The sequence below is a fragment of the Dipodomys spectabilis genome, unplaced genomic scaffold (genome assembly GCF_019054845.1).
Source record: "Dipodomys spectabilis isolate Male_0828 unplaced genomic scaffold, ASM1905484v1 ptg000034l, whole genome shotgun sequence".
Lineage (NCBI taxonomy): Eukaryota > Metazoa > Chordata > Mammalia > Rodentia > Heteromyidae > Dipodomys > Dipodomys spectabilis.
In genome coordinates this window covers 11,718,235-11,787,403 of record NW_024870711.1, presented here as the reverse complement: position 1 = coordinate 11,787,403, position 69,169 = coordinate 11,718,235, and the positions used below count along the sequence as shown (strand labels likewise).

Here is a 69,169-nt window from a genome sequence, read left to right as displayed (position 1 = left end):
GTGCCTGTGTGTGCCTGTGTGTGCCCTGTGTGCCCTGTGTGCCCTGTGTGCCCTGTGTGTGCCTGTGTGTGCCTGTGTGCCCTGTGTGCCCGTGTGTGCCCTGTGTGCCTGTGTGCCCTGTGTGCCTGTGTGTGCCTGTGTGTGCCTGTGTGCCCTGTGTGCCCTGTGTGCCCTGTGTGCCCTGTGTGTGCCTGTGTGCCTGTGTGCCTGTGTGTGCCCTGTGTGCCCTGTGTGCCCTGTGTGCCTGTGTGCCCTGTGTGTGCCTGTGTGTGCCTGTGTGCCCTGTGTGCCCTGTGTGCCCTGTGTGCCCTGTGTGCCTGTGTGTGCCCTGTGTGCCCTGTGTGCCTGTGTGTGCCCTGTGTGCCCTGTGTGCCTGTGTGTGCCTGTGTGCCCTGTGTGTGCCCTGTGTGCCTGTGTGCCTGAGTGCCCTGTGTGCCCTGTGTGCCTGTGTGTGCCCTGTGTGCCTGTGTGCCTGTGTGCCCTGTGTACCCGTGTGTTCCTGTGTGTGCCTGTGTGCCCTATGTGCCTGAGTGCCTGTGTGCCTGTGTGCCCTGTGTGCCCTGTGTGCCCGTATTTGCCCGTGTGTGCCCTGTGTGCCTGTGTGCCCTGTGTGCCCTGTGTGCCCTGTGTGCCTGTGTGCCCTGTGTGCCTGTGTGCCTGTGTGCCTGTGTGCCCTGTGTGCCTGTGTGCCCTGTGTGCCTGAGTGCCCTGTGTGCCCGTGTGTGCCCTGTGTGCCTGTGTGTTCCCGTGTGTGCCTGTGTTTGCCCTGTGTGCCCATGTTAGCCCTGTGTGCCTGTGTGCCCTGTGTGCCTGTGTGTGCCTGTGTGTGCCTGTGTGCCCTGTGTGCCCTGTGTGCCCTGCGTGCCCTGTGTGTGCCTGTGTTTGCCCTGTGTGCCCATGTGAGCCCTGTGTGGCTGTGTGCCCTGTGTGCCTGTGTGCCCTGTGTGCCCGTGTGTGCCCTGTGTGCCCTGTGTGCCCGTGTGTGCCCTGTGTGCCTGTGTGTGCCTGTGTGCCTGTGTGTGCCTGTGTGCCCGTGTGCCCTGTGTGCCCTGTGTGCCCTGTGTGTGCCTGTGTGTGCCCTGTGTGCCCTGTGTGCCCTGTGTGTGCCTGTGTGTGCCCTGTGTGCCCTGTGTGTGCCTGTGTGTGCCCTGTGTGCCCATGTGTGCCCTGTGTGCCCGTGTGTGCCCTGTGTGCCTGTGTGCCCTGTGTGCCCGTGTGTGCCCTGTGTGCCCATATGTGCCCATGTGTGCCCTGTGTGCCTGTGTGCCTGTGTGTGCCTGTGTGCCCGTGTGTGCCCTGTGTGCCCGTGTGTGCCCTGTGATCCCGTGTGCCCGTGTGTGCCCTGTGTGTGTGTGCCTGTGTGCCTGTGTGTGCCTGTGTGCCCGTGTGTGCCCGTGTGTGCCCTGTGTGCCCGTGTGTGCCCTGTGTTCCCGTGTGCCCGTGTGTGCCCTGTGTGTGTGTGCCTGTGTGCCTGTGTGTGCCTGTGTGCCCGTGTGTGCCCGTGTGTGCCCTGTGTGCCCTGTGTGCCCATGTGTGCCTGTGTGCCCTGTGTGCCCGTGTGTGCCCTGTGTGCCTGTGTGCCTGTGTGCCTGTGTGTGCCTGTGTGCCCATGTGTGCCCTGTGTGCCCGTGTGTGCCCTGTGTTCCCGTGTGCCCTGTGTGCCCTGTGTGTGCCCTGTGTGCCCGTGTGTGCCCTGTGTGCCTGTGTGTGCCCTGTGTGCCTGTGTGCCTGTGTGTGCCCTGTGTGCCCGTGTGTGCCCTGTGTGCCTGTGTGTGCCTGTGTGCCTGTGTGTGCCCTGTGTGCCCTGTGTGCCCTGTGTGTGCCTGTGTGTGCCCTGTGTGCCCGTGTGTGCCCTGTGTTCTCGTGTGCCCGTGTGTGCCCTGTGTGCCTGTGTGTGCCTGTGTGCCCTGTGTGCCCTGTGTGCCCGTGTGTGCCTGTGTGCCCGTGTGTGCCGTGTTCCCATGTGCCTGTGTGTGCCCTGTGTGCCTGTTTGCCTGTGTGTGCCCTTTGTGCCCGTGTGTGCCCTGTGTGCCTGTGTGTGCCTGTGTGCCTGTGTGTGCCCTGTGTGCCCTGTGTGCCCTGTGTGTGCCTGTGTGTGCCCTGTGTGCCCATGTGTGCCCTGTGTTCTCGTGTGCCCGTGTGTGCCCTGTGTGCCTGTGTGTGCCTGTGTGCCCTGTGTGCCCATGTGTGCCCTGTGTGCCTGTGTGCCCTGTGTGCCCTGTGTGCCTGTGTGTACCTGTGTGCCTGTGTGTGCCCTGTGTGCCTGTGTGCCCTGTGTGCCCGTGTGTGCCTGTGTGCCTGTGTGCCCTGTGTGCCCTGTGTGCCCGTGTGTGCCTGTGTGCCTGTGTGCCCTGTGTGCCTGTGTGCCCTGTGTGCCCGTGTGTGCCTGTGTGCCTGTGTGCCCTGTGTGCCCGTGTGTGCCCTGTGTGCCTGTGTGTGCCTGTGTGCCCTGTGTGCCTGTGTGCCCTGTGTGCCCGTGTGTGCCTGTGTGCCTGTGTGTACCTGTGTGCCTGTGTGTGCCCTGTGTGCCTGTGTGCCCTGTGTGCCCGTGTGTGCCTGTGTGCCTGTGTGCCTGTGTGCCCTGTGTGCCCTGTGTGCCCGTGTGTGCCTGTGTGCCTGTGTGCCCTGTGTGCCTGTGTGCCTGTGTGCCCGTGTGTGCCTGTGTGTGCCCTGTGTGCCCTGTGTGCCTGTGTGCCTGTGTGCCCGTGTGTGCCTGTGTGCCTGTGTGCCCTGTGTGCCTGTGTGCCTGTGTGCCCGTGTGTGCCTGTGTGCCTGTGTGCCCTGTGTGCCCTATGTGCCTGTGTGCCCTGTGTGCCTGTGTGCCCTGTGTGCCTGTGTGCCTGTGTGCCCGTGTGTGCTTGTGTGCCTGTGTGCCCGTGTGTGCCCTGTGTCCCCGTGTCTGCCCTGTGTGTCAGTGTGCCCGTGTGTGCCTGTGTGCCCATATGTGCCTGTGTGCCCGTGTGTGCCCTGTGTGCCCGTGTGTACCTGTGTGCCCGTGTGTGCCTGTGTGCACCTGTGTGCCTGTGTGCCTATATGTGCCCATGTGTGCCCTGTGTGCCCGTGTGTGCCCTGTGTGCCTGTGTGCCCTGTGTGCCTGTGTGTGCCTGTGTGCCCGTGTGTACCTGTGTGCCCGTGTGTGCCTGTGTGCACCTGTGTGCCTGTGTGCCTATATGTGCCCATGTGTGCCCGTGTGTGCCCGTGTGTGCCCTGTGTGCCTGTGTGCCCTGTGTGCCTGTGTGCCCGTGTGTGCCCTGTGTGCCTGTGTGCCCTGTGTGCCTGTGTGTGCCTGTGTGCCCGTGTGTGCCCTGTGTGTCCGTGTGTACCTGTGTGCCCGTGGGTGCCCGTGGGTGCCCATGTGCCATGCGTGAAGAAGCCTGTAGGTCCATCTTCCAGGAGAATAGAGAAGCTGATGTGCAGAGAAGGGACAGGAATGGCTCAGGGTGCAAGGGCTGCAGGGCAAGCGCTTTGGTGACGTCACATGGGGCAGGCGCTCTGAAGCCCAGGGTGTGGCTATAGGCAGATCACCAAGACCAGGTGGTGAGTGTCTCTGTGAAGACCATGAGTAGGACTAAGTGGCACAGCCTGTAATCCCAGTTACTTGGGAGTCAGAAGTGGAAGGACTGAGATCTGAGGCTGGCAAAAAGCAAAAGAACTGAAGTGGAAAAGCACTTTGCTCTGCAAGTATGAGGCCCTGAGTTCAACCCCCAGTCCAGCCAAGATTCAATAACCAATGAGTGAATGTCTGCGAACATGGAGAGCTCTGTGGCCTGCAGCAATCCATCTCTGCATCAGCACTGCATGAAGAAATACAGCTTTGTGTATGGACCCTGAAATCTGGGTCTTTCTGAGTGCAACACCAGTCTTAGACAGCCAGACCCTAAAACAGAAGGAGGCTGCTGCTGGGACCACATGCTCTGTGTGTGGTTTCTGGTGTTCAGGGACCACACGCTCTGTGTGTGGTTTCTGGTGTTCACCCAGCTCGGAGGGGCCCCTTCATTCCATGCGCTGCTGGGTCCTTGTGTCTGGCAAGAACTAGCATGCAGCATGTGCTCAAGAGATAGAGATCAGCCGGGCGTGGGGGGGGGGGGGGCTCACGCCTGTCATCCTAGCTACTCAGGAGGCTGAGATCTGAGGATTAGGGTTCAAAGCCAGCCAGGCAGAAAAGGTCCTGAGGCTCTGATCTCCAGAAAACTGGAAGTAGAGCTGTGGCTCAAATGGCAGAGCGCTTTCCTTGAGCTGAAGAGCTGAGGGACAGCGCCCAGGCCCAGAGTTCAGGCCCCATGACCGACAAAGGGGGGAGGATGGAGATCAAGTGGCTAGGTCTCTTGTTTGGGTCCCTGTCTCACACCAACTCTGCTCCAGACACGATGTCCCCTCAGTCTTCACCCCTCGCACAGGAAGGAGCTGGTCCTGTCCCCTGGGACATGCCACCAGTCCTTAGCAAGACCTTTCAATGCAGCTGGCTTCCTTGGCCACCATGCCCCACTGGCAACTTCCCGGGGAGGCTCATTCCAGCCGCACCAGGGTCTCACACCTGGAAGACCGTTGGCGAAGAGATCTTGTCTACCGGAACTTTCAGGGAGTGATCCCCTTCTAAGGTCTGGAAACCAACTTGACAGAAAGACCATGGGATACAGGGTCAGGGTCAGGAAACAGGAAGCAGGAGACAGTGCTATCTCTAGTGGTCCAGGGTTTTCTTGGGGGGAGGGGGTTGTTGTGCCGGTGCTGAGGCTGGAATTTGGGGCCTGTGCACTATCGCTTAGCTCTCTCACTCAAAGCTGGCACTTTGCCACTTGAGCCACATCTCCACTTTTGACTTTTGGGTGGCTATTTGGACATAAGAATCGCAAGGACTTTCTTACCCTGGCTGGCTAGATACTGCTGTCCTCAGATCTCAGCCTCTTAAGTAGCCCGAATTAAAGGTGTGAGCCACTGGAACCCAACTGATTTTTTTTTTAATGTTGCCATTATCCTAAATATTCCAATACTGACAAAACTATGACAGGAGCTGTGGCTCCCTGCAGACCATTCATTCTGAGAGTATCACAGAGGCAGAGGTGGGCTGTAGGACGCAGGGAACTGCGCGTGGTTCACAGATTGTAGGACAGAAGATGCACAGGGGACATTACAGATGCCGACACAGTTTGCTTTCTCTGACGGCTGAGTTGTCAGGTAGACCTCACCCCTTCCCATGGTTGCCTTCCATTGCTGGAATCAAGCTGGTATCTTATTGAGCGCTGAGCTTGTGAATGTATTGACTTCTGGTCACTAAAGGTCCTAAAGGAGAAACAAAACAAACAGGACAAAGGGATTCCATGGGGCGAGAGCAGAGCTGAGCGTTTGTACAGCGGCGTCTTTCTTGGCCACAGAACACACAGGTCTGCGCGGGCCTCAACCAGATCTTCACCTTTCACACTCATTCCTTTCTGGCTTCAGATCATCATCCTGGGGCCTGGAGTCCTTGGGAAAGCAAAGCCAACCCGTGACCTTTATGCCAACTCCAGGGGCTAGAGGTTACCAGCACTCACCCCTTTGTGCCTGAAGCGGAAGATGTCTGGTCATAACTTACTTAAAAACAGGTGCCTCTGAGACCCAGAAACTTGTGCGCCAAGGAGACGCTGCACGTGTTAAGTTTTAAAACCAGATCCGAACTCAGGGTTTCCTGCCAGAGCTGGCTTTGAACCATGATCCTCAGAGTAGGACTACAGGTGTGAGCCACCAGCACCCAGCTTGTCTTGCAGGTCGAGATCTTGGGAAGCCCAGCTTGGTTGTTGCCAGGCCCTGCCCTCAGGTGTGGGGAGCAAGGCAAAGCAGTGCTGCAGCTCTCCGCTCTCCGGCAGCACCAGCACTAGCAGCAGGGTGACCGCCAGGCCGCCCCTCCCCCCAGCAGTCACTGCTGCCCTCCCAGATGCAAGGCCCACTGCAGCTCCACCCAGGCTGCCGGATGAGGCGCTTCTTGAAGGTGGACACCAGGATGCGGGCACTGTGGTGACAGCAGCCTATGCACATCTGCACACACAAGCTGGGCCCTGACCTGCGTGACCTCTGATCAGTGTGACAGAGGGTATGAACACACGGGCACACATGCCTGTGCACAAATACATCACAACACACATGCAAGTTGATCTACACGCGTGTAGAGCGCACACTGGTATAGCATCACATTTGTTCACATGTAGGCATAGGTGCACATGTGTGGGCATTTGCACACATCTATACATGCATCTGGTGTAGTTCTGAAAGGGAGTTCTGGGTCTTAGAGGTCTCGGGTAGATACAAGCTCTAGATATGTATATACATACATATTTTTTTTCAAAAAAGCCAAAAGTGGCGCTGTGGCTCAAGTGGTAGAGCGCCAGCCTTCAGCACAGAGTATCAGGGACAGTGCCCAGGCCTTGAGTTCCAGCTCCAAGACAAATAAGTAAATAAATAACTAAATTTACACATGAACATATATAAATTTATATATAATGATGTATAAATATATAATGTGTGTGTGTTTGAACTCAGGGCCTGCCGTTGGCCCTGAGCCTCTGTGCTCAAGGCTAACACTCTCTCTCAAGCCACAGCACCACTTTTGGCTTTTTTTTTTTTTTTGGGTCCAGTCGTGGGGCTGGGCGCTGTCCCTCAGCTCTTCAGCTCAAGGCTAGCGCTCTACCACTTGAGCCACAGCACCACTTTCGGCTTTTTTCTTTTTGCTTATATGGTGCTGAGGAATTGAACCCAGGGCCTCAGGCATGCAAGGCAAACGCTCTACCACTGAGCCACCTTCCCAGCCCCACTTTTGGCTTTTTTGAGTACTTTATTAGAGGTAAGAGTCTCATGGGAACTTTGCTGCCCAGGCTGGCTTCGAACAGCAACCCTCAGATCTCAGCCTCCTAAACAGCTAAGATTACAGGCATGAGGCATGGGTGCCTGGCTACAAGCTGTATTTTTCACCCTTTTGGTCCTTTGGGATAAGGAAGGAAGGAGGGAAGGAAGGAAGAAAGGAAGGAAGGAAGGAAGGAAGGAAGGAAGGAAGGAAGGAAGGAAGGAAGGAAGGAAGAATCCAAAGTAGATTTTTCCAAGATCAAAGTTTAAAGCCAGCATGAGTAGGAAAGTTCTCAAGATTCATCTCCAATTACACACACCACACACACACACACACACACACACACACACACACACACACACACACACACACCACACACACACACAGAGCCAGAAGCAGAGTTATGACCCAAGTGATAGAATACCAGCACATAGGCTCTGAGTCAGGAGCCAATACTGGCTGCTCAGATAGACAGACCTGGGGTGTCAGGTGGAGGGCGGGTGAGAGGAGGCGTGGTCCCTCTGTCTGCAGCTGGCTCTGCCCTATTCCAGAAACATACAAGGTTGTCAGCTCCGGGGCCAGCTCGAGCCTTCTCATGCTCCATGTGTTTGTGCCTCTGCGTATGCACACATGTGCGTATGTCTGCATTTGTGTACAGATGTGTATAGGGATATGTGTACATGGGTGTGCATGGGTGAGGAGTGCATTATGTGTGTGTTCTCACCTTTGTGGAGGGACAACACCAGAGCTTCCCTTTTCCTCTTCAAGTCCTGGAGCTTTCCAAGAGAGTCCTGCCCCCACTCCCCCCCTTCCCCCGACCCCGCCCCATGTCCACAGCACATTGAAGGTAAAGCCGGCTTGGGGGGGGGGGGGGGCTCAACGGACAACACATATCTCTGTGGATAAGGAAACAGAGGCAAGCATTCCAGAAGTCTTGGCCTGGGCAGGAAGGGCCTATTGCTCTTCATTCATCTAGTTCATCTGTGCATCTATCTATTTCAGTAATTTTATGTTCATTTTTGTTCAGAATCATAGAAACCTTCTTTACAAAAGTTCAGGTTTGTGACGCTTTTGTGTGACATGCAGATGATAATTATTCGCTGAAAGAATTTGACAAGTTCATGGCATCCTGGGCCGTGGTTACCGGGCCCGAGGCCTGCTTAGAGAATATCCACAGCCTTTCCACGCCCAGAGTTGTATTGTTTCTCATTTACCTAACATTTCTGAAAGTTAATAGACTTTTTAAAAGTTTTTTTTGTGTGTGTTTTGTGTCAGTCTTGGGGCTTGAACTCTAGGCCTGAGCGTTGTCCCTCAGCTCTTCAGCTCAAGGTGAGTGCTCTACCACTTGAGCCACAGTGCTACTTCCAGTTTTCTGGTGGTTTATTAGAGATAAGAGTCTCACGGGCTTTCCTGCTCAAGCTGGCTTTGAACTGAGATCCTCAGTTCTCAGCCTCCTGAGTAGCTAGGAATAGATGTGAGCCACCAGCGCCCGACTTGCCAAATTTGTATTTATAATGAAAGGAAGTGGGTTTTTTAAATTTTGGAACAAAATGACACAGAGTGGGTGGCTCCCATTTGGACAGCTTCAAGCTGGTCTACCACACTTTCCCCTGCTTCATCATTGTTACATTGAAAAGAGTCTTCAGATTTAAAAAAAAAAAAAAAAAAAAGAAGAAGAAGAAGGAAAAAAAGATGGAATTCTGGGAAATTTTTCTCCAAAATTACATTATTTTCATTTTATCACGTTAATTTTTTTAACAACCTGGGCATTTCTGTTATTGATATGTGTTCTTAAATAAGCTCAGGTAGAATGTTCAATTTTAAATAAGATCAACTTATTTCTGCTATTCAGGTTACAGGAGGAAAAATTCAATGTTATTTTCCTAATGTCTGTTACCTGTGGTGAGTGGCCTTGGTCTCCTTCAAGACCTGTGGGTGGCAGGAAGTCACCCTCCTAAGCAGGCTTCTACCACCTGAAGCATGCATGCCACGCAGTGCCCCAGCCGCTGGCTTTGCTCTCCAAATAAAGGCTACCTAAAATCTCTCATCCCGATTATGTCCAGATGCGGTTCATTTTTTCCAATATACAGAACACTGGAAATTCATCAACCTTTATTATTCCTCCTTTAGCTTTGTAATTATATTGTCTAATAAAACTAAACAGTCAGTGTTATTTGCATATTATATGAAGAAGTGTCACACAACAAACTCATAGCAGTCAATTAACATAAAAGCTAATTATATATCTCATCAGCTTACAAGAGTTCCTGGATCCACACTTCTGTTGTGGCCCCCAGCAAGGAGCTTTGACTTTGCACTTCTAAATATTGACTTTTAGCTAATATCAGCAGCGGTTCCATTTTTATGGATGAAAAGTTAGTGATTAAACTAGATGCAATATTTGCTGTCATGCAATTAAAATTTCCACATTAGCTAACCCTCTAGAAAGAAAAATCTTTGCAACAATGTGAAATTAATTATCAGCCACTCCGCAGGTTAAGTTCTGGTTTCATATCTGAAGGAAACTTCAAAATAATGATAAAGATGAATGAAATGCACCGGCGGTCGTGAGCCTAAAATGACAGACAGACACAGGACCACGACAGTTCCACATCAAATTGTGCACTGTAACATAATTGTATTCCGAACGGTGACAGCTATCAAGCAAGAAATTTACTACAAGATTAACAGAGACACAGTAATGAAAACACATGGCAAGCATCCTGTAATTGACTGTTAGTAAAGTGTCCTGGTGATCTGTAATAAACTCCACAGCTGCCATACTCGGGAGAAACGAAAGCCAGAACTTTCCTCTACTTTTTTTTCCTGCCATTTTGAAGTTGAGATATGGGATCCTCCACCTCACCCCGCACCACTCACCCCTCACCCCTCACCCCTCACCTCTCTTCTGTTGCTAACTGAACCAGTGCATGGCCAAAAGCAGTGCAGACACTTCTGCATGCACCGCGTTGCTTACGATTTAAAGCTGCAGATGGTGTTCAAAATTGGGAGAAGCTGGGATTTGCTTTGATCCAGATACGGCAAGATAGCAGTGGGATGGCCAGGGTTGTTTCTCCAGTTCTAACTGGTAAGAGATGAGTCTGGGTGTAGCAGCCACGGTAGATAAGGACTTGGGCCTGTGAATCCCCGCACCCCTCCTCACCGGGCTGGCGGGCTCTGGCGGCCCTTTCCATTCGTATTGTAATGAGGTTGCTGACCGCGGCCTCAGAGGCCGGGGGAACAGGCTCCTGGAAGATTACAATGGGACGGGTTTTATGGACGAGCCCCATTCAAAACTGTCCTAGTATAGAAAGAAAGACTCGGTTTTATCCCACTTGTCCACATACTTCCCGCACGCTCAGAAGGAGGCCCTCTAATGTGGGCAGGGAGAGATTCTTCTCCCAACAGTCTTTAAATTCACGGAAGGCAGTTCTGCTCAGGGGAATTATCTTTAAACTCGGATCATGTGCATGTCCAATGTACTCCAGGGTGGTGATCAACATTTTAAAACCTAGTTTCGGGTGCGTTCGTGCGTGCATGTGTGTGTGTGTGTATGTGTGTGTAGAATCTGCTGTTTTAGGATTTTAAGATGGAAGTGTGTGTGAGTGATGAGAGGCTGTGTGCTGCTTGGGTAGGCTCCCCTCCATCTCCGCAGACACGGTGCGGCTGGTCTCCTCCAGCATCTGCCAGCATCTACTTCCTGTCTTAAAAAAAACCCAAAGGGCAATTGTAACTCCTTTGTATAACTATTTAATATTTTTAATTCAAAGCTAGCTAGCTACATGTTGTTAAAAAATAACCCAGGCCACCTTTACAAACTTAGAAAATTGTAGAAATTCGCCTGTTGTTCCCTTTCTAGAATGTATTTTTGATCAAATGAGACATTATACCCCATATTCAAACCCACAGTTACGCAGCGGGCAGTTTTCACACAGTGCTACCCAGGAAGTAAACAAATAGCTCTCACAGCAGGCCGTGAGGCCTTTCACACACGCCACGACTTTGTTCAGAACTGATTCACAGGCTCAGTACAATACTTCACCAAACGCTGGGTGTAAGCAGACAGGTCAGTGATCCTACCAGGAGGGCCCTCCCCACAGTCCTCCAAACATGGTGCAGGTTTACTTTTCCAGTGGAGGAAAGAGAGGAGAAGGGGAAGGAGAGAGTTAATTTCTTGATTTATGTCAAGTAATCAAGATTATTATTTTGTTAAATGAAAGAGTCCCCCTTTTTATGTCAAGGGGATGCACAGAGGGGAACGGGTCCCCTTTCTAGTATAACCCTGCTCTGTCTACGTCTAGAAACTACTATGGATATACCTTATGTGCATTAGATAAGAGAATACCTTAAAACCCAAGCGTGACAGGAAAGGGATGCTCGCTCTGCGTCACCGTAACTTCGGGTTTACCTCTGCAGTCTACGCCTTTTCCCGGGACTAGCTCCTGCGGATCCTCTCCTTCTAACAGCCGGTGCGGTTTCTTCCCGCAGAGGCCTGAGCGGAGGCGGGGCCTTGGGTTAGCGCCCGGGCATTTCCGGGCATTTCTGACCGCCCGCGGAGGGGAGCGGGTGGGCGCGACCGCCAACCTGAGGGCGGGCTCGTGGGCAGGGAGGGTGCGTGGGGAGGGAGGGAGGGCGGGCTCGTGGGCAGGGAGGGCGCATGGAGAGCGCGCGCTAGGGAGGGTGAGTGGAGAGTGCGCGCGCGTGGAGAGGGCAGGCGCGTGGAGGGAGGGTTCGTGGACAGGGAGGGCGCGTGGGGAGGGATGACGGGCTCGTGAATAGGGCGGGCACGTGGAGGGAGGGTGCGTGGGGAGGGAGAGCGGGCGCGTGGAGAACGGGCACGTGGGGAGGGCAGGTGGGGAGGGAGGGTGCGTGGAGGGCGGGCGCGTCGAGTGAGGGAGGAAGGGAGGGAGGGTAGACGTGTGGAGGGTGGGCGAGTGGGGAGGGCGGGGCGCGTCGAGGGAGGGAGGGAGGGCGGGCGCGTGGGGAGGGCGGGCGCGTGGGGAGGGAGGGCGGGCGGGCGCGTGGAGAGCCCTGCCCGCGCCGCGCCGCGCCGGCGGGTCCGGGTGCGCCCGGGGACGGCACCGGAAGGGTCCGCACCGCGAGTGAAAGGGACAAAGAGGCGGGGTCAGCACGCGGAGCCCGGCCCTCGCCGCGGCCGTCACGCCACCTTCCCGCTTTGATCGGCGGACGGTGGAGGGGCCGCGCCCCCGGCCGCTCCGTGCCCCTTCCCTTCCGGAAGAGCCGCGGGACGGCGCGGGCACCGTGAGCGTCTAGACGGCGTGGGGGGGGGGTCGGTTTCCAAGGCTGGGCGCCCCCGGGCGGGGAGGTGGCGGGGTCCCCGAGGAGAAGGCCCACGCGCGCCTCGCCTCCCGGGCGGCCCGGCGACCAGCTCGGCCCGCGCCCTCCCGGCCCCCGACGCCCCAGAGCGGAGCCGAGCGGGGCGCGGGGAGGGCGGCCTGTGGGTCCAGCCCGCACTCGGCCGGCTCTGCCGCCCTCTCCCCCCTCCACTCTCCCTCCCTCCTCCTCGGCTTCGGAGCTTTATTCTGCAGCAGGCCATGACTTTGGAAAGCGGCCGTGCCCGTGGGCCTGGGCTCTGGTGTGTTGCGCGTGTTCGTCCGTCCACTCTTGGCCAGGAGCCGGGGCGGGGGCCCCGGGCCGCGCTGCCCAGGCCGGACGGGGCGCGCAGGCGGCCGGCCCCTCGGGTCCTCCCCGCCCGCCCTCCCCTCCGGCCCAGCCGTTGGAGCCCTCCCCTCGGGTCCTCCCAGCCGGCCCGGCCCCTCGGGCCCTCCCCGCCCGCCCTCCCCGCCGGCCCAGCCCTTGGAGCCCTCCCCTCCCGCCCGGCCCCTCCAGCCCTCCCCGCCTGCCCTCCCCTCCGGCCCAGCCCTCCCGCCCTCCCCGCAGGTCCCCCTGGCGCAGTCCGAGGCCTTCCTCACCGACCTCCTGGACAAGGTGTGCGAGCGTATGAACGACTACCAGCTGGACGAGGACCCGGAGACCCAGCGGAAGAGGTTCAAGCGCTACGCGCCGCGGAGGGGCGACAAGATCTACCCCGAGTACAAGAAGTTCTTCTTCTACTCCGACGCCTACTGGCCTTTGAAGTTCGCGGTAAGCCGGCTCCTCGGGACCCCGGCCCCCCGCCCCGCTCCCCGGGGTCCCCGGCCCCCCGCCCCGCTCCCCGGGGTTCCCGGCCCCCCGCCCCGCTCCCCGGGGTCCCCGGACCCCCGCCCCGCTCCCCGGGGTCCCCGGCCCCCCGCCCCGCTCCCCGGGGTCCCCGGCCCCCCGCCCCGCTCCCCGGGTCCCCGGCCCCGCTCCCCGGGGTCCTCGGCCCCCCGCCCCGCTCCCCGGGGTCCTCGGCCCCCCGCCCCGCTCCCCGGGTCCCCGGCCCCCCGCCCCGCTCCCCGGGGTCCCCGGCCCCCCCGCCCCGCTCCCTGGGGTTCCCGGCCCCCCGCCCCGCTCCCCGGGTCCCCGGCCCCGCTCCCCGGGGTCCCCGGCCCCCCGCCCCGCTCCCCGGGTCCCCGGCCCCGTTCCCCGGGGTCCCCGGCCCCCCGCCCCGCTCCCCGGGTCCCCGGCCCCCCGCCCCGCTCCCCGGGGTCCCCGGCCCCCCGCCCCGCTCCCCGGGGTCCCCGGCCCCTCGCGGTTCCCCGGGCCCCTGCTCCCCGCGGCTCCCTGGCGTCCTAGCCCCCCACCCCACCCCGCTCCCCGGGGCCCGGCTCCCCGCGCTGCGCCCGGTGCCGCGCTCTGCGCGCCGGGGCCCGCGCGCTCCACGTCCCGACGGCGACCGGCAGCGAGCTCGGCATGGGGGCTGTGGGGAGACCCCGACCCCACCCGAGGGGCGCGACCCGGAAGAGGCCGGGCCCCACGGAACCGCGCCCGCCGCCGGCAGAGCCCGGCGCGCGGCCAGGCGCGGAGCTCGGCGCCCCAGGCTCCCGTCCGGGACCGGGCCGTGGCTCCCAGCTCAGAATCGAGAGAGAGCGCCGGCTGCTTGGGAAGGTCGCGGCCCCAGGGTGGGGATGGAGGCCCGGTCACCCCCCAGACCCCACCGGAGGAAGACCCCACCGCCCGGTTAACTCAAGTCAAGGCCTGGGTGTTCGCTGGCGTCGAGCCAGACGTCCTTCCAGAACCATGTTTATTTTACACACATGCTGGCCTGTGCAGGCAAAAGTACACTGCAATATAGTTCACTTTGCTTAGGGCTGCGAATCACGCGGGTGACGGGCAGGCCTGTTTAAAAAATGTATTAAGGGCTCGAATTAGCCCAAATGTCAGCCGTGGAGGCCCCGGAACAAGGCCGGGGCTGACATTTGGAGAGTTCATTTTAATTAAAAAGCGAGGGCAGCGATTCGGGTTAAAAGTCCCTTGAAATAGGAATGTCAGTGTTAGTGTTTGTAGTTCACGGGTTTTAAATAAACACACCGTGGTGGAATTAAAATAGTTTTAAATGGCATTTAAAAAAATTAGAGTCTTTCTTAATGAACTCAGAAAATGAGTTCCAAGTCGCTAAGCCAGGGCCTGCCGCGTCCTCACGGTTCCAAAAGTGTCACCTGCTCTCGCTTTTTCAAGGAAGAAACTTAGTCCAGCAGTAATTTAGGATCTTCAGATTCAGGGGCAAGTCAGAGCTCTGCTGGCAGCTGTCAGGGTGTTATTCTTTCTTATTTTTGCAGCTAAATGAAATTTTGGCTAGCTCTCTAAATTGTGGCAAAGAAATTTTCCTGTCACTGCAGGGTACTTTCTCCTCCCTGAAACCTGCGACCCCTTTGTTTTGATCGCCTTCACGGAAGCTTAATTGTTTTTCTTCTTTAAAACCACAAAATGGATTGTTATGCTAAGTGGGAAGGAAACTGGTTTAACCATTTCTGGGAGCTTTGTTCTTTAAGATGTCTAGGAAGATGGAAAAAGTTGAGACTTTTCAGCTCCCTAAATAGAGAATCCATTTTTTCCTATGGCGTGCATTCCAATTTTAGGAAAAGAAAATACAAAGAGCCATTTTCCTTCTTTCTTATTCTCCTCCTCCTCCTCCTCCTCTTCCTCTACCTCCTCCACAAACTACTCCCATAGTTAAGTCCCAGGAAATGATGTAATTAGCATTCTGGGGAGAAAGTTGATCTAATGCAGTGATGTAGTAAACCAAACTGCTAAGAAAAATGAGCTACCTGCCTCACAGGGTTTCATATGTTTTGCTAAGAAAATGGTGCTAAGAGCTTCCTCGGAAGGCGCCCTGCCACTGCGCGCCTCTCTATACACACATGTTGTTACTGTGTCTCTGCAGTGTGAAACGATAATAGAAGAGTATGAAGATGAGATATTCTCACTGATCGCCCAGGAGGCACACTATCTAGCTGACAAGCTGTGCAGTGAGAAATCAGGTACTGTGTCTGATGTAACATGCGCTCAGCCCCCTCTCTCACTCCCTCCCTCCCTCTCTCCCTCCCTCCCCCCCCCCCCCCCTCTCTCTCTCTCTCTCTCTCTCTCTCTCTCTCTCTCTCTCTCTCTCTCACACACACACACACACACATCTTGTTTTGCAGAACAAGTCTGGCTGCCTGGCAGTGAGCCGTGGCTCACACAGGGTTCTGGGAACCGGGCTGAGTCTTCTGTCAGCAATAGGGCTGACCTGTGCTCCCCCCTCTCCTCTTCCTTCCCGTGAGTTCCTCTTCCTTTGCCGCGAGTTCAGTGGACGGAGAACCAGCCGATTTAAATGTGCAGACTTTGGATTTTCCATCCTGTCCGAGCAAGGAGTCTTTCTTTATGACTTGAATATTGACTCTACCTGTGGAAGACAGGATTTTTATTTTAGTAAGAAAACTTGTAACGTTTTTGTTTGAGGGATATTGTGCTATATTTTTTTTCAGGGTTCTTTCCCAGAGCAGCTACATTCAAAAGAATATTTTTTCTGGATTAGAGGGTAGACTGTAATCGTACCTACTATTCTCATACACACACACACACACACACACACACACACACACACACACACACACACACGCTTAGAAGCTAGGGAAAATAAATAGATAATCATTATTGTATACCAAGGTCTAGTCATTATCCCTGGCCCAGCTTCAGATGGATGAATGTAAAGTTAGGGCTAATACTTGACACATGTATAAGTTGTACATTCCTCTCAGATACCTTTGGGAAGGAAATGATTGTATATACACGAAAAGGGATGTAGTAGTATACTGGCTTTACATCAGTATGAATCGGTCAATATACTGAAACATTTGTATAGATTAATATATTGATTAAAGCCAATGTAAATTTTTAGCCACGTAGAAGTTTGAGATAATTAGCGTTTAGCAGATATATTCACCAAAATCCACTTTATCAAATTTAGCTCCTAAGTCCTTAAAAATAAGTTACTGTGGGATTGTAGGTAAATTCTCAGACCAGACCGTCACATTCACACTAACAACAACTGAGGTTTTTTTACTGTCTGTGGATACTGGATTCTTTTCTATTTAAATCCACTTTCAATGGAGGAAAAATGCAATGAAATAACTTGAAGAGTGTTTGTTATGAGGAGTTCTTTAGGTAGACACCTGAAAGTCAAATACATTCATGAACACTTGTGAAACGTGACCGAAAGATGGGAGAATTCCGCCCACTGCTTCTGGTCACTATCACCCCTGAAGGAAGGTTCTGGAGAAGTACAGCAAGTATCGTGACTTGGCCTCTATCATTCCTTCAGCATACTTCCAATAGTAATGAAAATTGATATTAGCCACAGAAAATACAAGCTTAGAGAATAAGCCTGAGATGGGTGGTGTTGGTAGTATGGACTGGAGACTGCTGGATGGTTAGGGTTTTGTGTTGTTTTTTTAACTGGGAGCTGGAGTCAGAAGCCGCCACACAGCAGGAAGGGCTCTGGGGCGGTAGCACAGGGCTGAGTTCTTCCAAGTTATTTCTTCACAAAACAACTATGGGTGCTGCACACCGTTCAAAAGTGAAAAACTGGGAATAAATTAATTTTAGAGACTAAACTCCCCCTCAGTCCTACTATTGAAGTAACAAAGTAAACAAGGCTTGGGTTGTTTTTAGATTTAAAAATTATTGCTAGGAAAAAAAACTGAAGCAACAGCCAATGATAAAAAAAAAATCTTCTATGAGAATGACATCACAGAGCATTTCAACCTTGGTATAAAAAGTAAGATTTTAATGTCAAAGAAAACTCCAGCTGCCTTGAAACATGATCTAAAACACAGCTCAGTAAGCTTCTCACCAGAGCAGAACAGTTGTGTTCTGTTTGGAAATACAGTCCTCTGTGTACTACACACACAGCTCTGCTGTGATCTGATCTCTGCAGTTGAAATAATGTTTAGAGATGTGACTGTGTGTGTGTGTGTGTGTGTGTGTATGTGTGTGTTCTCCTGTGCCTATGTGTGTGCATGTGTGTGCTAGAGGTCATGAAACTTTACATTCGCCACCAACTATTCCTAGTGTATAATACGTGCAAGGTGCCATACTGAGTTAGTGGGTGCTAGGAAAATGTTCCCTTTCCAAGAAAGACATATTTAGAAGATGTCATTAGAAATTTACTTTCTATATTTAACATACAAATTGTATGTGCATAGATTTTGCTTTTTTCTATGGTTTATAGATGCATTCGCTGCATCTGTAATAAGGCAGATGAGAACACATCCAAAGCCCCAAAATTTAGTAGCCTCGCACCTCCACCCACCTACACAAAAATTAGAGGGTAGGCCGGAGACATCTACCTTATGGCAAAGTTAGGAGGATGGTGTTTGAGTCCAGAAGTGCCAGTTTGGTGAGGTTTTCATGAAGACTGTTCTCCCATCATGGATGGGCAGAAGAGACCTCGGTGAAGGCTACTGAGTTATCTGGGTGTGGAGAGGCCGCGCAGGGCTGTGTGCCGGCTGGGTGAGCTCCCCAGTGCTCTGCTCAGGGACGGGGGAGGGGAGGGCCCTCCATGCATCTTTTTTCCCTAGGCAAAAGAAAGGGTGAATTCATGAGATTGTCCTGGTGGAATGGCCTGGGCATAGGACCCAGGCTTCTCACACTCTGTCAGTGTCTTGAAATTACAGTGCTTAAAATCTTGATGTGATCTAGGATGTGGTTCAGAGAACAACTACGCTTACTCTGTGTGGAACATAAATGGGAGAATATTCTTTTGTTTAGAAGACTGTGTGACAGTTATAAGTAGGAATATCTAAGTATATTCTGTATTTAACTGTCACTTTTCTAATATCAGATCTTGACATTTTAGAAACACCACAACTGCAGTATTGGCCACATACATACCCATTTTAATACAATAGCATACATTGTAAAGTATCAAGAAACATGTCTTCTACATTTAATATACAAACATTTTTTTACCTTTCTGTGTAGACTTTTTAACCCAAAGGGTGATATAAATGCTACCAAAAAGGTAGATATAAATTCTGCTCTATAAAACAATTACTTCCAAAGGCTAGAATATTTTAAATAAATTATGTGGCTAAAATAACCCCTAGCTTTTCTACATAGAATTTGCATTCATTGCCTTCAATTGGAAAAATAGTAAGAATCAAAATATTTCCTTGTCTCTTGGGCTCGATGCCCTTCCTCGCTTCTTCCTCTCGGAGGTGGGTGGGGGAGGGGGCTCACTGTGGGTGAGACACACACTTGGCCTTGCTCTGAAGCGCTCTGAGGCAGCACAGATCATCATGGAAGCCTGGGCAGGGTCCAGGGGATAGAAGATGCTTTCTGCTTTTGCATGGATTTGGAATATTCTGTCATCAAAGCTTTAAAATACTCCCCTCCAGTACGTTCTTCTTGTGGGAGACAAATGAATGAATGGTCTGGTATTGAGCACAATAGTGATGCTACTTATTTTTTCCCCCCAGATCTGTGTGGAACTTCTGCGAATCATACAGAGCTCTAGGAGAGAGGTGACACTGTTGTGGAAGGAGCTCACATCCTGCATTATGTCCACAGGTCTAGTCTCTGTACTTTGTCCCCTGCATGATATTGTTTTGAAAATTTGTTGTTTGACATCATGATAAATCCCATGATAAACTTCCCATAGGTGAAGCATAAAACTTAAATTTCCTGTGCAGATTTGGATACAAACAGCCTTGCAAACACAGCATTCAATTTGGTTGTGAGAAAAAGTGAAGACATTTCAAAAGCTAAACAGAGATTTACTCTATATTTCATAGAGTACTCTATATTTCATACATCCCAAATGTAATATGCTATTTGGTAAGAACTTGATTGTATTTTCAAATATTTGATTGGGCACAAACTTAAGGAATGCTGTTACAACTAATTCCAAATCTGGAAGAATGTAATTTGTTATTGGTAATAAAGTAAAAAAGAACCATCCCACTTATCAGGAATGAAATTTAGATTTCTAGAAAGTCTAAGTTTTAAAACTTATCTCCAAATTTTAGTGGAATGGATATAGATGCCAGCTACTTCTTGCTGTAAGCACTAGTTACATTGGTCTTCCTTGAAGTTGCATTCTGGGTGTGGATGTTTTGGAAGTTGACTGAAGACCACCAGATTGTACATTAAATTTAACAGAAGTGAACATGGCTATGTTGCAAAGTCTCCTAGGTGACTTTTCCCCAAGATTTTATTTAGTGTGTAGATTTCACCGCTAGAAGAGGGTATAAGGGGAGCTGGGATTGGTTGCCAATGTCTTTTTGTCCACATTCAATATTGTAGGAAGTGTAAAGGCAGTTACCCCTGGCTATTAATTTTGCATTTGGTAGATTCTGATTTTAATTATTGCACATGTTAGGGCACAGTCTACATTTATTTTAATAAAGAAATTATCACTCTTGCCAGAAAGAAGAATTGAGTGGATAGCATGATATAATTTCTATATTTAAAAAAAGCTAAAAACAGTTGGCTAGTGTGTCACATAATTACCTAAAAATTGCACAATTAACAATTCAATTGGGTCTTTAGCAGAAAATAATTCTTAAATTTAGAAAAATTTCCAAAACTAACAAGAAGAAATTTTTATTTTCTCCCATCTATAATCATATTAAGTAATAGTCTTAAGTTAGTGTCACTTATTTATTTGGGATTTGAGAAAGAGTGTGTATTGATTTATCTAGCTGATTATTTACCTTTTGGTATCTGGGTTAGTGTTTCATGATCTTGCCTTGTGGCCAATAGAAGAGGGAAATAAGATTTAGTATAGTTCGTATTATTTTCTAGTAGCATAGTAAAAACAGGGTAGTGCTACTTAAAACACAATTCCTATGTCTTAAACTCTCTTTAAGATTAGTTTGGATCTCACGAACAGTTTCCTAACTTGACCGCTCCTGGAAAAGGTACAAGGACTTCTCAGAGCACCAGGGACCAGGGTGGGGAAGGGCGGGAGGGAGGGGCCTGGCACTGGCCTGAAACACCGGTGAAGCTTGTCCGGCCACCCCCGTACAAGTGTTTCTGCCTTTGTCTGCACATCCTTGTCAGTAGTTGGTAAAAATTCTTCAGTACAGATAGGTCTGTGGGAAGGAAGAGGATGATGGTCCAGTTCCCCCCCTGAGCAGACGTGGAGAGAGGCCCTCTCCTGCTGGCTGGTCACACGCCGTGGTCATGCGCTGTGGCTTCTGCTTTTGTTGGACAGAACCAGGCACCTTGGCGTTTACCATGAGCACCCAGGTTTTCGCCAAATATGGCGTTCCCTATGGTTGTTGTTGTTTTTTTTTTTCCTGGATTTTCCCAGTAAAAAGTCTTACCCTGTTTTTGAAATCTCATGATTTGTATACATTTTTCTTTTTCTAGTTCAGACTTTTTGAGCTTGTGTGAGTATGGCTTGCTGGGTGACAGATAACAACTAGGTTTGAATGCGAAAACGGAACTCTGAGCCTGCATTTCTGTGTGTGTGTGTGTGTGTGTGTGTGTGTGTGTGTGTGTGTGTGTGTGTGTGCGCGCGCGCGCGCGCGCGCGTGCATGTGTGTGCAGCCCCCCGCTGCTCCCCTCTGGGTGCCAGGGATGTTCCCCACTCTGCTCATGAACAGCAGGGAGACAATGGCTGCCTCTGGCCTTCCTCCCTGCCTTTAAAATGACACTTACCGACCCAAAACAAAGACAAACAAGCTGAGGGGGAGGGGACGAAAACCTAAACAAGCCAAAAAAGAAAAAGAAAAGAGAACAAAAGCAACATCTAGGATGTGGAAGCAAAGTTATTCAAAGTTGATGAAGACCAACCTGATTCTAGTCGGTAGGTAATAAATGTATGTATGAATGTATGTTTCTGGGAAGACCAGGGCGATGGCTTGTTAAAATAATGAGGAGAACTGGCTGTGGCAAGGCATTTTGGGTTGGATTTATGTTTGTTTGGGTCTCCATGGAAGACTGGCACTAACCTGTCTCCATAACCGACAGACCAAAGCCGCTGAGACAAACAGCATCTTTGTTATGTGAACAAACCAAGATGGGTGACTCCACTCCACTGAGTGCAGGGCAGAATTGAGTCCAAGTCCTAAATGGGGAAGATCAATACTTCATTTACCAAGACAAGCCCCAGAAAAGTAGAGTCTAGGCAAGATTTTGTACACTGATTTCTCCGTGTATATTGATGTTTATTGATGCAATAGCTTTATCAAGTAAAAAAGTCTAAACTCTGTATCAAGCTCAAAATTCAGCTACTAGTGGGATATGAGTAGAAGCTTTTCTTCCCCATGTACGATTTGTAGTTTTTGTTTAAACGAAGTAGATATTTGTGAGCTAATCTATAGGTCGAAGCCCATGCAGTAGCATACACCACAGCTTGGTACCAAGATAATACTGTTGTTCGATCATCACAATAAAAATACATGTTAGATGCCAGTGAAGTTGTGTTCATGGTTCTCTACCTATAATTTAATTCTTCTCCACAAACTTATCAAGTTCTACAGGGTGTTTGCTTTTAGAGCAGTGAAACTAAATGGATAAAATGGTCAAATGCAATGGATGAAGCTGGAATATGGAGATAATAGAGATTATTTGCCTAGAAATTAAATCACCTAGGAAAAGAAGCAGGCAATTGTGTGTTCCTTCTGGAGTCTGCTCGCTGCCTGATTTCCTGCCTGGCCCCCGGCCTGGTCCCCTGCTTCCGAAGAAGGAAGGATGCCCACGAGCTGCCTGGACCAAGGCAGGTGTCGATGGCTCATTGTCACCAGGAGACCAGAGTTTGCTTCTGCAGGGTTGGTATGAGTCTGAAGCACCAGAGGAAGTTTTCTGTCCTCTGGGTTCTCCGAGGAAGTATGAAATGGATGCACACATAGGTGGAAAGAAACCTAAACACATAAGTAAGTGCATACAGACGTAAGTAAATGAACATATGACATAAGTAAATAAAATTGGGACATGGAGGATTCAGCCAGCGCTTTTGTTGCTCTGAAGTGTAGATCTGGAAATTCTTCGTTTCAGAGCAACATCTAGAAATTTCCTACATGGTGTCTATACTCCTTATCTTGAGAATTATTTCATCTCAAGATTTTCATGAAAGTAACAAAAATACTTGAAGTGACGACCCACAGAAAATACTCGATTCCACAACAGCAAGAATTATTAAACATATTTAATGTATCAAGAAGTTATTGGAAGGCAAATAAGCTATGAGACTACAGTGGAAATACATTAGATCTTATAATAGGTGTCATTATTCCAGAACCCAGATTTTAACAGCCCTGTGTGCTCAGTTTTATCCCCTGCAAACAGTAAGACAAAGGAAAAGCCTGAACAATAAAGCTTCCGATTAATTAAATAGATGGCCCTGCTCCCTGGAACCCAAAGGCTAGAGAAAACGAGTCTGAACCCATCATCAGGTCATCCACCTATCAGCAATGTGTGAGTGGGCTTTGCAACAAGCTCCTGAGGATTCTGGAACTTTCTCTCAGGCATGTTGATATGTGGTTGTCTGAGGCTCCAGACCAGAGCACTGAATTCCCAGAGCCAGCTAATTAAGCATGGCTGAGACTCAGAAAGATCCTTCCAGTGCTAAGTTGAAATATTCATACATCCTCAAGGTTGAGACATAGAGCCTGAACGTGCCTCTGGCGTTGTGCTAAGGTTGGGCTCATGGCAGCTTTCTGGACAGGGGGGATTTGCTCTATGGCAGATTGTCTGAACTTAGCTGGCAAAAGGTGACTGGCATCCTGAGGTGGCGCCCCTCTGAGGGAGAGAGATTTCAGTCCAGTGATTTCCGTTGTCTGATGGAAATCTCCTCTTTTCCCTGTTGTTCTTCATCGAGGGCCCTGAGGAGCCACCGCCATGCCCTCTGGTTTACAGAAGAAAGCGGAACTGTGAAAAATAGACTATTCGGTGTCTATTAAAAATGAGTCTGTTAAATAGCAAGCAGTATTAAAACAGGAGGAATTGGGCTGGGAAGGTGGTAGAGCGCTTGCCTTGCATGCATGAGGCCCTGGGATCGATTCCTCAGCACCTCATAAGCAGAAGAAAAAAAAAGCCTGAACTGGTGCTGTGGCTCAAGTGGTAGAGCGCTAGCCTGGAGCTGAAGAGCTGAGGGACAGCGCCCAGGCCCGGAGTTCAGGCCCCACAACCAACAACAACAAAATAACACAGAAGGAATCTGATACAAAGGCAGGCTTCATAGGTTAGCAAATAGTTTGACCTTTAGGATGAAACATACCCTTGGACAGCCTTTATACGTAAGCCCCGCCCAGATTAAATATTAATGCGCCAAGATTAAAGGGGACCACAGTCACTTTTTTGGCTTCTTTAAAGAAAAACAATACCCCGAAATGGTGGGCAAGAGATGCTGATGTCATGTCCGCCAAGTAACCGTGGGTGTGCTCCCTGGATCAGCCCAGTGGCCAGGGCGGAGCATGCAGTATGGGGCTCCTCTCTTCCTGAACCCCAAGGGCCGAGGCCTGCCGGGGGCACCCACCATGGCCATGGGGAGACCTTCCTGCAGAGGAGCGGCACCCAGCCGGCGGCCTTCGCTGGAAGCATGCCCTGCGCCCCGCACCCGCTTTCCATGCGGGGAGCCAAAGAGCTGGATTTTGTGTCTAAGAAATGCATCCTATTTTCCTCCCTGATGAGTGGGTCTCACACCCAGGCCCACCGCGGGTCCTCATCCGGGCTCTCTTCTATGTACTGGTGAGCTGCCCGGATGAGGGGCGTGGCATCCAGCTGACACCACGGCATGTGGCCGGGCAGGGAGGAGGGGTGCCCCTCCGCCGGGCCAGCTGGCCGGCCAGCCAAGCTCTCTGGCTGCCCTGTCCTCAGCGGGCAGCCCGGGCCCTCAAGCAGGGCTATCCTTGCCGGTCAGTCCACATCCCAAAAGGACAAACGCCACGACCGGCCCGACAAAGCCTTGTCGGAGAGAAGAGCAATGAGCCGACGAGAGCCCTTCCCGTGACTCAGTGGCTTCGATCCGCTGCTCCAAAAGCCCAAGCACAGTGCTGGGGCTGCTAGGCTGGGTGCTGATCTGGGCTAGCTGAGTGGTCACTACTCCCCAACTGGAGACAGAGGTCCCCAAAGTCACACAGTACACCGGTCAGGCCTGAGAGAAAAGGCCAGGAGTAGCCCACTGACCCGTGCCCAGGCACGGAGGGCGGTGGGCACCGGCCTGCAAGACCCCGCGCCTGGACGCCATGGGCAGTGGTGGGCGGCTGCTGCCTGTCCCTCCCCACACAGAGCGGAAGTGCCACCGCCCTCACAGTGCACCTGCTCCACGGCACATGGCCGCCTTTGTCCCCTCAGCCCACGCGCGTGTCCCCTCCCGAGCCTGTGCTCATGACCACTAGGAACTGAGGCCGTGGACAGCAACAGAAGACACGAGGGGCGGTCGTGTGGCGGCCGGGTGCCCCTGGCCAGCACAGGCGTGGGGAGGGGGCCCAGCCTGGGCTCTGTCTCCATCAGCAAGCCGCCTCTGGGCAGAGCCGGGCTCCGCGGAGGGAGCAGCGGGCCTAGAAAAGGGGCTGCGGCCACTGTGGGCACACTCTGCCCGTGGGAGAGTCAGGGAGGAAGCCGTGCTCTGTGGTCAGGGGCCAGGGGTAGGAAAGAGCAGTAGGGAGGCCAGGAGGAGAGGATGGAGGCCTGGCAGCCGGGCTCTGAAGGAAGAGGCGTCAGGCCCAGAAGAGGCGTCAGGTGTGTGGCGGAATAGAGGGAGGTCCTCTCCAACCAGGCTTCTTCCCGGCCCTGCTTTATGTTGGGTGGGAAACAGGTGCGTGGCGCCGGGCTCCTGTGGCAGGTTACTTTGCAGGAAGACGAAGTGCGTCCGGTCCTCCGTTCCCTCCAGGAAGCCACAGGCCAGCGTGGAGCCAGCTGCCACCTGGCACGGCCGCTGACCGTCGGGGGCACAGAGCGGGTACAGTCTACACCACAGGCTCAGCACACATCCTGCCGGGGAGGATTCTCCCTTTCTCTTTCATCATCGGTAGAGTAGAACCCGTTCACCCGGCTCTGACTGAGACCCTGGCAGCGCGGGGTGCTGAGGGCACGAAAGGGCCGGAGCCCCTCCACGAGTCTGCCGTGGGGCCGGCGCTGTCGGCCTGGGGCTGTGGCCAGTTGGTCGCTGGCTGCTTTCTCCCTCGAAGGCCTTGTGGGGGAGCGTCCACCACGCCAGCGGCCATCGCCGACGGGCCCTCCTCGCTGGGGACACTCGGCACGGACGCCCCCATGGACCTTCCCCAGCAGGGGCCTGTGTGGACGTGGCTGTGGGACCTCCGCCATCGAGGTCAGAGGTCAGAGCCCCGCAGGCAAGCTGAGCCCTGCGGGCCCTGGGGCTGTGGCGTCCTTGTTGTCACCAGGGTGACAAACATTGGCACACCTCGCGAAGCCCCTCCCAGGGGAGCATGCAAAACCCACCCTCATCCCCACCCCGTCGCCCAGGAAGGCAGAGTCAGGGTCTGCAGCCACGCAAGTGACCAAGGTCCAAGGCCAGGTCTCTAGACTGCAGCACCCGCTGGCTGCCTCCCTGAGAGTCCCAGCAATCCCACCTTCCCCCCCCCCCCCCCCCAGCCGCCCAGCCCAGCCCTGGGAGGCCTCAGCTGACGGGAATCCGGGCTTTGGCCTGGGGACCAGGACTTCCAGGCTGACACTCGTTAAGATGGGTCAGAGGGCTTCCACCCTGACATCTCAGAGTTAGTGAACCGAGGTAGGGTGCGGGGGCCCGGCACGGTGCTGGGCTGCACACAGACCTCAGGGACCGTGCCGCCAGCGACCCTTGGTGCTGGTGGCGTGGAGCAGCCACTGTGGCTGAGCCGGTGAGCTGGGGAAAGGCTGGGCGTCGGCAATCTGAGGTCATCTTCACAGAAACAGACTGCTCCAGAGAATTCTAGGGTGTTGCCACAGATCAGTCTTTTAGCCCTCACCGCGATGCTAGTATTTGTACATTCAGATAACAACACTGTTCTCCGGCCTAGAGAACCCATAGTCCTTTTCGCAAACATCCTTTGCCATTCGACATTCCCCAGTGCCTGTGCTTCTGGTTTTTAATGCTCAGAGTCCTCTCCACGCACCGGAAAGCCGCGCACAGGCCCTTCTTGGATGGATACATTTTAATGCACAAAATAAAATAAGCAGGATGACAAGGAAACCAGTCAGGTACAAATGGCTACAAAATACCTTCTCCTTGTGATGTCTTTCTTCACTCCTGCCTTTCAGAACAAGATCTAGCGGGCAGTCTGTTGGCACATTTTTGGGTAGCGAAGAATAAAAGTAGTATTCTGTGATCGCAGCCATGGACCCTGTGGTCGGACTGACCTGGTGGCAGGCACTACCCGGTGTGGCAGGCACTGCCCTGTAGCCCAATGTCCGTTCACACTGAAAAGAGCCGGTTGATTTTCAGGAGTGACAAACTGGCAAAGACAAAGATGAATTTTTTTCCCCACACAAGTTCTTGGAACTGAGATAAAGAATCTAAAGTCTCAGAAACTAGTCGTGCTAGGTTGCTGACCAAAGCACAGAGAGGCCAACTGTGTGGCCCAAGGCAACACAGCTGATCAGAGCCTCGGTTATATAAGCCCAGTGGGCCACTCCAACTCCCTCCCCACGGCTCTGTGCCTTAAAGTGTGTCGTGGTCCAGACACACCATCCCCAAAGGCATCCAAACAGATTGACTGTCTCCGCTTTCTACCCTGAGAGAGACAGCGTGTAAAACGCCAAGTTCTAAAAAGCTTTTAGGAAGCAGGAAGGGAGCCACGGAGGATCACCTGAAACCAAAACCACAGAACAGAATTGTCCAATTAGGGGGACTAGAAGATTCATCTCCTCACCCTCCATCACCCATTCCCCAGGCTCTACAAAACAGGTGACAAGACCGCTCTCAGACCCCGCCGGCTCGCAGGCCAGAGCGGAGCTGTTCATGAGGAGGGCCCCTTCACCTCACGAAGGCAAAACACAGCTGGGTCCCGTGCTGCCACAGTTCCGGAGCAAGCCTGGCGAGCAGCAGGCCCTGGAGATGCAGACTGAGTCCATAGCGTCCTGAAAACGTCTGCCGACACTGGGCCTGGCTAGTTCTTCACCTAACTGAATAACCTAGGTGGGAAGGTAGGCAGAGCTTTGCCCTCTTCACCAACAGAAGTGTGTTTTCCCTTCACGTTTCCTTTCAGGAGCTTTGTCCTGGAGATCCTGCATCCTGGCTGAGCCTGGAGTCCTCTTTCCCAGCCCAGATGCCCATCCCCTGGGCTTGGCCATTTCTGGGCAGTAGCCCAGGACTTCCCCCCGGTCCTCCAGCTTAGCCGTGGACGCTTCTACCATCACCCCACCAGACACGGTGGCTGACACCGAGTACGGAGGGGACGTGTGAGCTCAGACGGGGACGTGGGCCACGGCAAAGGTGGACTAGGCCTCCAACCTGCACCTTCAGGCAGGCACGCCCCGCTGCCTCGCGTCCTCACACTCTCCCGTGGGGGGGCGCTGGGGAGGGCTAGCAGCCCAGGCCTGGCGTCAGGCAGGGCGGCGGCTCCTTTCTCTGACATTCCACTCTCAAGTGTGGGCTTGGTGGTCCCCTCCATCCTCATCCAGGCTCAACCTCTCGCTGTTCCCTGGCGCCCCCCAGCTCTGCACCCCGTCACTTCCCTCTTCCAGCTGCGCACACCATGCGTGCTATTTCCATCTCCCCGTGAGATACATGGAGAAGCCCACGGCCGGCCTCCGCCCGCCTCCCGCCCCTCCTGACCTGTGGCTGCATCTTGTCTCCAACCCCTGGCTCCGACAGCCTTTGAAGGAGCGTCTCCACTTTCCCCTTTGTGTCTATGGGGTTCTCTCAACTGTTTGCTCATTTAAAAAAAAAAACTCTGTCTTCCACCTCATCCCCCCCGCATTCTCCCCTGCACACAGAGCCCCACAGCCGTGTTTCCTGCCAGCAGATGCCTGAAGCCAGCCATGGCAACGCAGGCCTGGGCAGGGGGGCTCCACGTCTCCAGCTAAGCCCCTGCCTCAGCTTCCCCTCTGCACAGAGAAAGACAAAGGAAGAACATTCCAGACACTAAGCCTGGCCTCAGGCCCCAAGGCCGCCCTGGCTGGACAGTGCCTATAGGCCGCACAGAGAGCACAGGAAGCCTCTGGTGCATGCAGACACCAATTCCTTGCTTGTGGGAGCTAAAGCCCAGCAGGGGACAGTGAGTATTTGCTCATCAAATGCCCATGCCTAAACACCATCCAGAGGAAGACTTTTGGCCTCACCCGATGGGCATGCAGTGGCCCAGCCTTTCTCTCGGCCAGGCCCAGCCCCGCCATCCCGGCTTTCCTGGCTGGAATGGCTGACCCGTCCTCCCAGCCCACCAAGCCCCCAGGCCCAGAGGCCACAGCCGCCCTGGCTCCTGATTACAAATGTAAAGGTCGCCCTGACAGCGGACGCGGCACTTCCTGGGATGGCCTTCCCTTTCTCCTTGGGCAGTGGTGTTCCCTCCGCTAAAGACGCCGAGCACACAGAAGACGCAGCCATGCGTGCAGCCCGTGGTCATTCAGTGCTGGCCTCTTCCCAGGGCTCTGTGCGGTTGCTGGGGGCAGCCCCCAGGCACCCCTTCCTCCGGGAGCCTCTGAGCCATGAATCCTGGGCGTGGTGAGTGGCCAACCCTGCTCGCCGGGCTTCCCGGGGGCTGAGCTGGCTGAGGGCGCCTGGGCTTTGCTGTCTCCAAGGACTCTGGCTGTCCAGGATGGGCCTGGACACAGCCCACTCATGTCGGGCATGACCACCAACCGAACGGAGCACATATTGCCATCCTGTGCTCATTGCCAGGCACCTGGCGGCCCCAGCGCTGCCCGCAAAGCAGGACACAGCCCGACCCAGACAGAACAGCCAGGTTCTCCAAGGGAGCCCGCCGCGGGGGCTCCTCGTCCCGCTCTGCCCGCACCCCTGGGGTACCCGGTCTCTGCTGAGCTGCCTGGAGCCAGTGCAGACCCCAGCTCTTCCCTCTGGACTCGCACAGCGGGCTCGTCTCCCTCCTCCCGTCGGCTGCCAATGTCACCAAAGGCTGCCTTTGATCCTCGTACCCTCTAATCTCACAGTGGCTCTGGACTTCATCTAAATGATCCATCCTTCCCCCATCCGCCCGGCTACAAGCTTTATTTTGTGTGTGTCAGCCCAGCCCAGCCCTGACATCCTGGGCCTTCCCTGCCCGGGAACCATGGTTCTGAACCCATTCTTCCCACCAAGCCCAGGCTGGAGGCCAATGCAGCCCTGGTTCCAGCTGACCTGGTCACCTGACACTACAAAGGGCCCTCCTGACACACGCCTCCCACCCCCACCTAGCAGCCATCTCCTTGGGTGCAGACTCTCTTTACCCACCATGCCCAGGGCCTTGCCCCTTCGGGGTTTGGGCAGGTGCAGGGTGAGACAGGGATCCCAAGGTTCCCACAGAGCTATCCACACCCACACATGCAGGAGCCTACACACCCAGCTACTCTAGTGGCTCTCCCTACACACACACACACACAACGGGAAAGCTCAGCCTCCCAGAGCCTCAGCTTCCCGGAGGGAGCATCCGCAGGGGCACAGCCTAGCGCTTGGCACCAAGGGGTGGGCATGATGCTGGATTTCAGGTGCCTGCGGAAGGCATCACCCACACTGTGCTGCCTGCATTAGTCATGCCAGGGTCCAGAGGCAATCTGATCTGAGGCTCCAGCTCTGGGTACCACAGAACACCATTAGCAGCACTTACGGACTCAGATTGATTGATTGATTTTTGTCAGTTGTGGGGCCTAAACTCTGGGCCTGGGCACTGTCCCTCAGCTCTTCAGCTCAAGGAGAGTGCTCTACCACTTGAGCCACAGCGCCACTTCCGGTTTTCTGGTAGTTTATGCACCACTTCCAGTTTTCTGGTAGTTTATTGGAGATGAGTCTCATAGACTTTCCTGCCTGGTCTAGCTTTGAACCATGATCCTCAGATCTCAGCCTCTTGGGCAGCTAGGATGACAGGTATGAGCCATGGGCGCCTGGCCAGACTCAGATTTGAACACCAGGTTTCTTAGCACACCTGGTGTGGCCTGGTGGGTGAATGCAGCCACACACACAGACTCTCTTTACCCACCACGCCCAGAGCCTGCCCCCTCGGGATCTGAGCACTTGGAACTTGAGGACTGGCGAGTGACGGTGGCCGCAAGGGCAGAGAAGGTGGCCCTCGGAGAGAAGTGTGCGTCCCAGAGAGACTTGTAGGGAGGGAAGATGCCCCAAAGGCAGGGCTGGCACTGCCCAGGCAGCTCCCCGAGAGCTCCGGGCCAGAGAACAGCTGCTGGGACTTAGAGGAGAAGGATGGTGGCACCAAGCCTCCCAAGGCCTGTGGAAACCGAAGCTCAGGCTCCAGCATCCCACAGGCATTGTTCTGAGCACATGGGGCAGTGCCCTGTGCCCAGCAGGATGGGCACCACACATCTGGCCCTGTGGGCATGGGGGGCGCTGACCCTGGCCCAAGGAGGTAGGTCCTAGTCTCACTCAGGAGGCAGACCTTAGAAGCTGACCAGTGAAGCTGGGTCCCCGGGCATCCAGATCTGGGGGCCACGGCAGACCTCCCGCAACTCCACGTACCTAAATACTGTCTTTATTTTCCAGGCAGAAGAACAGGCACAGATAGGGCAAGGAGCATGCCCAGCGCCACAAAGCTGCACTGGGCTCCCTGGCAGCCATTGTGACCCGTGCCTCTGCTGGCCTCCCTCGGTGGCAGGTGGCAGGGGCGGTGGGTGGAGGGCAGGGATGGGTGAGCCTCACAGGGCGTGCCCCTTCATCCCTGGTGTCCAACCCCCCCCCCAGCAGCTTTTGCTCAGCTGCCACACGTAGGCAAGTGTGGTCTCTGTTCCCCCTGGTGTGCAAACAAGTCCCCTGGGAGGTCACAGCGACAGCCAGGAAATACGTTTTGTATAGGTCTCCAAGCACCTTTGGCTAGGTGACAGTAACTTGCCGTCTTTCTTGGGTCGCGATCCACAAATCCACGTCCAGCCAGGGGATCTGGCCAATGTTTTGCCTGAGTATCGCCCTCCCCCAACACCTGAAGCCCAGAAGCTGGAGTCTTTGAGACAAAGGACTTCAGAATATTCCTCATGAAGGCCTCCATGTTGGGATCCCTCTGGCCGGCCTCAGAGCGTGGCTGGTGACTGAGAGTATCCGGAGAGGGTGACATGCGGCTGCCCCTCCGTGGGGATGGCTGTTCCAGCTTCTCCTCTGGCTGCCAAGTCTGAGGAGCGTGGAGGAGGCACACAGGAACTCTTCCGAGTCACTGTGGCCTTAGGGGAGACAGACAAACACAGTAAAGTTGGGAGTGTGGGAAAGGAGGGAAAACAGAAGAGCCTTTGAGAGGGCAGGCCGCCTTGGGGACTTCACAGGTCCAGAGCCAGAGCGGGGTCTGGAGAACCCAGAACACAATGTACTGCTTGCTGGCAAAGCCCCTCTCCCCCAAGCCAGGACCCAGCACCAAGGGAATGGCAGCCTGGAGTGCTGGTCAGATACCATTCACAGGCTGGCCTGTTTCCACTCAATATTAGCCCACACACAGGTGCTAGTTGGGAGGTAGAGAGGTGCTGTTCCTCCTGGCATCAAACTGGGGCTCCCAAGATTGAATAAAATGAGACAAGGGGGCCCTGACCCTCTTCCTCTCCTCATCAGCAGACTCAGATTTTTGAGCGGAAGTCTACAAGGAGTGGCCCCGCCCCCTCCCAGCTCAGGGAGTCTCTTGATTGGCTGGCCAGTCTATCTTTCACCCAGTCATTGACTCAGTCACTCACTCACCAATCATTCCCTGAGCCACAGACTCCGTTCTGGAGCCTGGAGAGGCACGAAAGGATGAGAAGGAAGAAGAAGCAAATGTGAGCAGACAAGGGCTAAAGACGCCTTTCTCCCAGCACAGGGCTGGGCCTAGAGACCCGAGGGGCAGTGTGGTCATCATGGGGTCCCCAGGGTCACCCTGGGCCAACAGTGCCTTCACCTAGTCTCACCGTCTTCCAGTTGGAGATGCTCAGCTCCACCAGGTCACACAAGAGCCAGGCTGTGTGGGCCTGGCTGTCCTGTGCCCATCTAACCCAGAGCACCCAGGACAGCAGAGGCAGAGGAAGAGAGGGCACCCACACCCACCGCTTGGGCTGGGGCACCTGGCTCCCAGGCGTGGGTCAGTATCTGGTGGGTTGGGGACAACACTCCAAGTCCCCAACTACTGCTGTTCTCATCTGCCAACTCCAGATGAGGGAGCAGAGGCATGGCTGCGTTCTCTGGATAGTTTCTCCCGATCACACATGCACAGTCTGCTCCCATCCAAACTAAGTCAGGACTGTGTCGCGGGTGACGTAATGCCTCTCTTCCAATCCAGTAGCCCAGCTGCACCACCTCTGAGCCCTCCCCTCCCTCTCCACATCCACAGCCTGCGAGGCCAGTGCCACCAAGGAGAGTCATGGGTGGCTTAAGAGAATCCACACAAACATACACGCATCCACGCACGGGCATGGCTCAGTTCCTGCCCATTGGAACGAATGAATTTATTTGAAAGTAGGGTCCCTGCAGATACAGTCAAACTGGGCAGGGGGTCACACAGAATTAGGGCAAGCCTTCAATCAAGTCTGAACCTAGATTCACGCGGGGGCGGGGGGTGGGAGGCCACATGCTTCAGAGGCAGACCAGAATGATGGGTCTGCCGGCCAGGGTTGGCAAAGGCTGCCAGCAACTTGGGAAGCCAGAGCCGGGAGGCTGCGCTGAGCCTCCGGCCCTGAGGGGCGCGCTGCCCAGCAGCCTCGGCAAGTGGAAAACCCCAGGACCTCGCTGGTACACAGTGCGCGTTAGACAGTACCACCGTCAGAGGTGGAGCGCTTCTCTGGCGTGTGTGAGGCCCTGGGCTCCATCCCCAGCACCTTGAAAGACTCAAATCAGACAAACAAAAACAAAGAGCTAATGAAGCCAAACATCTGGCAAATCGGATTTGGAGAGCAAGAAGCATTTTAGGCCGTGCTGTTGTGTCCCCTGACAGCTGGGGTTAGGAGGAATGGCCCAGAAGGGACCCCCACTGGTCCTCCAGTCCTCCTTTGGTGGTAGGGTACCATTGCCCCTTGTTTAGGGTAATTACAGTGTGCTTCCTTACAGGGGGAATCAGAACTGGATAGTCTCCCTGGAAATCGGGGATGATGAAGACAGGCTTGGGGGACCCTGTTACCCCTTGCCCATCCCCTGCAGCCTGCCAGGGCCTGGGGGGGGGGGGGATTGGGCGGGGAGGAGGGCCACTGTGCTTTAGCCTGGCAGGGAACTCCTGCTGGGACAGAGGCTGGGCTGCAGAAGGCCGGGTGGAGCCGCAGGTTTGTGCCTGAGGCACATGGAATTCTAACACAGCCTGGAGCAGAGAGACAGAAATTGCCTTTTAGACGGCTGCCATCAGCAATATTCCACACGCAGGTTCTGCCGCACAGTTTAACCCCCCGTGACCTCGCAGCCCAGGGCGGGCCTCGCGCACGCTCACGCAAGCTCAGCTGATCCAGACACTCCTGGGGCTCCTCTGAAATGTTACCCCATGGTTCTAGTTCCCGGGGAGTGCTGTGGGCAGCCCGTGCCTGACATCTCACACCAACTTGGGTGCTCAGATGAAGGCAGAGCGGAGAAGGCAGGGGCGCTTTTTGTGTTCACCAGAGCAACACCAAATGTACAGTTGGAGCCCGGCAAATAATTAATAGTAATGAAAATTGACATTGTAAAAATTGAAGCGAGAGGGTTGATGGAGAGGAATTGGCCTGGTTGTCAAACCTCGGGCCTAAAGGGAAACAGATTGCTTCGGAGAATCTTTTAATTAATTTCAGAGTTTCCCTGTTTCTCCTCCCGCCAAAGGAGCTGGACCAGTCGGGGCCTCTGCAGGAAGACCAGGGAGGGCTGCTGCATCTGGGGACCGGCCAGAGCGTAGGGGGGGAGTGGGGGGGGCAGTAACTCAAGGGTCCCCACCCCCAGTCAGGAAAACTCAAGATGGGGGGATGCCATGGCAAAAAAAGGGGTTCGTTTTGTAAATTTACTTTTATTATCGATGAATAAACCAAGAGGTCTACCTCATTCATCACTAAAATAAAACTGGGTCTCTACTGCCTGACCAAGTTCAGCCACTGCACTGCAGCATTAACTTGTATTCTAACAAGATTAAAATATATTTGTCCTGGGGATTAGCATAGTTAAGTCTCCTTTTGCCTTTTTAGCAGTGGCAGGGCACTTTGATCTGCCTAGCGTGGCGAGAGCGCGGCTTGGGCCCAGCTATCCGACTGCCAAGTGTGAAATCGGCCTGATGTCATCCCATTCTCTATCTTTTACACCTTTCACCAGTTTAATTATATTTCCGCCACAAAGCTCCAGCGGCTCATTGCATATTCAAGTTTGACGAGGAAGCATTTTTTTTAAAAGTGCGAATGAAACCCCCTGTGGGGGGAAGGGCGAGGGCTGGGCTGGGGGGCTGCAAATCTCCCAGGAGCTAAAGCAAGGGTGACACTTGCTTTTGGTCCCTGATTGATGTTCTCACCTGCGTGGAAATGTGTCTGTGACTTCCGGCCGCCCGAGAGGCCTCACTGGGCCTCGGGCTGGAAGGTTGGCGCTGGACCGGAGTGTTGGGACCGGGTTTGGGCCTGTGGCTCCAGGTGGCTTTGAATTCACTCTTCCTCTGGCTTGCTGTGCATTTCTGTGGGGCTCGAAGTCCAAAAGCACTCTGCTCTCTGCATAAGAGGTATTCCCGCCCCGCACATTGGTGTTGGAATCCAGTTGGAGAAGAGCTGGAGGATTTTACCTTCATCCAGACCTGGAGCTATTAAGGCCCTTCCACGCTGCACAAACTCTTGGAAAGCCTCTTCCTGGGGAGCTTGAGGGCTGGGAAAGGGGAAGAGGGATGGGGGCAGGGGAAGGACAGCGGGGAGAGGGGAAGGAGAAGAGAGCACAGCACACTGATCAGGTCCCACCCCACGGACCATCTTCTCCAGGCACCCCAGGGTTCGGGACAGGAAATGAGCCACCTGTAGGGCTGCCAGGGCTGTGACCTTCACCTCAAGATTCCACTTACAGCCTGCTTGAGATCCTTAAACCCCAGGGATTCCCAGCCCAGCTGGGACTCACCCTCTTAATCCTAGCTACTCAGGCCACTGAGATCTGAGGATCACCAGTCTGGCAGGAAAATCCAAGAGACTCTCATCTCCTCCAAAAAGTCAGGAGTGGAGCTGTGGTTCAAGTCGTACTGTACCAGTTTTGAGTAAAACAGCTAAGCAACAGTTCCCAGGCCCTGAGTTCAAGCCCCAGTACAAACACAAGAAAAAAGAAGAAAAGAAGAGAGGGGAGAGAAGAGAGGGAGGGAGGGGGAGGAAGGGAGGAGGTATTCTCTGTGGGCTTACAAATGGGACGGTAGGGTGTTACTTCCACAGACAAGCTTCGCAGAATAGAAATGCAGATCATGTCTTCAGCATTTGAGACAGGGTCTGCGCTGGGAGCCCTCACCTCCACAGCCCCCTGGGCTCTGAAACTTCCTGTCTTGCCCTCTTTGTCTGTGGGTACACAGGTAGATCTACCACCACCAGCCACTAGAGCCTGGTGAAAGTGCAGATTGATGACCTTTTTATTTTGAATCCTCACTCCTGTTAAAATTTGAGGTTAACAATGCATTGCTTCTTAAATTGAATGATATAATTATAAAATTATCTTCACATAATTAACTCGGGATTATGTTTCATTCTAGCTAGCATGTAATCAAAGCCTGTTATGCTTTTAGCTATAGGAATGGCAATTAATTTAAAAGGGTTACTTAGACCCTTTACTATTTAGACAAAATAGCTCATCATATCATGAGGACGCCCATTCGTTCTTGGAGAAAGAGCAGCAAGCTGGAGTGGCCTGATTTGAGGGGTATGCACAGATTCTCTCTCTCTCTCTCTCTCTCTCTCTCTCTCTCTCTCACACACACACACACACACACAGAGCTCACAGGGACATCTCTCTCTCTCTGGTTTTGGTTAGAGCTACGTGGTCCCTTCACTATGGATGGCCATCTTGGCACAAGGTGGCAATTACGGTTTGCAAGGAGAAACTGGATGTGTGCAAAGTGATGGGCTTTTCTAGAAACCCAAGGCAGAAGGTTTTGTGTTTTCTGAGGTCAAGAACAAGGGGTTGAGAGATCCTAAAAGGAGGCCAGGGGTGTGTGTGATCGATGGTTAGAAATGAGAGCCAGTGGTAGATGCTCTCATCCCTGTAATGCTAGCTAGGCAGGCAGCTGAGATCTGAGGGTCAAGGTTTAAAGCCAGTTGAGGCAGGAAAGCCCAAGAGATTCTCTCTCTCTCTCTCTCTCTCTCTCTCTCTCTCTCTCTCTCTCTCTCTCACACACACACACACACACACACTCACACACACACAATGGTTACAATGGTTAATGCTTAGAGGTGTGCTTAGCAAAAGACCCTGGCTTCCAACCTAGCATGCACATTTTTAAAAAATCTGAATGAAAAGGGTGTGTATGTGTGTGCTCTACAATAACAAAGCAATTTGAGAAAGGAGCTAGTATTTGTAGAAACTGCTAGAAGGTATCAAACTACTGGCAGCACGGCTTTCCACCCCCCTCCCCTCCGTAACTGTCCTACTTCCTCTTCCCACGGGGCTGCGGCCCCTCGTAGTCAATCCTCTCCCTGCTTTTGCCTGAACAACCGCATAGCTGGTTCGCTGGTTAGCGTGAGGTGCTGCAAAAGCCCCGTGGGCAGATCACCTGTGCCAGGCGATGGTCGATGTTGGGGGGGGGGTGAACAGGGCCCCCTGCAGGGGTGCGGAAACCCCCGGGTTGCTGGGCCTATTCTGCTCACTTCTGCTCCGTTCATTAGCTCACAATAATCCCTTGCGTGAAGCCCATTAGGTAGATGTTCTTTCTGTTTGCAAAAGAATGGCTGGGCTCTCCGGGGGTCCGAGACACTCGGCTGAGCCCTAGACCCACGGAGCGGTAAGTAAGCACAGGTCTGTTGGTTGTTAGGACTCTGTACCTGGGGCTGGGGGTGTGCCCCGCGGCGCGTGCCAGGCCCTGGGTCTAATCCTCGGCACCTATATAATAATAAAGTGAAACAAAAACGTCACCGTAGGGCTGGGATGTAGCTCAGTGGCAAAGCGCTTGCCTAGCAAGTGCAGCGTCCTGGGTTCCATCCCCAGTACCAAAAAAGAAAAGACAAAAAAAAAGTCACAGTAAAACAACAACACTCTGCTTCCCACAGACGCGCCGTTCCATCCGTGCCAGAGGCCTTGTAGAAGTATTTGCATGAAGAACGTAGAACCCAAACTCTCCACCATCCTGGGGCTGTCCGCGAGCCAGCTCGGCTCAGCTTTCCACCCCTGGTTCCTCATCCACAGGGTCACTGAGTGGTTCCCAATTTTCATCTGGAGATTTTAGTGTTGGGAGGCATGGTGAGCGGTTACAGTGGGGGGGGGGGAGACGTGGTCTGAGGAAGGGGCTACTCGGAGTCAGGACACAGCGGAAGCTGGGCCGAGGATACCCGGTGCTGGACAAGCGGGAGCAGAATTTTGGCTCTTGAGATGAAGACTTGGGGAGGTGGGAGACGGGCGGATGCACAGCGTGAGCAACGCACTTGGCACACAGACACATACGTGGAGAGTGGCTAACGGGGTACATTTTGTTATGCGTTACTATGATTTAACAAGTTTGGGGCAACTGTGGGAAGGCCAGACTAGTCCAGAGCCACAGAGTGCTGGAGAGCGGGTGGTGTGGACGGTGCTGTCAGCGCCAGTTTGAGAAGCGAGCAAGCGTTTTGTGGTTGAGAGAGGGATCGCCCAATGATCAACAAGCCAGGAGACAAAGTTTGGGCCTGAAGGAAGCGCGCCGGGGCCGGTGCTCGGGGCCGGGAGAGCCGGGCAGGCCGGGACAGCTGGGCAGCCCGGGCCGGCGGCGCTGGCAGCTGGGGCCTGTGATTACCCATCCAAGGAGGAGAGAAAAGAGACAGGAAGAAAGAAAGTGGCGGGGGAGGGGGGGGAGGACGGGGGAGGAGGGGCGCAGAGACGGCGCTTGACAGACCCTCCCAGACAAAGGGCCGGCAGAAGGGGGGGGGGCACGAACCCGGGACAGGCCAGCAGCCTGGGCACCATGGCCAGGCTGCCGGGAGGCTGATGTGTGCAGCAGGCCGGCCCCGCGCTTCCTCAGGAGGGTCTCCCCGCAGTCCCAGGCTCGGGGCCCTAACCCTTCCCTCCGGGGGGCCAGGCCAGGGGTCGGGGTCTGGGGATGCCCGCTTGGCTGGGCCGCACAGACCCCGAGGTAGAATTTTGTCTCCGCCCTGACTGCCTGCGCTGAGCTTGGCCTGGAGGAGTTGGATCCTGGACCGGCGACCAGGCAAGTCCGTCTCAGCAGAAAACACCACAGCCCTCACCGGGGGGCGCCCGGGACATCCTGCGCCCACGGTGCAGCTCCCCACAAATCCATGGGGAGCTAGGCCCCAGTGAAGAGTGGCTGTCGTCCTGCAGCCAGGCAAGCCAATAGTAATAAAAATAATAAATAGTATATCATCTCCTCCAAGGGGGAGGGCCAGGGCATCAGGCCTACCATGCTTGATTGAGTCTCATCATTAGGAACTACTTTAATGAGTATTATTACACTCCAGGTAATTTCAAGAAAGAGCGGCCTTTTCGTTTCTACGGGCCAGCAAAGTAAGTGTAATGAGATACTTGAGGTGATCAATCAAAACATGAATTGTCCATGCAGCAGCGAGGCACGCGCACTGCACCCCCACCAACTGGAGCGGCAGCCCAACGCTGCGTTCCTGTGTTCAGAGCACCACCAGCTCGCTGACTTTGAGGCCAAGAGACGCCCTTGACAGGGCCTGGCCTGAGGAGCAGGAGCGGGAGGAGGCCCGGCTTGGAGGCCGGGCGCAGACGTGGCCGTCGGCTCTGGGAGCTGCCCGAGGCTCTTTGTCCCCAGTCATCCTTAGCCTCAGCAGGCTGTTGTTTTCGGTGGAAGCGGGACTCTCTCTCGGGGCGCTCGAGGAGCTGTAGAGATGGAAGGTCGGATATTAAACCAGCGGGAGATAAAATGACTTTTTGCAGAGCCCCGGCCGCCTCTCACCTGTGCAAGCACTCGCGTGCACTGTTCGAAGCAGACCCGCACACCTGCGCCAACCTGTCACCACCTGCGTCCATCCATCCCACGCAGCACTGGCGGCTCTCCCGGCCGGCACGCAGGGTCCCGCCGCGGCTCCTTTCTTCCTCCCCAGGCGCACATCCACGTCCGTCGACCCCGTCCCGACCAGATCAGCCGAGTGGAGTCAGGGCTTTGCTAAGCCCCTCAGCGCCAGCCGACACCCTCCACCGAGGCCCATCCTCCAGGGGTTTGCCTAGTTTGAGGACCGTGAACTCGGCCGGTCCTGGCTTGGAGGCCCAGGGAAGTAACAAGGACTTTCTTTAGAAAGGAAGCCTCGCGCACTGCTCCACAAACCCGCTGCCAGCGGGCAACCCTAACGCCAGGCCACCTTCCGACCCAGAGCCAAGGCCCCCAGCACCACAGGCCTGGCAGAACAGGACCTGCCAGACCTCCCACCTACCCAGGGCTCCGGTGACACTCTGTTGAAGTTGAAAAGGCCACAGAACTAGAAGCAAGACTGTTCCCTGGCCTTTCAAGAATCGGAGGACTCTTCCATTGGGCTCACCACGAGAAACAAAAAAGAAAGCCGGGCGCCACCCCGGTCTGCCTGGCATCTGATGAGCGGCCTCTGGGGACAGAGCTCTCCCTCACGGAGCTGCTCTCCCCCTCTCACGAGTTAACATTTGAAAACAAATATTTTGAAAAGATGGCTTGATATCATATCTTTTTATTAAAACAAACGGGAAGCTGTCAAATAGCAGATGTTCAGCTACTGTTTTGCTTATGTATCCGTTGATTCTTACTCCCTGGCGTGCTGCTTGGCCGGGAGCCTCCAGTGGGCCCAGCTCACTCCCATTCCCTCTTGGCAAGTCTCAGGACCCACAGCTCTGGCCTGCAGGCCACTTCCAGGCCTTTGGGCTGAGCCAGCCAGCCCAGCATCTGCCCGCCTGGAAGCGGGAAGCGGGATGGCCCAGGGAAGCGAAAACGCCCAGGTCACCCCTGGCAACAGAGGAGCCTCGATTGTATCTGACTTTCTTTTCACTGGGAGGAAATTTTTTTTTTCTTTTTAATCAAGAAAGTTCAGAAATAGAGCCAGCCGTGGGGCACACGAGCCCCCAGATCGCAAAGAAACTCAAGCCACTGAGCACGGCCTTGGGGCTGCAACTCCTGCAAGAATTCCTGCGTTTCATGGAGTAAAAACAACAAAAAGATGTAAACCCAAGTGGCTGTTCAAGGAGAGTGAAAGTTCCTACGGAGAACTTCCCACAGAACACACAAGCAAGTGGAGTGGGTGGGAGGAAGTGGGGTGGGGGTGGGAGGAAGCGGGCTGAGGGTGGGGGTGGGGGTGGGGAGGAGAGCACCTGTTGTGTGTTACGTCAATGGAAGAATTTCTTAATGAGATAGCAGCTATTTTTCCAACTATTCCTCCTGGACAAAATGTGGGTATAGGAAGTAGAGCTGTGCTCAAAGCGGTGGAGTATTAGCTTTGAGAAAAAGAGCTCAGGAACAGTGACCAGGCACTGAGTTCAAGCCCCATGATGGACAAAAAACAAAAAACAAAAAAAAACCCAAAACTGGATATAAATTATTTTGGTTTTCTGTGTTTCCATGCAACTTATTAAAAATCGTCAGTCTTTACAAAAAGGACAACAACAAAGCAGGCCCTGAACCTACTCGGAGATTGCCAGAGTCTCTGGCACTTGAACCTGGGGGTGAGGGGGATGGGAGTGTTAGAAGTTCCTGAACTCAGAACCGGGAAAGGGAGTCATTTCACCCAGGACTGCCAACATCTTATAATAAAGAGGTGTTTCTTTTTATTTCATGTAACTTTCAAGAATTTAAACACACAAAAATGCAGGGCTGGGAACGTTCACAATTTTGATAAGCACAGTTGTAAATAGAAACATTCATTCATTTCTTATAAGATTATAAATATTTGATACTGGAAGTGGTAAAATGCACGTTTTATAAACTAAAAATATTACTTCCTGCTAAAAAGGCATGTCACTTCATGGAGTTTCTGAAGCAGCAGATGGTTATGCACAGAATTTTAAATTACAACTTTCATCTTTATAGTTTCCTTTTCAAAAAGGTTCACACTATTATGTACAAAGTGAAACTATTATTGTAGTGAAATAAAAGAGGTTTAAGGCAAAGAGAGAAGTCTACCCTCAGTCCTGGGGGGCGGCTGACTCAGCCTGAGCAGCCCGGCCCTACCAGCTGGACATATGGACATCCTTTTCCCATACACTAAACAGAAGACAGTGTGGGGTTATATAGAGAGATAAAGTGTTGGCATATATATATATATATGTTCTTGGTGGGGAATATATTGAATATATTTAATTTACACTGTACCACACCTTCAAAAAATAAAATGTGTATTTTCTTAAAAAAACAAGAAAGGACAAAAAGTGATAAGAAAGAAATGACTATTTACATACTTTCTTCCTTTCTCTAGATCCTGTAGGGTTCTGAGTCCTTTGAAAGTCAAAGTGGCCACAGGTTCTAGAATTTCAGCCTCATACAGGCCTGGTATGTGTCAGTGCACATGCATACGCACGTGTGTGCACACATGTATACACACAGACGCGTATGTATCTTGGAAGAGTATTTTCAACATCAAAAATGGCCATTCCAAAAAAAAAAAAAAAAAAAAGGAAAAGGAAAAGAAAAAAGGGAAAGGGGGAAGAAAAGGAAGACAACGCCAATCCCTCTTCAGCTCTCAGCAAGGACCTGGCGGGGCTTCTGGCGGCTGACACGGTACAGTAGAGCTGTAGAGCCGGCCGGGGGAGGGAGGGCTGCCCCAGCGGTGGGGCGTGCAGGCCATATGCCAGGGTCCTGAAACTCCAAGCTCCACTGCCCAGGCCAGGCCTGAGGTGGGAGAGTGGGTGTTGACAAATCACCCTGGCAGGGACAGAGACACAGGTACAGACAGAAGTGTGGGAATAGTCACAGAGGCAAGGGCAGTGCCGCCAGGAGGCAGTGGACAGAGACAGTAGTAGGTCAGCTAGGAGGGACCTGGAGAGGCTGCGGGCCTGGGCCAGGTGTCACTCAGAGGTCACTTCTCAAGGCCATTCCCCAGACTCACTCAAGGACCTGGGAGTCCTCTTTCCCAGCCAGGTCTTTTGGCAAGGCCAGGAAGACCTGGGGGTTGTGGCCCAGGCTTGGCCAGCCTCCTGCTGTCCTCACCAAGTGAACACAAACAAAGTGGTAGAACTCAGACCAAATAGGAGCTATTTATCGGGTTCACAGTTGTGTGAAATGCAGCAATAAAAATCTTTGGACTTTAGCAAGTTGGGTTTTTAAATTTTTCTTCTTCTGTTGAAATAATAATGATTTAAAAAAGTGTCTGATGTCCCAGAAGGGAGCTCAGGGGATTAAAAAAAGATGAAACCCTAAGAAGCCCCCTTTGCAAAAACAAACAAAAACCCATAAAATTAGCATAATCTGTAAACGCAAAAAAAACTTTAGAAATATTTTATAGTCAGACAGTTTGGATTTTACACCACCTGTAAATTATATATACATAGACTATTGCAGAACCACACGATACTTTTACGAATAATGCTGGTATAATCTTTATACACTGGCCCTTTAGTTAATGTTTTAAATTATTGCATTGTTTGCTCGGACTGAGACCTGGCCTCTGCGCGCTCGCGCAGCCCTCCCGCCGCCGCCACCGCCGCCGCCCTACTCGCTGTCCGACTTGCCCTCCTTGGCGGTGGTGGAGTGGTTGTACAGACCCTGCGCCATGAGGTGCACGGCCAGCGTGTTCTTGTTGCCCGTGGCCTTCTTGATCTTGGCGCGCTTGTTCTGGAACCAGATCTTGATCTGCGACTCGTTGAGGCTGAGCTCCTGCGCCAGGCTCTGCCGCCGCTGCTCCGTCAGGTAGCGGTTGGTCTGGAACTCTGCCTTGAGCCTCTGAAGCTGCTCCGCCGTGAAGGCCGTGCGAGGCCGCTTGTCCTCTTTGTTGAGGTTCTTCTTCTTTGGTTTGCGAGACCTGGGGCCTGGGTGAGGCAGAGGCAGAAATTCGGGAGGTTAGGTTCCCCTGGGGCCTGCCAGCCTCCGGGCGCTTGGAGGGGACCCACCCGATGGAGGGGGGCATCCACAGAGATTCCCAGAGGGCAGGTGACTTGCACAGGGCCACACCAGGATGGACAGCTAAGAGCTGCACTTGGCCCTGAGCATGGGGGGGGGGGGGGAGGCAAGACGGGGCGGGGGGAGGGAGAGGGTCAGGATCACTGGAAAGGCACATCACAAACCAGGGCCTCCAGATAAAAGCCCAAATCAAAACTTTCTGCCCTCTTACCCCACCCCCACCCCCATACCACACACACTGGCTCAGCCCTTTCAGAGGCCCAGTCTGAAAACAAGGGAAGGAAGAAGTGAGTCAGACTGGGTTGCGGGGATGGGGATGGGTAGAGAGGGTAGAGGGTGCTGGAGCAAAGGGCCAAGGCAGCCCCTCATAACTACCCCCCCCCCCACCCAAGTTCATTGTTTCCTGAAGGACAGGAGGAAGCCTGTGCCCTTTCCCGGGCTTAGGGGAGACAGAGCTGCGGGCAGCTCCCCTTCATCCACTGCCCATCTCCCCAGCCCCTCCCCTAAGAGAGGGCCCCCCCCACATGGGTGCTGATCCTGGCCTGCAGTCCCGCTGACCTGGGGCTGCTACACAAACCCTGCCACATTGCTTGGCCACAAATGTTTCCTACCTCTGACCCCACCCTCTACTCCTGTTGGGGCTGCGGGGGCAGAGGCCGGAGTGGCACTGGGTGTTGGGTCTGAAGATGGAGTCTTTCAGGGGCGTAGAGAAGGAGGTGGTGGACATGCAGAAGCTCAGCCCCTGGAGGTTCTCCAGATCTAGGGAAAGGCTTGCAAGACCACAGGCCCGGAGTTGGGACCTTTGATCTGGATCTTTTCACCTGTGAGGTGCTTCAGTCAAGTGGGGGGTACCATGCTGGAGGTGCCAATGGAAAGGGCTGGAGAGGAGCGGACCTCCCTCCTTCCCGGCCAGGGAGCTACAGCAGGGGCCATCCCCACCCGACCATGACCATGTCCACTGCCTGGCAGACAAGGCACAGGGACTGGGGTGAAGGGTCTGCGCCCACAAGAGGCTCAGGATGGGTACAGAAAACTCCCCACCCCCAACAGGGCTGGCCACGGTCAGCAGCAGCCAGGCTGGGAAGAGGGCCCACGGGTGGGGAAGGGGCACGTGGAGAGGTACAGGCTGTGCCCCTAACCCCACACACGGTCCTGACCCACTCCAAGGGTCACGGCCGGGGTTTGGCACTCCTGGGTTTGATGTTGAGTGGCTTGGGACACCGGTCCAAAGAAGGGAGGGCTCCTGGAAGGGACTAGCAGAGGCCGTGGGCCGGGTGGAGAAGCTCGGGCAGCCCTGGGCCTTCTCTGACCTGACCTCCACCTCTCTCTGGAGCATTCTCCAACTCCACTCCCCTCCGGAAGCTCCCACTGCAGGCCCGGGATGCTTGTTGTAGCATACATGAACAAGCCTCAAAAACACACAGCCGGAGAGATCGAATATGTGCTTAACACCGCAGATGTTAGTTCCCCTCTTGGTAGATTTTTCTTTCAAAAAGCAATGGGGATCGAATCTGCTCCCGGGCCCCCTCCATCTCCTTTCTGAGGTGCTCAGGAAAGGACTAGAAAGGTCCGCTCTACCGGGGGAAGAGGCACGTTTTAGCCCAGGATGGCCGCGCCGCGGCTGGGGCCGCCCGGGTTTGGCGCGGCCGGGCCGCGCGGCTCCGCACAAAGCCGGCCCCGGCAGCGCCCCGGAGCTTTGTGGGCCTATATGTTAATTAAATATTAACAAAGGAGGGAGGCCGGAACAATGGAGCAAATTTCAGGTCTGGCGGAAGAAATTTGGGGGTCATCAGAAATACGCGCTACTGAAGGAAGGCTGCCCGGGGACACTCGGGGGTCGTGGGCGAGCGATCCACCCCGCGGGGCCGTCGCGGGCCGGGGAGAAGAGGGCGCCGCGGCCGGACCTCGGGACGCACCGAGCGCTCCTAATGGCGGTCCGGCCGCGGCCCGCGTCGAGTGCACGGGACGGGGGGGGGGGGGGGGTTTGAACACGCCCCGAAGCGCGGGGTGCCCCGCGAAGGCGGCCTCGTTTCCACTCCAACAGGGCCAGGACACCCTTGGGGTCCCCGCTACTGGAGGGGAATCCGGGTGCCGGGACGGCGGGGCCTTTCCCAGCGCTGTGAGGCCCCCCGAGGGCGCCGGGGCACGGAGCGGGGCGCGGTGACAAAGGGGACCGGGCGCCTCCGCTTCCACCGCTTCCCCGCACGCCCCCCCCCAGCGCCCTCCCCGCGCCCGGCCCGAGCGAGGGGCGCGCGGCGCGCAGCTCCCCGCCGGCTCGGGGGTACAGCGCGTGCGCGCGCGAGGGCCGGGTGCGGGGGGCATCCCCGGCGGGACAGAGGCGGCTGCGGGAGGAGCTCATCCTCGCACCCTTCCGGGCCTCCGGCAGACAGCCCCGCTTCCCCGAAGAAACTACAGCGGAGGTCTGGGGGCAGCAAGGCGGTGTCCCCCGAAGGAGCCAGAGACAGGGGGACACGGAGCGCCCGGAGGCCTTTCTCTACGGGCCGTCCCCGCGCTCCCCGCGGCGCCGGGGCGGTCTTTGTGCGGGGACGAAGCACGTCCTCCGCCCGCGCTCCCCGCGCTCCCCGCGGTGCCGACTTACCTGACGAGGGTCGATCGGAGTAGCGCGTGCAGTAGACCCAGGCCGGCCAGAGCATCGGCTGCGCGCCCAGCGTGGCGCCGGCCTGCGAGCTGTCCGAGTCCGAGCTCACCGACAAGTCGCCGCCGCCGCCCAAGCTCCGGGCCTTCAGAGCCCCGTCCGGGGGACCCCCGGGGTCGCCGCCCCTCTTGGCGCCGCCGTGCAGCGCGAGCGTCTGGGAGGCGCCTTCCCCGTGCCCCGGGGAGTCGCGGCCGCCCGCGGGGAGGGCCCCGCCCGCCCCGGGCGCGCACGGCGGGATGTGCCGGGGCTCGCGGGCGCTCGAGCCGGGGAGGTGCTCGCCGCCGCCGCCCTCCGCGCCGCCGGTGCCGCCTTCGCCGCCGCCTCTGCCGCCGCCCGCGCCCGCGCCCGCGCCGCTCGTCCCCGGGTCCTTTCGCCGGCCGAACTCGGGCCGCAGGATGTTGTCGATGAAGAAGTTGGTGATGCGGTGCGGATGCGGGTGGTTGCCCGGCGCCTGCAGGGCCGCGGGCAGGATCGGAGCTCGGCGGCGGCCGGTATCCGAGTCGCCGCCGCTCGAGCCGCCGCCGGGGCTGGATTCGGGCTGCCGCTGCCCCGCCACCGCCGCCTCGCCGGGCTTGGGCTCACTCTCCTCCATGCTTCAGGGCCGGTCCCCGGTCGCCGCTCCGGGCCGCCCGCGGCGCACGCGGGACCCCCGCGCGCCCGCCCCGCCGGGTCTCCCGAGGGCGCGCGGCGGCGGCCGCGGCCAGGGCTGCGGGTCCCGCCAGTCGCCGGCCGCGGTCGGGACGCAGCCACGTTCGGATCCACGAGCCGGGCTGGGGAACACCCGCAGTCGCCCGCTCGCCAGGACGCGGTCGAGTCCAGAGGCTGAGCCGCGGTTCCGCGCGGTCACAATGGTCCCGGGGCGCCCCCCGGCCTCCGCGCTCCGCGCCGCGTCCCGCCGGCTCCGGCCCCGGCGCCGCCGCCTCGGCCGCCCTGGCCGGGAGCTGCGCTCATGCGGGCGGCGCTCGCCCGCGCTCACGCCCGCCGGGGCCTCCGCGGGCCGCCGCCGCCGCCGCCCGGCCGCCCCCGCCCGCGCGTCCCGGCCGGTCCTCGAGGGTGCGGGGCGCGAGCGCTCAGCGCGCCCGCCGCCGCCCGCACGCACATGGAGGCCCGCGGGCCCGAGCTGCGCTCCGCCGGCCTCGGGGCCCCCTCGGCACGGCCGCCGACCCGCCGCGGGCCGGGGCGCCCCCGCCGAGCCCCGCCGAGCCCCGCGGCCCGGGGCGCATGGGTGGCGGCCGGGAGGCGCGGCCGGCGCGGGCCGGAGCGGGCCGGGCCTCCCGCGCTCCCTCGCGGTCCGCGCGCCCTCGCCGCTCGGCCTCCGCGCGGGCTCGGGAAATTTCCAGGCCACTTGGCGCAACCTGAGACACTTTGACTCTGGATTTTTGTTCTTATTTTTAACCGAGCCCCCTCGAGTGACGTCGCGGGCCGGTCTCCGGGACACGTGCCTCGGGCCAATGGCCGCCGCGCCGCGCGCCCACGTGACCGGCCGGCGGCGGCCCCGCGACGGGAGCGGCCCGCCGCCCCCGCCCCCGCCCCGCCGCCCCGCCCCCCCTTAAAGGGGCCGGGCCCTCGCGTCGCCGGGCGCGGGAGCCGGCCGCCCGGCGAGGCCCGTGACCGCGTCCGCGGCGCCCGCTCGCGGGTTCCTCGCCTCTCCCGGGAGCCCTGGGCGGCCCGGCCGGGTCTGCCCGGCGCGCCTCCGAGGACACGCGCCGCGAGATCGCCGTTTTTAACATTTCCACGCTGTTTATCGCGGGGACGAATCCCACAATTCCTTGCACAAAAATGCATAAACAGTGTTAAATGAGAGGCCGAGATACAAAGGGACTCTGTGGTCCCCGGCCGTCGCTGCCGGGGAGGAACGCTGTCACTTACATTTGACTTTGGTCGCCCCGGCGGCATCCTGTGATAACCGCGGGGCGCAGCGGGCAGGGCTCCCTGCTGCCGGCACCCGCTGTGAGCGCGAGTGCGTGTGCGTGTGCGTGGGCAGGAGGTGCGTGCAACACCCTCGGCGTCCCCCTCCCGTCCCTGCCGGGGCTTCCTCAGAAAACAGCCATGAAGCTCCGGAACAGCGGGAGAATACAAATTGGGGCATTTTTGCAGAAGGACGCGAAGGAGCCTGGAGGGGCTGGTTGCTGTTTCCTCTGTCTTGGAGGGGGAGGGAGCGCTGACGTTCAGACGAACCTTCGAAACCACCCGGATGCCCAGTGCTGCGCAGGGCCGGCCGCAGCCCCCACAAATCTGGTGCAGACATCCCAGGCCCCCCCTTACACTCTCCCCAAACTGAGGACCAGGCGGGTCACCTCATTTTCTTTGTTTGAAGGCCCTTTAGTTTCCCAGGAAATCAGGGCCAGTTTGAAAGAGGAAAAGATTGGGTGTGGGTGTGTGTGTGGGGGGGGTATGGTTCCCTCTCCTTTCTTTCCTTTGCCTCCCTCAAAACACTCCTCCAGGGCGCAGGGCCAGGCCCTCCTTCCCCTTTCCTCCCTGTCTGCCCTGGTCTCACCACCCAACCCCCTTGTGACCCCCAGACTTGTCTGTCCACCGTCTAAAATGCATTTTTATGGCACTTTTCACAAACTTGGAGGAAAACCCAAATGGGCATTTCTGAGGGTATAGGAGTGCGGGCACAGAGTCAGAATCCTGGGGGGGACTGGGGAGGGCAGAGGGAGGCCGGCTTGGCGAGGCCAGGGGCAGTAGGTAGGAGCCTGCTGCGAGGCCCACGTGGAGGTGTCAGCGGGGAGGTGGATGCTGGCGTCCAAGACCACGGCTAGGGACGAGCAAGAACCAAGGTCTCCTCACGTCGGAGAGGCCTGCCAGGCCGTGGTGAGCCTTGCGAGCTGTGTCCCGGCCTGACCCGGGCGCCTCGGGTCCTCTGGCCCCAGAGCCTGTCCCAGCCGCGGGGTGGGTGGAGAACGGAGGAGCTGCGGCCTGCTCGCCAGGCCTTCCTCCCAGGTTTGTTCTACGACTGGTCCCCGTCCCCACCAGGGGGACAGCTGGGTGGGAGGAGGTCCGACCGGGGACCGGGGCCGTGCAGATGGCCCAGGGTGGGGCTGGGCTGGGGGAGGCACGGGCTCTCCGGGCGAGGGCGCGCGGGAGTGGACCTCACCGGGGCCGGCCCAGGCCTCTCCGCCCCGCGCTTTGCCCTACCGGAAAGTCCTCGCTAAGTTTTCTTGAGCAGGCCCACGCCGGGCCTCCTTTCTTTGGTCTCAAACACAAAAAGAAAGGAGGGAAAAGAAAAGAAAAGTGAAGAAGCCTCTGCTCCGTCCCTCTCCACCAGATCTCAGCTGTTTTCTGCAGCCGGGAGGCCGGTGGTCTCGTCTGGGGTGGGGGCTCCCTGCCCGGCCGCCCCCGGACCAGCCCTCCCCAGTTTCCTGGGGGCCTTTGCCTCCGAGCGCCGGGGCCCGGGCTGCCCAGGCGCGAGGCCCCAGACAAAGCCGACGCGCCTCCCGGCCGCCCGGGCCTGCGGCGGGCCGCGCACCGCGGAGCCCGAACCCCGGGCGCCCGGCTCGGGGAGAGCACGGTTCGAGGAGCTCCCGGAGAGCGAGACTGTCCCGGCGGGCACCGGGGGGCGCGAGGCCAGAAAGAGGTCGTTCCACTGCCCCCGGGGCGGCGGCGGCCCAGGCCGGAGCTCGGCCAACGGTTTCCAGAAGCTTCGAGTGCGTCCTTGAGGCCCGACCCCCAGCTAGAGGCCGGGCTGGGCGCGACCCGCGCTGCCCGGCGCGCGCGCGCGGACGCCGCGCCCCTTCCAACCCTGCGCTCGGCCGGGGCCGCGGAGCCAGGCCGCCGCTGGGCCCGCGCCCCGCGGAGCCGGCCGCGCCCGCGCCCCGCTGCGTGTCCCCTCGACGCCCGGGGAGGACCGGGCCTCGGAGCCTCGAGTCCCCGCGTACACGGAACGCGCCTCCAACTCGGAGGCGAGCCGCGCCCGCGGGGCCCCGCAGGGCACAAAGGCGCCGCGGCGGGCGCGGCTGCGGACCGGACCCGGCGCCGACCGGGACGCTGCGCCCGCGGCTCGTCCTCGCCGCGGAGCCGGGGCCGGGCGGCCCCCGGGCCCGTCCGCGGCCGGCGCTCGTCCCTCGCTTTTTGAGGGGACACCGCGAGAGAACCGGAGCGGTGGGCTCGGCCTTCGCTCGGGGCTCGCGCTGCGCAGACGCCGGGCGGACGCGGTGCGCCCCGGGCCGGAGCCCAGACCCGCTCGCCGGGCCCCGGCGGGTAATTGGGGCCGAGCTCGAGGACCGCCGCCGGCCCGGCTCCGGCCACGGACAAAGGCCAACGCGAAGAGGCGCGTGAGGAGGGGACGTGGGACGCGCGCGCGGGCGCGTGGCCTCGCCGGCCTGCGAACGGAGGACAGGCCTGTAGACCGCGAGCCTACGTGAGCTGGGGTCAGGAATAACTGGGGAGTAGCCCGGGAAGGAAGAGGTTAACCGCCACAGCACCCTCCGGGGCAGGCCAGACCCTGGTTTCTCCCCCTGCCCCTGGCCACCTCCAGGGGTTCGAGGGGCCTCGGTAGAACCAGCCCTGAAGCTTGATGCCCGCGACTGGGCCTCAGGAGTGGTCAGCTCTGCCAGGACTGCTGTGCTCACAATGGAGCGGAGAACCCTCCCCCCCCCCCATGGAGACACCCCTGCCCTGGCCACAGGGCAAGCTGGTCTACTCCATGCTGGACCCAGACCTTGCCCAGAAAAGCCAGGGGATACCAGGGCAGATGCGCAGGCAGGAGAGGAAGATGGTTTCTCCAGAAGCTTCCCTCTTGCCAGGGAAGAACTCCCAGCCCACCCGCCCCACCCCCCAGCTAAGTCCAGGCGGAGGGGGAGGAGGAGGGCCCCCCCCAGCCCCTCCAGGGCCTGGACTCCCCAGAATTGCCTGCCTTGATGCCCCTTTCCTGGCTGCCCACTCTGAGGCCTTCTCACCCGATTTTACCTGGACCTTAGGGCCTGCCAGGTCCGCTTCTTTGGAGGTGGACATCATGGCATCATCACCAGACACACCTGCACCCTGGCACTATTGTTGGGGTCGAACTGAATCGTCCTTGGGGTCATTGTGGAAAGCATGGACTGTTGCCGCTACCGAAAGAAAGTGGTGCATCCCAAAGAATCTACACTGAGTAAAGCAAACTGAGTCTGCACAGGGGTTGGAGGCATTCCACTAAGGCTGTGGATGGCTAAGCACCCCTACTCCCAAAGAGAACGATGAGAAAGGGGGTAGAGAGCTGGGGGGCTGGCATCACACTTACTATTGCTCATGGGGTGGGGAGGAGAATCCTTGTGTATGCCCACTGCCTCCTGCTGACCTTTGGAAAGAAAATGCAGTTTTCTCCTCTTTGTATCCCTAAGGGCAGCAGGCATCCCGGAGAGACAAGAGTGGAGAATCTCACATAGGCTGCCTTCTGCATTTTTGGAAGTATGATCTGAGTGGATAGATCCAGAATTTTAGGCGGGTTTGGGTTTAACACAAGGCATTTGCATATACCCAGCCAAACTAGCTACATAGAATAGGGTAAAAACCTCTTAGGAGTTTAACAGGTGTTCTACTTCCGGTATCAACAGCCCCAAACAACTTTCACCAAGAGGGAAGTCTATGTATAGTTATAGTCGTTAACAGATGGATTTTTAAATGCATGTTTAACGTGAAAATAATTAAATAGATTTCTCTCATCAAGTAAAGCCATGTAGATTTCTATAAAGGGGACTATGATGAATTGAATTCAGGGTTCACTATGCTTGATTAAATTATGGATCAGTTCCTCTCGGGTTCTACCAGGCTGGTCATTTCCTTCCTGTGCCAGTATCTTTGATTGACCTATGTCCTTAGATGCGTCGTTTGTGGTGGAGAAGTCCCAACACCCAGCCACTTCCTGTGTTAACCACAGAAGCAAACTTGAGGGAAGCGTGGCGACCTTTTGCACGCACACAAAGGCTCCATCATGAATGACCTTCGTGGACTCCGCTTGGATGGGCGCTGGCGGCACGCAGGCATCGACATCACGGGTGCTGGCTCAGGCTACCCACACAGATGTTCCTTCTCACCGACATTTTGAAATGCTTCCTCCTCCAAAACCTCCTCTCCCCTCTTAAAAATATCCCCGTTCTCTCCAGGAAGCCTTTGTGTTGTTTTCAGTTCGGGAGTTCCAGGGTTTGTGTGAGTGTCACATCCGTTAATCCCCTAAGACGTAGCAGGCTCTCCGAGGAAGGCAAAGTTGAGCAACTCGACACCATTTGAAGAATTAACACAGGCCAAGAGAAAGAAATGGGATATGGGCAAGGATTTCCCACATATGTAGCTAATGCCCTTAAGTTCCCAGGGATTTACACCTCCCCATCCACTAGCGGTGAGAAATAAGAGCCGTTCTAATTAACTGCCCGCATTCACCGCACTGCCGTGCTGCCCGGGCTGCCTCTGGCTCACAGATGTTGGGGGCCACACCTGGGGTGCGGGGGGCGGGGGGGTAACTAGCCACCTTGGCCCACGGCAGGACAGTTTGCTCCCAGGGAGCAGCAGCGTGTTCTCAACACAAAGGGTAGCCCCCACCCCAATAAAAGGCTGGGCTAAGTGTGGGGTTGGAGGTTTATGTCTCCTTCATAGCTTCAAGTTCCAGGGTGCCTGGACAAAGCAATCCTGAGAACCCAGGCCTACAGTCTCAGGACCTCGTCTCCTCCAATAGGGAACCTCCTTTTCTATATGGGGGAAGAACGAATTTTGGGTTAAGATCCCCAGCAATGCCCAGTTGGCCAGATTTGGAGGTGGCCTGAATGTAGGCTGTACCCTTCTCTCCTAAACCCGGCGGGCAACAATCTCCTCCCCATGTTGCAAACAACTGCAAGTGAAAAGAAAGTAGAGATTCGGGCGTGCACGGTGGAGAGGACCCAGGGGGCAGGGAGAGGCCGTGCTGAGCGGGGAGCTCTGGCTGCCTGGGTATCCTGGGCACCTTCTCTCCAGCCTGCCCCACAGGACCTCATGGTCCTGGTCCCATGGGAATAGCCTGGAGAAGGGTCAGGGGACAGGTGAGCACAGGGCCTCCCTGGCCAGTGGGGGCCTGGCTGCCTGAGCTCCCCACGCTGGACCTTTGCTGGTGCTGTGTGTCTGGCAGCTGTGGGTGGGGGCTTGGGAGGGTGATGGGTGGGAGCCTTTCTGGAGGACCTGTCTCCCCCAGAATCCAAAGCCTCTTTGGGGGACAAGGTCTCTCTGGCCCTCTGGAACTTTCCAGCCCATCCTGCCAGGGTTCCTGGGGTGGACCCCTCCCGGACCCTGTTTTCCTCCGGGGCTGAGGACTCCCCCTCCCCCCTCTCCCACTCATCTGAGCAAGCGGTGGCCTGCAGGGTGTGAACATTTTAGGGGCCCTGCCTTCCCTGCCAGGAGTGCGATTTGAACTTGGAGGGAGTTCCAGGCTGAGAACTTCTCCTTAGGTGGAAGTCAGCTCCCAGCTCCCAGCTCCCCACATCTTGGGCCTTGGCAGGTCCCTCACCCCTACGCTCAGCTCCTCAGAGTCTCGCTGGACCTCCGGCTGCCGGGCAGGGATCTGTGAATGGACCCTAGCTCATGGCAGCTCGGATCCCCCCCCTCCCAGCTTCCATCGCCCCAGCAACACGGTCCAGTGAGCCACAGCTGCAGTGCGGGCTCAGCCCCACGCTCCCACCGCTCCCACCGCTCCCACCGAGCTGTGTGGTGCTCAGGCTCAGTGCAGGGGGTGGGGAGGGGAGGGGCAGGATTGTAGCAGCATGCCCCCAACTCCCAGGTGCTGGTGACTGAGTTCCCGCTCCCCCTGTGCATGCCCTGGGGGTCACCTTCCTCCCCAGCCCTCTCCACCCCAGACCTCTTTCAAAACTCTTCTACTGCAGCCCCCATCTTTTAACAGGAATCCTTTGGGGTTACCTCCCAGATACTCCTGGAACTGGGCGAGAGGAGGAGGCGCAGAGGCCCACAAGGGCGCCCCACTCCACCCCACCACAGCAGATGTCCCAGCCCCCTCTTCAGAGAGGGCTAATACCACTGGTGACCAGCTAATAGGACCAACCGGTGGCCGTGGATGCAGGCGCCAGGCCCAAGGCTAGGTAAGTCTCCTGTATCTCAGAAGCTCCCATCTGGAAGAAATGTCTCCTTGGAGACACTGTCCCGAGTGGTCTCCTACCCACGGCTTCAGTGCATGCCCTGAGAACTCCGGAGAGGGGCAGAGTAGAGGAAGGGGTGCAGTGGAGGTGGAGGACAGGAGGTCAGAGGTCAAGAAGCATTGCCCTCTCACCCTGGACAGTGTGTGCGTGTGCATGCACACATGTGTGTGTGCATGTGTGTGAGTGAGAATCATTGCAGCAAGATAGTCCAACATCTTAAAAACACTAACCAATCAAAGGAGGTATACTTGGTAAAGTCTAGATTACTAAACACTTAATTCCCATATAGAAGAGGGAGCAAAAGACCCTGCCCTGGATAAAAGACCCAGCACAGGCCAGGCACAGTGGTTCATGCCAATAAGGCTACTCAGGAGACTGAGACTAGAGGATCATGGTTCAAAGCCTGCCCAGGCAGGACAGTCCCACGACACTGTTGTCTCCAATTAATCACCAGAACACTAGAAGTGGCGCTGTTGCTCAGTGGTGGAGCACTAACCTTGAGGGGAAAAAAGCTCAAGGACAGCAACCAGGACCTAAGACACACACACACACACACACACACACACACACACACACACACACACACACACACACACAGAGGGGGCGTGGGCGCATGACTCAGGGTGGAGGAGGACCAAGAGCAGGAAGAAGCATCAGATTCATCTCTCCATCTGCCTCTGGGTAGACAGACTGCACTCCTCAGGAACCTGGGCAGGGGGTGTGACACGGGGAGGAGGGGGAAGCAAAATGAGAAGCCAGGGCCAGAGAGGGCGCCTGGGGCAGAACACCACAGCGCTGGGCTGAATTCTGACAGGTGCCTTGGAGAGAGGCCGCCTCTGCCCTCCTTTGCACAAGTCCCGTGCTTCCCAGGGCACCCTTGTCCACACCCGCTGTTATGGGTCGATTTATTTATTATTTACTTACTATTTATTTGTCGGTCATGGGGCTTGAACTCCAGGCCTGGGCGCTGTCCCTGAGCTCTTTTGCTCAAGGCTAGTGATCTACCACTTGGAGCCACAGTGCCACTTCCAGTTTTCTGGTCTGTTAGTTAGAGATAAGAATATCCAGGGTGTCTGGGAATGTGGTTTAGTGGTAGAGTGCTTGCCTAGCATGCATGAAGCCCTGGGTTCAATTCCTCAGTACCATATAAACAGAAAAAGCCAGAAGTGGCGCTGTGGTTCAAGTGGTAGAATGCTAGCCTTGAGCAAATGAAGCTCAGGGACAGCGCCCAGGCCCTGAGTTCAAGCCCCAGGACTGGCACAAAAAAAAAAAAAAAGAGTGAACTGCAATCTTTAGGTCTCAGCCTTCTGAGTAGCTACGATTACAGGCTTGAGCCACAAGTGCTTAGTTTATCACCAGACATTTACTATATTAGAAAATGAAGTGGAATTGTGTGTGTGTGTGTGTGTGTGTACATGCAGGTACTGCTTATCCCTTAGCTTTTCCTGTTCAAGGCTACCTGATGCTGTACCCCTTGATCCACATCTGCACTTCCAGCCTTTTGCTGGTTAATTGGAGATAAGAGTTTTACGGACTTTCCTGCTGGGGCTGGCTTTGAATTTGAATCTTCAGAAGCTAGGATTACAGACCTGAGTCACTGGCATCCAGCTGAAGTGAAAATGTTGTAAAACATATTGGTTACTTAATTTATAAATGACAATATAAACATGCAGATCCTATATTTTCTAACAAAATATTAGCCCCAAGAGTGAAAAGTGGTGTTTGTCATTTATGTCCACCCCCTGACTGTTTGGCTTAATAGAAGATGACTTGTTTTTCGTGTCTGATAGTGCAATTTGTGACTGGTTCATGGATAGGAGAGAATCCAGCCTCTCACAGGTGGGTCTGCAGGAGAGGGGAGCATTTTCCTGGACTTCACAGGTCATTGTGGACATTTTTATTTTATTTTTTGCCAGTCCTGGGGATTGAACTCAGGGCCTGGGCACTGTCCCTGAGTTTATTTTGTTCAAGGTTAGCACTTTGCCACTTGAGCCACAGTGCCATTTCTGGATTTTTCTGTTTATGTGGTACTGAGGAATTGAACCCAGGGCTTCACGCATGCTAGGCAAGCACTCTTCCACTGAGCCACATTCCCAGCCCCCCTCCTTTTTTGTCATAGGGCTTGAACTCAGGGCCTGGACACTGCCCTTGAACTCTTTTGCTCAAGGCTGGTACTCTACCACTTTGAGCCACAGCTCCACTTCCTGTTTTCTGGTGGTTCATTGGAGATGAGAGTCTCACGGACTTTCCTGCTGGGACTAGCTTTGAACCTCGATCCTCAGATCTCAGCCTCCTGAGTAGCTAGGATGACAGGCGTGAGCCACCAGCTCCCGGCTATGGACATCCTTTGACACAACACTAAACTTCAACACGAGGTGGGGCTTGAAGGTCAATTGCCATATAGAATTTGAAGCTATGTCATGAACCAGCCATGCTCTATGAGGTCAGAATCCCCTGGCCTCTCTTTCATGTAGAGCAGCTCTTCTACAAAATCATGTGTTGGTATTTGGAAAATAGTGGCTTACTAATTGTGCAATTTCCCCCCATATGCCAAAAAATCAGCTTGCTAATATCACCACTGACTTCACCAGAAAACTCTCTAATGGTATGGTATAATCCATAGTCTCACCTTCAGCCATGTGGGTAGCTGAGGTATTAGAGGATTTAGGTTCCAAGCCATCCTTGACAGAAGACTCTGGAAGACTCCATCTCAATGAAGGAACGTCACTGAGACTCTTATCTACACTAAACTACTGGGTGTGGTAGCATACACTTGTGGGAATTCTAAAGTAGGTAGATCATAGTCCTGGCCAGTCAGACAGAAAGTAAGACTCTATCTCAAAATTAACTTGCACCAACAAAAGGGCTGGGGTCTGGGTCAGGTGTACAGAACCTGCCTTGCAAGTGTGAGGCCTCAACATGTAAACTCCAGTACCAAAAGAAAAAGTTTATTTTCAAAAACAAAACTTTGGTAAAACACTCATCACAAAGTTAAGCAGCTTACCCATTTTAAGTGTGCAGCCCAGAGACATTTAGGTACGACCAGGTGCACACCCATCGCCATAATCCACCCCCAGAAAGTGTTCTTGTCTTGAGACCAAAAAGCCCAGGCCTTGGGTCTCCTCCCCCCCGCTGCTGGCCGCCTCCCTTCCGCTTCCTGCCTCTCACCATTCCAGGTCATGCCTATGAGCATACGCCTCAGAACCTGCCCTCCATTGACTGATGTACTCACTGAGCATACATCTTACATGTTCATCCATGTGCAGCATGGGTCAGAATTTCCTGTCTTTTGAAAGGCTGGATATTCCACACTAACCAGAGGCCTTTTTTTTTTTTTTGATCGATCATGGGGCTTGAACTCTGGGCTTGGGCGCTGTCCCTCAGCTCTTCAGCTCCAGGCTAGCGCTCTACCACTTGAGCCACAGCGCCACTTCTGGCCTTTTCTGTTTATGTGGTGCTGAGGAATCGAACCCAGGGCCTCATGTGTGAGAGGCAAGCACTCTACCACTGAGCCACCTTCCCAGCCCTAGAGGCCATATTTTGTTCATATATTTACCTGCCGATGAGATCTGGGATGCTTCTGGTTCTTGGCTACTTTGACTGGTGGAGCTCTGAGGACACTGTGTAAATACATCTCTGAGACCCTGCTTGCAGTGTTCTTGGAGTCATACTCAGAGTGGGCCTGCTGTATCTGTGGTCATTGCTTGTGTGCTGGTCCTGGGGCTTGAACTCAGGGCCTGTGCATGATCCCTGAGCTTTGTTGCTCAAGGCTAGTGCTCTACCACTGTTTCACTTCTATTTTTTTTGTTTGTTTTGTGTTGCTTTCTTTTTTATTTTATTTTTTGGGGGGTCCGGTCGTGGGTCCTGAACTCTGGGCCTGCGCGCTGTCCCTCAGCTCTTCAGCTCAAGGCTAGCGCTCTACCACTTGAGCCACAGCACCACTTCTGGGTTTTTTCTTTTTGCTTATGTGGTGCTGAGGAACCAAAGCCAGGGCCTCATGCATGCAAGGCAAGCGCTCTACCACTGAGCCACCTTCCCAGCCCTATTTTATTTTATTGTAAAGAGGGGTTACAGTTATTTTTACTTTTTTTAGTAGTTTAGTGTAGATGAGAGTCTCACAGATGTTCCTGCCAGGCTGGCTTTGAACCATGATCCTCAGATCTCGGCCTCCTGGGTAGCTACAATTATGGGCGTGAGCCACCAGCGCCTGACATATTTTGAGGAATTTCCCTGTGGGTTCTCCCGCAGCTGTGCCACTGAGCTACAACCACAGATCAAGTCAGGGTTCTGACAGATGTCTTAATGGATGGTCTTTGCACCCATGAGCCTGCCCCCCCCCAATGTAGGATGAGCCTTTGAACCAAGCAGGTTTGTGCTCAGTGCCAGAACAGAGCTGAGGCAAGTGGGGCTGTGATGAAGCCGCTGGGTGGGAGGGGAGGAGGGGGGAAGGGGGGGAGGGGAGGCAGCGTGGCCGCGTAGGGTGGCAGGTAAGGATGGTGGTGTGGAATGGCACACCCCCACACACATGCCACAAGCACGGGACACATGGGTGGAGGAAACAGAAGTCTGAAGAACTGAATTTTTATTCTAATGAACTCAAGTACAAATTTCAAAGCTGATTTTCCACACCGGTCCCAGGCAGCTCTCACGCGTGATCAGAACCACCTGGAAATGTGCGTCCACCTTGCAGTTGTACGCTTTATCAGCCCTCAGTGCTCACCCAGTGAGCAAGGTGGTCAGGCTGGTCAGGGCAGAGGGAGGAGGCCGGAGAGCACGGCCAGGGCCACCGCACTTGACCTCCGGGCTGCGTGCGTCCTCCTGGGGCCACCCCAGGGCCTGGGCCGCAGCCTCACTGCTCTCCTAGCCTGGCCCACCTGCCCCATTGGCCCCTGTGTTGCTCCTATGCCGCTCAGGACGGAGCTCCAGCTGAGATCAGCTTGCCGGATGCAGCCTGCTGTGGTGGCATCTTCACTAGGAAAAGCTGGTCACGTGACAGGCTGGACTAATCAGGCTGACCTTGGAGAGGAGGCTGCCGGGGGCTGTGGACATAGAGGCCTGGAGCTGAGAATCTCTGCAAATGGAGAGGGGTGGGTTTGCAAGGCCTTGTCTTCCTCTCTGGGGCTTCTCCTCCCCAGAGACCAATGCTAGACTCTAGGCAAGGGAGGCAGAAGGGAAGCTTTTACTCAGATCAGCATCAGACTCTCCACCCAGCTCATGCAAAACTTGCCGGCCTCAGGCAGGGGAGGCTGGGGGGGGGGAGCTGGTAGGAGGGATGCAGATACCCCCAGTGACCTCCACCTTAGACCTTTCCCACAGCTTCCACCATAATGCCAGCCTCAGGCTTAGCAATGCATCCAGGAAGCACCTGGGCCAGATCTCCGAGGGACTGGTTTCCTGGGACCTGGTCGGAACCCCCAGCTCTGCTGTGGGCTGCTGTGATCTCTGCCTCCAGCGGCCCAGGCCCACCCTCCGCGGCCTGGGGGCCTGGGGGCCCATCCTGCACCCACTGATGAGACTGAAGCACACAACCAGTAAGAACAACTTGGGGGTCTGGTGGTGGAAGTGAGCTCATGTCTGCACCCTAAGCCGGAATGCTCCTGGACCTCCTCTTTGCTTCCTGCTCAAGACTTTCATTCCCCGAGCACTCAGAAAGGGCGTGTGAGCCGCAGCCTGTCCTGGGCCCTGTTCTCCCAGTCAGAGCCTTGGAGAGCAACGCCAGCCAAGCTTCTCTCCTCCATGGTGAAGTGGTCTCCACCCTGGAGAATGGACGATGGTTTCAGGGCCGCAGAGATGCACACATGGGTTCTGTCACCTGTCAGCTGGGCGCCCTGTGCACCTGCTGGCTTCCACCCCTCAGGGCTAACTCGTCCGCTCATCCACAGCAGCAGTGCAGGGGTAGGTGGCACCAAGACTGGCTCTAGGCTGTCTGGAGTACAACCTCCACTCCCACCTGGCCTCAGCCTCCACGCCCGCCCCACGCCTTAATCCGGAGGACAGGAGGACAGAAGACCAGCAGGACTGCCCCAAGCCAGCTGCCCCCCATCCCCAACCAGAGGCTATGCCTCGGTCAGAGGCCTGGGAAAAGGAGGCTCAGGCCTCCGATGCCGCTGGGCTCTGCAGTCCAGGTGGCAGGGTAGCTCTGAGGAAGACGAGCGTTCCACCATTACTACAGAGCGCACTCTCCCAGGATGGGAGACACAGAATGTGCCTCCTCAGAGCACCAGGGAGTCAGGGTCCCAGGGCTGATGCTCCTCCAGCCAGAAACCTTTAACAGCAGTCCATGCAGTGGCATGCTCATCCCCAGCCTACTCGCCTAACTGCGATGCCAGCTGGCCACGTGCATCGCCCCTGCAGTGTGTGCCTGCAGCTCCTGCCAAGGGAGCCCTTCCAACAGGTCCTCCACGCTTCCTAGTCCTTGTGCCCAAATTTCTGAGCCCTGACACACTAGCATAGCTAGTCTAAAGGCAGGAGTCCCAACCATTTACCCAGCTCCACTCTTTCTTTCTTCTTTCTTTCTTTCTTTCCCTCCTTCTTTCTCCTCCTCCTTTTTTTGTTGTCGGTCATGGGACTTGAATTCTGGGCCTAGGCACTGTCCCTCAGCTCTTCAGCTCAAGGCAAACACTCTACCATTTGAGCCACAGTGCCACTTCCAGTTTTCTGGTGGTTAATTGGAGTTAAGAGTCTCATGGACTTTCCTGCCCAGGCTGGGCATGAACCATGATCCTCAGATCTCAACCTTCTGAGCAGTGAGGATTACAGCCATGAGCCACCAACACCTGGCTCCTCCTCCTGCTCCTCCTCCTCCTTCTTCTTTTGGTTGTGGGGCCTGAACTCTGGGCTTGGGCGCTGTCCCTCAGCTCTTCAGCTCAAGGCTAGTGCTCTACCACTTGAGCCACAGTGCCACTTCCAGCTTTTTCTGCTTATGTGATGCTGAGGAATGGAACCCAGGGCCTCACGCTGAGCCACCTTCCCAGCCCCCCTCCTTCTTCTTCAACCTCTTCTTCCTCTTCTCTCTACTCCCCGCCCCCACATACTAGGGTTTGAACTCAGAGTCTTAAAGCCTCAACATTACCAGGCAGGCACTCTACCACTCGAGGCCCGCCTCCAGCCCTTTTCACTTTAATCTGTTTTACCCGGGGCCATCATTCTACCTGTCCCTCCCTCACAGCCGAATGGCAGCCGTGCACCAGCACATTTGCCTGCTTTACGGAAGCCCCCGCTTCTGGGATTTGGGGTTCTGCTCACCGTGGGCTCCCCATCCACGTCCCTCACCTCCAGCCTCTGAGCTTGCTCTGTCTCCTCCTCTCGGCGGACCCCCGAGTCTGCGTGGCAAATACCGCTGTGGTCCTGCTGCCATGTGTACCCAGCCATTCCCCTCCCACCCAGCCCGCCCTCCCCCACCCCTCCCAGCAGGCCACTGCATCCCAAGCTGTAATGAAGGAAACTAGTCCAGCCTTGATGGAGGTTTCTCTTGAGTAACATAGATCTCCCGTCGGTCTTGGGTTCCTACCAGCCAACCGCTGCTGAGTGCTTCCAAAGGAAATGAAGAGAGAATGTCAGAGAGAGGGACACCTGCTGCCCACGTCCACGCAGCGCCGTCCACGGCAGCCGGATTCAGAGCCAGTCTAGACGCCCTTCAACCCTTCAACACAGCGCTGGGGACACACGTGCAGTCGATCTATCTAAAATGATATCCGATGAACTATTATTCAGTCATAAAAAAGAAAGCAGCCCTGCTACCTGCAACAAAAAGTGAAATAAAACAGACACACCAAGGCAAAAACGGGGTGTTTTATATACAGAAGCTCCAAAAAAGAAAAACAAAATGAAGTCAAGCTGGAAGCAGGGTAATGATTAGCAAAGGCTGTGGGGGGGGGGGGGGAGGGTGATTTGATTCGAGCATGCTCTGTGCATGCGGGGAAATGCCTGACCCCCTGGCTCACTCAGCAGCACACAGCAGGGGGAGGAAGGCCCAGGATGGGCGTTGGGCCACAGGCTCCTGTGCTGTGTGAGGAGGTGTCCTCACGGGTTTGAGGGATGGGTGTGGCTGTTATCGCTGAGGGCCAGTATTCTGTCTGCATAACAGGTCTCTGCAGGGACCCGGAGTGTTCTATGATGCACGTGTCCCTGAACCAGCAGCTCACACCGACATCGCCTACTAAATGATAGGGTGAATTAGATTTTGCCAGAGAACCATGCAGACATCCTGGTACAGAGTTTATTGCCGGGAAAGGAACTGGCAAGACCCCTCTCACAAGGGAGAAGTGAGAAGAAGCACCGGCTATTGTCTGGAGTGACCTAAGTAACCTAGGAGGGTTAGGGGGGACTGGAAGGGGCTCGGAGGTGGAGACCCTGGTATGGACGTGAGGGCCAGGGCTTCATCATGGCGGACTGTGGTTTATGGCTGGTGTCCGAGTAGCAGATAAGGGTCCTGCAGCTTCCCAGAGCTGAAGGCCACTCTAAGGGGCTCCTGCTGCCTTCTATGGTGGCAGCTGCCCCAAAGGAGTGCCATCCCAAGGTAGAGGGGCTGGAGGCTGATTCTTTACTGCCTTTGTTACAGGGGCCTGGTGCTGCCCAGGAAGGGAGTGTGCTGAGCTGTGGAGAGGGGAAGGAGCCTGCTGAGTTATGGGAAGGGAGCTCATTTTGCTAACAGCGACCATTACAGCAATTCTCACTAAGAGTAAAGGTTAGCCAGGGAGGGGTACTGAGAGTTGGGGGTGGGTCTGTCTGAAGACCCCCAGCCCACCAACTCCACTGCTCAGTGTACTGGCCGTACTCACGAGTCTGCATTTGTGTGTGCGCACACATGCACGGGTGTGTGTGCCCATGTGCAAGTGAGTGGGTCCTGAGGCGTGAACTCAGTGCCTGGGTGCTGTCCCTTAGCTTTTCTTCACTCAAGGCTGGCGCTCTACTGCGTGAGCCACAGCTCCACTTCCAGCTTCTTGCTGGTTTATTGGAGATAAGAGTCTCACAGACTTTCCTGCCTGAGCCAGCTTTGAACCTGGATCTTTGGGTCTCAACCTCCTGAGTAGTTAGGCCATAATTTTATACAGTAAGATCTGATGGTTGCTCTTCAGGACAGAATGAACTGTTGGGTAGTAAAAGCTGGTAAGCTAATCGGGGACCTTTCTGAGCCTCCATCAGCCTCTGTTTCTCCACCCACTGCCTGTAGGTTTTTGTTCGTCTCCTCCAGCTAGGCCCGGACCAGGGTTCCGGGAGAAGGGGGATTTTGCCCTGTGCCTGCTCTGAGGGAAGGAAGCCGGGAATTCCCACCTGCCATGCAAGCCGGGAGCTCAGGCAGGACAGAAGCACAGCTTCGTTCTGAATGCACTTGCTGATACTAAACATTAGCTCCTGACCCTTGTGTTTGAACTTCCTGGGGGGCAGGGGGCTCAGATAGAACACTGGGAAGGGCCAGCCCCCGCCCATCACCAGGCAGCAGGCTAGCCCTGGGTGAGCAGACACCTCCAGATCTCCCAGAACAAAGAGCGAAGGGAAGAAGGTTTGATGATTCCTGCGGGCTTGTTCCCGTCCCCAGTGGTCAGGCTGAGGGGACATTTTCTAGGCTAATTGAGCTTTGCCCCCAATTCTACCCTCTCCAAGAAAGAGATTCTTTATTAGTCACTTATTAGAATGCGCTTTAAATAGTTCCTCCATTCGCTTCCTCACCCATCCAGCCCAAGTCTCTGTGGAGAAGCAGTGGCCCCGGGGACCACGTACTTCCATCCACATTGGCGAAGAGCCGGCAGCCGAGGGCCCGGCCTGCCCGCCAGGGACAGAGCCTGCTACCGCTTCATTTCCACGGGGGCGCACTCTCCGGCTGTGACAATTAAAAAGAGGGAAAAACCCATTTGCATTTTTCCTGGGTGTAATGACCCTCCAAACCAATGTGCCGCAGTCTAGCTTGCACAGCAGCATGCGCCGAGCATGAATAATTCATCGGCCCCGAGTTCTCCTCTGGACAGGGCGGGAGCCTTGTTTTTGACCTAGTTCCGAAAGTTGAGTCGGGTCACGTGATCTCTGTCGACACATGGTTTCCATCCTGTAAGCTCAGTGCCATTTTGCTCAAAGATATCACATTCTAAGTAAACTTAGTGTCAGGGTTTGGAGACTTAAATTGATGAAGCAGAGACTTAATTTGTTTTATATATCCCGAAGCCTTACACTTAATTAATTTGCCGTTTGGGGCACAGAGGCACCTTCTGGTTAGGTGTGATATCGCTCCACTAGGCTTCATTGTAAATACACAGTCAGTAGCTGGAGTGGACAGATCACAAAGTTCTGGCCCTTTTGGAGGAACCTAAGGTGTTCGTGGCTCTGGCCAGCGGTTGGACTGACCGTGGCTGCTGCCCTCAGGGTCTGACCTGGCCGGTCTGTCCGGGCTCTGTGTGGATTGTGATGCTCACTCACCTCCTGTTCCTCGTGACGCACGCTTGGGTTACCTCTGGTGCTTGAATTCCTGGGACCACCCTGCTGGTGTATGCATGCGTGCACTGCTGCAGGCACACGGAAGATGCTGCCACAGCCACAGTGGAGCCCCACCGACAGGAAAAAGCAGGCATGCTTTGATCCCGGGGGCCAGTGCGTGTGACCAAGGGGAAGAAGGGCGAGGTGCGGGAGTAGCCCATTGGTTGTGGTGGGTGCGCTGGTGTGTGGATGAACCATTACTGTGTTAGACCACAGACCGCCTCCCAGCTGCTCTGCTCACGACAGGAAACGGGAAGTTTGCAAGTGTGAACGACTGGACTCTGGGCACACAACGGGTTACAAAGAGTCCTTCTAGATCCTTCTAGTCCCAAGAGTTGGACATCCCATGGCAGAGTATCCTCCACCCGGCCCCCTTCGCCCCATAGTTGTTTCCGACAAAGTCAGACAAGGGTCCTGGCTGATATCTCGGTTGGTGGCCGTGGAATTGGGGAGAAGGCAGGGGAGGCAGCTTTGTGGGGAGCCCTCTCGGGGCACCCGACCCCAGGGAGCCTGTCTGCTGGGCTGCTGCTCTCAGAAGACTGCCCAGGCTGAGGTTCAGGAAGCTGCCACTGGGAAGCTGGGATTGGTGGGTCTTTGCTCAGTCATGAGAGGTGCTTCTTCCCTGGAGGATTTATGCTATAAGCCCTTCCCTTGGCCCATTTTCCTGCAGCATGGCTGCTGTCTCTGCAGCTAATTCTCCTGCACCTCTGCTCATCTGTTCTCCCGGCTTCCCGGCGCTTCTCACCTGCTCAGCAGCCGGGCAGAGCTTTGATAAATCTATCAGCTCTAACAGCCAGGATTCAGGCCACTTCTCAGACAAGTGGCAAATCTGTCAGAAAGTCCTTAGCGGTGAGCCGCCCCGAGTTTATGGGTAAGCCCTGGATATTTATTAAACTCGGGGCCTTATAGGAAAAAAGTTAGATTAACACACACACACATACACACACACACACACACAATATAGAATTCCTTTAAAAATATCCCCTGTCCCAGTTTGCTGAGTTCTGAGACCGCTGAAGCCACTGTGGCAGTCTGTCTATCCAGCTTGCACCTGGTGTTGGTCCCAGCCTGGCTCAGAGCATCCTGCCCTCCCCCCAGGGCCAAGAACTCTGTTATATCTGGAATTTGCCTGTGCTTTTTGTTTAGATGCTTTACTCTTTTTTTTCTTTTTTTTTTGTCAGTTGTGGGGCTTGAGCTCTGGGCTGGGCACTGTCCCTGAGCTCTTCAGCTCAAGGTGAGTGCTCTACCACATGAGCCACAGTGCCACTTCCAGTTTTCTGGTGGTTAATTGGAGATAAGAGTCTCACCGACTTTCCTGATGGGACTGGCTTTGAACCTTGATCCTCAGATCTCAGCCTCCTGAGTAGCTCGGATGACAGGCGTTAGCCACTGGCGCCCAGCTAATGCTTCACTTTTTTTAGATCTTAGGTTATTTGGGGGTGTTTATGTGTGTGTATGTTTAAGTGCATGCATACATGTGTGCACAAATGCACTGAATACTGTGTACACACATGCGTGCGCATTGGTATATGTGCAAATGTCTCAGGCATGTGAGAATTTTATAAATGTATGCATGGGTGTAGGTGTGTGTGAAGATGCATGTCTTTTGCTAATGTATATGTGTATAAGTCTGTGTGTGGATGGGTTGGTGTGGATACACATGCACTGTATACATGTATGTGTGCATGTGTGCTTTGAGTGTGTGATCACTTGGCAAGTGTCAGCATAGGTATAAGTGAACTTGACATTCATGCCTGCATGTTCCAGTGTTCGTAGTGTAATTGTAGATGTGTGTTCAGGTGTGCACTGGGGTGTGTGCTCCTGTGTATCCTGTGTGCACATGCGTGTACGCTCGGGCCACGCTGGTCTGTCCTCAGCCCCTCCTGCAGATCTGGTCAGTGACAAGGAGAGCGGAGGCTCAGCTCCACGGGTCCATATGGAAACGGATGCCCTTCGCCCCCGCTCTCCCTGCTGGGCCGGCGGAGCCCGGCCCAGCCCCCCACTGAGGTGGGACTGGGCCAGTTGGCATCGTCTGAGGATGGGTTTGGTATCTGGAGGCCGGAAGCCCTGCCTCAGGCTAAGCCCTGCCTCAGGCTGTGCCCTGCCAGGTTCTGGAGCAGGCTGTGATGCTGGTTGAGGGCCCTGAATCAGGTGGGTCCACAACCTAGAGAGAGCCTCGGCGGCCTCCCGCACACCCCCATCAGCCCGTACCAGCCAGGTCTGCAGGACCCCACCACACTGGGTGAGATGTACTGCCCCCCAACCCCCAGGACCTCCAGGTCTCCGGAGGAAAACCAAAGCCAAGCCAAACCGAAGGACCTGCCCAGAACTTGGAACTCACTCTGTATACAGAAGAGCAAAGCCTCAAGCCTTTATTTACTGGCGTGTGTGTGTGTGTGTGTGTGTGTGTGTGTGTGTGTGTGTGTGTGTGTACTAGTCCTGGGGCTTGAACACAGGGGCTAGGTGTTGTCCCTGACCTTTTTTGCTTGAGACTGGTGTTCTACAACTTGAACCACAGATCCACTTTTGGCTTTTTTGCTGGTTCATTGGAAATGAGAGTCTCGCGGGGCTTCCCAGTGCAAGGTAGCACATGGTGGTGGGGTGGAGGGAGAGTGTGGCTGAGCAAAACTGCTCGTCAGACAGTGGGTGTGGGTGGGGGCCTGGGGTCCCCCACCACGGTGTGTTCCCAGGGACCTGAAGACCTCTCAAAGGCCCTGGAAGGGCTCATGCTGAGGGCCAAGCCTTTAACACACAAGCCTTTGTGACACACAAATTAGCCAGGAACCAGAGGCTCATACCTAGAGTCCTAGCTACTCAGGAGGCTGAGATCTGGAGGACCATGTTTTGGAGGCCAGCCTGAGCAGAAAAGTTTACTAGAACCCCTCTCCAAAATAATCAGCAAGAAGCAAAGCTGGAGACGTAGTTCAAGTGGTACAGCACCAATTTAGATTTAGTAAGCTCAAGGCTCTGAGTTCAAACCCCAATACTACCAAAATAAATTCCAAACAGTTGTTGGCCACACTGATCTCGAACAATGAGGCCTCCTCAGTTACCATCCAAAGGGTGCAGCTTTGCTGGCTCTGAGCCCCAAAGTGTCCATGAGCGGAGGGAGGTGGGCATCTCTAGATTCCAGGAAAGGCCAGAAATGGATTCTTCCAGGAGCCTTCTGAGGGCCCAACCCTCCCTGCTCCTTGACTTTGGCCCAGTGAGACGGGGTCCGACATCTGCGGTCCAGCGCAGGGGCGCATGGTCCGGCCACGGCCCCTGCGGCCGGTACCTTGTTATCGCATCCCAGGGAAGCTCGCGGCATCTGAGCGCGTGTGACTCGAAGCCAAGGTTTTCCTCTGCCCTTACCCAGGTCAGCAGGGGGGCTGGCCCTGCTCTTCACAGTCAGAATGAGAAGCAGAAGTCAAACTCCATTGATGGTTACTCATTGTGGGCTGTGCACAGGGCAGGAGGCTTGGGGCCTCTGGTGACCCCTTCTGGTCCCGGGTCCATGTACCAGGTGTGTTTCAAGGGGAGATGCTATCTGAGCAATTTCCTCTGCACGGCTCAGTGTGGGAACTCACTGGCCGGGGGGGATCCGGGGCGGGAACGGGGAGTCCTGGCTCCATGGCCTCAGACTCATCTGGCTGTGACCTGTGCCCTGGCTGTGGGAGCTGCCGTCCCAGGAAGCCCAGGGGAGGATCAGGAAGCCGCTGGAGTCCACAGGATATGGGAGCCCCTCCATCCCAGGGGGCCTGTAGTATGGACAAGCCATCCCAGGTCCCTTTCCCAGCATGAACCGGAGGCAGGGGAGCGGTGAGAGGCACCCGAGAGAAGCCGGGTCCAAGCGTGCCAGCCCCACCCGCCACCCCAGCCTGGCTTTGGAGGGACCGAGCATCCGATCCAGCCAGCCAGAGCAAACCTCAGCAGCCGCGAGGAGCCTGAGGTCTGCAAAAGAAAGAGCGGCCCAGGGGCTGGGAAGGTGGCTCATGGTAGAGTGCTTGCCTAGCATGCAGGAAGCCCTGGGTTCCATTCCTCAGCACCACATACACAGAAAAAGCCAGAACTGGCGCTGTGACTCAAGAAGTTCAGGGACAGTGCCAAGGCCCTGAGTTCCAGACCCAGGACTAGCACAAAAAAAAAAAAAAGGAAGAAAGGAAGAAAGAAAGAAAGAAAGAAAGAAAGGAAAGAAAGAAAGAAAAGAAAGAAAGAAAGGAAAGAAGGAAAGAAGGAAGGAAGGAAGGAAGGAAGGAAGGAAGGAAGGAAGGAAGGAAGGAAGGAAGGAAGAGGGTGGGGGAGAGCAGCTCCCAAGAGCACAGGGCTAGTGGGTCTGTCTGGATGATGGAATTCCTCCTCCAACAGGACTGTGCCCAAAACAGGCATCACCACATCATGCATACACACCCCCCAGCTCTTCTCTGCACACCTCACACATGCACACACCCCAGCTCTTCTCTGCACACCTCACACATGCACACACCCAAGTCCTTCTCTGCACACCTGGTACACACAATCACACCTATCCTCATGTGCACACACGGGCAGCCTCATGTGCATGCTCTCATGGGTGCACACACACACACACCCACCACACACACACTAC

The 69,169-nt window shown here is 55.5% G+C and overlaps 2 protein-coding genes across 2 annotated transcripts; one reads left to right on the top strand and one right to left on the bottom strand.

The window, feature by feature from the left end:
* Positions 1-12,713: 12,713 nt before the first annotated feature.
* Positions 12,714-19,604, top strand: Cnpy1 (canopy FGF signaling regulator 1). Its single transcript, XM_042677257.1, has 3 exons — positions 12,714-12,916; positions 15,078-15,174; positions 18,655-19,604. The coding sequence occupies exons 1-3, from the start codon at positions 12,773-12,775 to the stop codon at positions 18,690-18,692; spliced, it is 279 nt and encodes a 92-aa protein (XP_042533191.1). The 5' UTR covers positions 12,714-12,772; the 3' UTR covers positions 18,693-19,604.
* Positions 19,605-41,055: 21,451 nt separating this feature from the next.
* En2 (engrailed homeobox 2) lies at positions 41,056-46,610 on the bottom strand. Its single transcript, XM_042677242.1, has 2 exons — positions 45,962-46,610; positions 41,056-43,271 (listed from the first exon to the last, which is right to left on the bottom strand). The coding sequence occupies exons 1-2, from the start codon at positions 46,608-46,610 to the stop codon at positions 42,955-42,957; spliced, it is 966 nt and encodes a 321-aa protein (XP_042533176.1). The 3' UTR covers positions 41,056-42,954.
* Positions 46,611-69,169: the final 22,559 nt, after the last annotated feature.

Bases quoted from the DNA above. Each gene is read 5' to 3' on its own strand.
- Cnpy1 (XM_042677257.1), top strand. From the start codon at position 12,773: ATGAACGACTACCAGCTGGACGAGGACCCGGAGACCCAGCGGAAGAGG. The intron at 12,917-15,077 runs GTAAGCCGGCTC...GTGTCTCTGCAG, and splicing joins ACTGGCCTTTGAAGTTCGCG to TGTGAAACGATAATAGAAGA. The intron at 15,175-18,654 runs GTACTGTGTCTG...TTTTCCCCCCAG, and splicing joins GCTGTGCAGTGAGAAATCAG to ATCTGTGTGGAACTTCTGCG.
- En2 (XM_042677242.1), bottom strand. From the start codon at position 46,610: ATGGAGGAGAGTGAGCCCAAGCCCGGCGAGGCGGCGGTGGCGGGGCAG. The intron at 43,272-45,961 runs GTAAGTCGGCAC...TGCCTCACCCAG, and splicing joins CTCCGATCGACCCTCGTCAG to GCCCCAGGTCTCGCAAACCA.